Source organism: Caretta caretta, chromosome 3 (assembly GCF_965140235.1).
Source record: "Caretta caretta isolate rCarCar2 chromosome 3, rCarCar1.hap1, whole genome shotgun sequence".
Classification (NCBI taxonomy): Eukaryota; Metazoa; Chordata; order Testudines; family Cheloniidae; genus Caretta; species Caretta caretta.
This window is the reverse complement of record NC_134208.1, coordinates 39,934,550-40,006,638: the sequence shown is the minus strand read 5'-3', so window position 1 is coordinate 40,006,638 and position 72,089 is coordinate 39,934,550.

Here is a 72,089-nt window from a genome sequence, read left to right as displayed (position 1 = left end):
CATTGTTCTGCAGCAGTGGGGAGGGTTTGTGTCAAGATAACTGAGAATTTTGCACTCAAAACCAGTGTCTCCTGTAGTCTGTGGAGGTGAGGCATATTCACATGAAAACTATGTACCTTCACAATAGTTCCCACCTCCCTGCTGTCTCCAGCAGGCTGACAGCATGGCTCCTCCAGGAGCTGCACTTCCACTGACTGCTGCCCATGAACCCTCTCAGGGAATTAACCATTACAGGGGAATCAGCTGATAAATACGCGCTGAGAAAGTCAACGCTAACTCAGTGGGTTTGCTAGGATGATGGTGCTATGGATCGTGGCCCCATCCACTGGGCCCTGCCCTGGCCCAACATCCTCCCCTATTTCAAATCCAGATCCCTGCAGAGCACACACCTAGGGGCTCTCTGGGCTCAGTGAAAAAGGGAGAATGATGCAGGAGAGCACACACTGTGTACTTCCAGTGCTTCTTCTAATCTGAATCTATTGGGGGCAGGGGAGAAGTGTTCTTATCTCCACCTCCTGTAACACCCTTGATTTTTATAAGTATTATTGGAAAACCAAGAGTGGCTAGTTAGTCCCTAGGTAGAATTGTCAATAATGCAGAAAAGGCAGAAGTGTTCAATAAATATTTCTGTTCTGTATTTGGGAAGAAAAACAGATGATGGAAGCATATGATATAATGATGAAACACTTATCGCTCCAACAGTAACTCAGGAGGACGTTAACCTTAGAAGTTGCTGTTAAACATTTTGAAATCAGCATGTCCAGATAACTAGCATTCAAGACTGTTGAAAGAGCTGGCCAAAGAGCTCCCTGGACTGTTAATATTGAGTTTTAATAACTCTTGGAACAGGGGACGTTTCAGAGAACTGGAAAAAAACTGTTGTGCCAATATTCAAAAAAGGTAAACCGGATGACCTGGTTAATTATAGGCTTGTCATTCTGATATTGATCCTGGGTAAAATATTGAAATGGCTAATAGGGGATTCGATCAATAAAGGATTAAAAGAGGGTAATGTAATTAATGCCAGTCAAGATGGGTTTATGGAAAACAGATCCTGTCAAACTTGATATTTTTTTTTGATGAGATGAAAAGTTTGGTTGATAAAGGTAATAGTGTTGACATAATATGTTTAGACTTCTGTAAGGCATTTGACTTGGTATGACAACATTTTGATTAAGAAATTACAATGATATAAAATTAAGATGGCACACATTAAATGGATTAAAAGCTGGCTAAAGTATAGGCCTCAGAATGTAATTGTAAATGGGGAATAATCAATGAAATGGGTGTGTTTCTAGAGATTGGTTCTATACTATGTAATGTTTTTATCAGTGATCTAGAAGGAAACATACAATCATCACTGACAAAGTTTGCAGACAACACAAAAAGTGGGGGTGTGGTAAATAATGAAGAGGACAGGTCCTGATACTTTGTAAATTGCAAAAAGAACGAGGAGTACTTTTGGCACCTTAGAGACTAACAAATTTATTTGAGCATAAGCTTTCATGAGCTAAAACCCAGTTCATCGGATGCATGGAGTGGAAAATACAGTAGGAAAATATATATTGTGACAAAGTTCCTTCTCTGCCTTGGTGGGTCCTGCGCTTATTGGCGGATTTGCTCGCCTCAGAGGTTCACGGCAGCCCTCAGTTTGGCCACTTTTGTGGCTCAAATCTGCTGTTCACTCAGTTAGCCTCATCACTGGCCAATATGGGGAAAAGGAAGAAGAACAATCCCCGCAGTCTCTGCTGATCCACCTAGTGGATCGGGGAACAGGCCAGAGACTTTCCCCTCTGGTGGAACCCACAGTTCAGGTCAACTCCTCTGGTATCAGGTAGGGAGTTGGGAGGATGGAGGATGGGGGGAACCCGGGCCTGCCCTCTATTCTGGTTTACAGCCCAGGGCCCTGTGGATTGAAGCTGTCTACAGTGACTCCTATAACAGTTGCGTGACAGCTACAACTCCTTGGGCCACTTCCCCATGGCCTCCTCCCAACACCTTCTTTATTCTCACCACAGGACCTTCCTTCTGATGTCTGATAATGATTGTACTTCTCAGGCCTGGTCTACACTAGGCGGGGGGATCGATCTAAGATACGCAACTTCAGCTACGAGAACAGTGTAGCTGAAGTCGACGTATGTTAGATCGACTTAGAATCACTTACTTCGTGTCCTCGCAGCGTGGGATCGATGGCCGCCACTCCCCCGTCAACTCCGCTTCCGCCTCTTGCCATGGTGGAGTTCCGGAGTCGATGGTAGGGTAATCGGGGATCGATTTATCACGTCTACACTAGATGTGATAAATTGATCCCTGATAGATCGATCACTACCCGCCGATCCAGTGGGTAGTGTAGACATGGCCTCAGTCTTCCAGTAGTACGCCTTCTCACTCTCAGCTTCTTGTGCCTCTTGCTCCCAGCTCCTTGCACACACACCACAAACTGAAGTGAGCTCCTTTTTAAACCCAGGTGCCCTGATTAGCCTGATTATCTTAATTGATTCTAGCAGCTTCTTGATTGGATGAAGGTGTTCTAATCAGCCTGTCTGCCTTAATTGTTTCCAGAAAGTTCCTGATTGTTCTGGAACCTTCCCTGTTGGGAAACGGAACGTCTTTTGCTTGCTCCTCAGCTATCTGCTTTCTATTCTTTCCTAAAGCCTCCTGGCCCGGATTTTTCTTACTTTTTGCACCTGCCTTAGTCCCCCCCCCGACCAGGCCAGATGCTTTTTTTGTTTTCTTTTCATTTTTTGTGTTTTTTTTCCCGTCTACGTGCTTTGGCCCTTAGCTTGCCAGCACCCGCCCCCCCCCCCACGCCTGCTTTCAGGCGCAGCTACTTGCCTCAGCTGAGCCCCCGGAGGAGGGCGGGGAAGATTGCCGATTTGCTGTCCGGAGGGGGGAGTGGAAACCCCCAGACCCAGCCGTTTTGCCAGCAGCTCGGACTTTACAACATTCTTAACATGCCGGAAGCCTTGGAACACAGCCAACACAGCCGGAGAAGAAGATTTCAGCAGACAGAAGAAATAATCCAGGAGAGCTATAAATCATCGTGAAGGGGGCCGTAAAACTGAGTAATTTTCTGAATTATACTCTCGTGGGGGGGGAGTTTGACTGTGATTACTTGCGTTTGTGGCGGCACAGGGGGTGTGGCGAGGAGACCCCCACCCCCGATCCATCGGTGCCCCTACCCCCCCATCGTTATTACAACTGTCACGGCCCCCCCGCCGTCTGTCCCTGCTGGCAACCTGCCATCTCTCTTCGGATCCAGCTGTTCGCTTTGAACTTTGCCTTCCGGACCGGACATAACAGCCGACCAACCGAGACTCTTTGGACAAACGTGTGTGGGTCTGCACCCCCCCCCCCGGATTGCTTATCCCACAACTTGCCCCTATTACCGGACCCCGATTTTGTTTTTTCCCCCCCTCCCCCAGTCTAATCCCCTCGGCATTCCCCCCCTCCCCGCCCGCAGCCTAGCGGAAGGAGGGGCTACTCCGCTTCTCCCCTCCCCCCTCCTCCTTCCGGTGTCTCCCTGTCTCTCCCTGCTCACAATGGCGGGGAACGAGAGGGGCGAGACTGCTTCAATAAAATTAGTTGTCCCTCCCCCACCACCACCCCTGCCCGACCCCCAAGATCCCCCCCCTACCACTATTGTCAAGATACTTGCCACCCCCCCTGCTGGGGCACCGGTAGCAGGAGGCACCAGGGTGATTGCTGCTGCTGCTGCACCCACCGCCCACCCAGATTCTAGGAAAACCCCCCCCGGTTCGCCGGAAGGGCCAGGGTGGGTGGAAAGGAAAGGGCCCCGCTTAAACCACTGAGCCCTCCATGGCATGGGCTGCCCCCACCGCTGTAGCCTCGTCATCAACCATGGCGCCCCTCCCTGCATTTCCCTCCACCAGCTCTGCGATTGTCCCTCCCCCGGCCCCCAGGACGTATACCCGGGCGGCAGCGGGCTCCCCCCTGCCTGCCGCCTCGTCATCTCGCCCCCCCCGCCTCCACCACCATCACCAGCGGCCGAGGCCCTTTCCCCGCCTTGACCAGGAAGCACGGCGTCACGTGGAGACATACGTGCAGGCGTTGGCGAAGGTGGTAGGACCCACGGCTATTGTAGCAGCCTCCAAGATGTATGGGAAGGTCGTTTTCTTCTTAGCCTCGGAGGATGCCGCCCAGGAGGCGGTAGAGAGGGGCCTGACGGTGGGGAGGGTGTTTGTCCCCCTAGAACCGTTAGAAGACCTGGGCATTCGCCTCGTCCTTACCTCCGTTCCTCCCTTCTTACCCAATGCTGCCCTGTTACCCGCTCTTTCCACCCTGGGGAAACTTGTCTCTGTCATCAGCCCTCTCCCGTTGGGCTGCAAGGACCCCACCCTCCGTCACATTTTTTCGTTCCGCCGGCAAGTGCAGCTTCTACCACCGGCAGGGGCGCGTGACGAAGAGGCGCTCGAGGGGTCCTTTCTAGTCCCCTACCAGGGAGCCCGCTATCGGGTCTTTTATTCTACCGGAGAGGCCCGGTGCTACCTCTGCCGTTCAGCGGGGCATGTCCGCAGAGACTGCCCTTTGGCCCGGGGGGGAGGGGCACCCGAAACCCCCGAGACCCGGCAGGACATCAGCCCTGTCGCTGCCGACGCCCCTGGCTGCCCAGCACCTGAAACCAACCCTCCTCCTACTTGACCCATCGCTGCTCCCGTCCGGGCCCAAGAGATACCTTCCCTACAACGCCTGGGCGAGCAAGGGAGTTCCACCCTTGCTAGTACCAATCCAACAGAGCCTATGGAGGAGGGTGGGGCAAGGATATTATCGGGTATAGGAGAGGGCCCTCCCCAAGGAGAAACCCCCACCCCTCATGTTGCCTCACCGCTACCTCCCCGAACCCCTAAACCATCGCCTCCGCCCCCCGACACGACCCCTGCTAACCAGCCCCCAGATGACGCTATGGAGGGCTGGACCCTAGTCCAGGGGAAGCGAGGCAAGCGGAAGGCTCGAGCTCCGCTGCATCCACCCGACGCAGAAGCCCCCCGGAAGACCAGGAAAGGAGGCACTGCTATCGAGCCTCCCGCCACGGCCGTGAGCGAGATCCATCCGCTGGTGTCGGGAGGGGAAGACGGACTGGCATTGGAGGGCAGAATCCCCCCTCCACGGGAGACCCTCCCCTCCGAGACTTCTGAGGACGCCCCTTCTGCCTGGACGCTACCCGAACCCCCCGCGGATCCTGAGGTGGCCATTGAGGCGGGCCCTAGAGGAGAGACCCCCGGGGTGGCAGGAGTTGGCCTCTCCCCCGTGTACGCGGAGATTGAGGCCCTAGATTTGACCCCGGTCACCCAGGGAGGGGATGATCTGCTGCCGGCTGGCCTCGAGCTGGGCAGCCTTACCCCAGCCTCCCTTTCCCCATGCTCCCTCCCCCTAATTGCCTTCCCGGGTGAGCACCCTGCAGAAGGTGGTCCACCACCTGATGCCATGGCCGCTAAGACCACCATGGAGCCAGCACCTAGCATTATTGGGAGCCCCCTCCCTTACCCCTTAACCCTTGACTCTGCTCAGGAGGCACTTTCCTTTAGCTGCTTGCCTCCTGCACCCCAGAGCCTTACCCCTGCCCCTGCCCCCACCCCTGCCCCTGCCCAAGTCCCCTCCTCCTGCAATGTTAATGCCGCCCCTGGGGTTATTTCCTTTCCGCCTTTCGCAGATTCCCCCCAGGGAGCAGTCTTTGCACTTTCTAGCCGTGACCCATTAGGAGTGGCAATTTTTCCCCTGCCATCCCCCTCCACCCCAAGGCGTGAAATGAATTTAATAACCCCAGCCTGTCAGACGCCCCGTCGGTGGTCCGCACCCTGTCTACCCACCTTAGCGGACCACGAGGCTGTATTAAGAGGCCCATCAGGGAACACCTCGGGAATTGTAACCCCACCCCCCCATTAGCTGCGGCATGCGCTACGGAAGTTCCTAGAGCACACCCGTGGCGCCCGCGATAGGGCACAGCTGGCTCTTCAGCTATGGGGGGACTTTGATCAAATCCTTCAGGTCACAAGGGCCCTTATAAAGGAGGGCAGGGGGCAAGGAAGGCGCGGTGCTGCGGCCTACGAGCGAGCCCGCAGCTTCCGACGCGATCTACTCACCCACGGGATGGGTCACGGGTTGCTGTGCAACCCGCCGGGGGCCCTGAACACCCCCGCCAATACGAGGCCCCCACCCCCTCAGCCCTCCGCATGACGCCTCTTATTATTGCGACCTTGAATACCAGGGGCTGTAGGATGGCTCTCCGCAGGTCCCAGGTGCTCTCTTACCTTTGGGAAGGGAGGTACTCTGTAGTTTTCCTGCAGGAGACCCATATGGACCCGGCTGCCGAGGACAGGTGGCGGCTGGAGTGGGGGGACGGGGTATACTTTAGCCACTTCGCGACCTGGCAAGCTGGAGTGGCGACCCTGTTCTCCCCCAACCTACGGCCTGAGGTACTAGGGGTCAACGAGGCCGTGCCGGGCCACCTGCTGCAACTTCGAGTCTGTATGGAAGGGCTCGTGGTTAATCTTGTTAACATCTATGCCCCGCAAATGAGCTCCAGGCGGCCACAATTTTATCAGCAGGTGTCCGACTTTCTCGGCACCCTGGATTCGCACGAGTGCCTGGTCCTGGGAGGGGACTTTAACACCACCCTCGAGGAACGGGACCGCTCAGGGGCCGAACAGAGTCCGGCCGCTGCGAATATTCTCCAAGGGATAGTTGACCATCACTCCCTAGTGGACGTCTGGCGTGACCATCACCCAGATGACACCTCCACGTTCACCTTTGTCCGGGTGGAGGCCCATCGGTCACACCACTCTCGGTTGGACCGTATTTACTTATCCCGTTTCCATCTTTCACAGGCCCACTCCTCTGCCATTCGGCCGGCCCCATTCTCCGATCATCATTTAGTCACCGTAACGGTCTCCCTCCGTGCAGAGAGACCGGGGCCGGCCTATTGGCACTTTAATAACAGCCTGTTGGAGGATGAGAGCTTTGTGATGTCCTTCCGGGAGTTTTGGCTGGCCTGGCGAGAGCAGTGGCGTGCCTTTCCCTCGGTGCGGCGATGGTGGGATCTCGGGAAGGTGCGCGCCAAGCTCTTCTGCCGTGACTACACTCGGGGCACCAGCCGACGGCGAAATGCGGCGCTAGAGCAGTTGGAACGGGAGGTCTTAGAGATGGAGAGGCGCCTGGCCGCCGATCCCGAGGACCCGTCCCTCTGCGGAGCATGCCGGGAGAAGCGGGAGGAGCTCCGGGCCCTTGAGGACCACCGGGCCCGAGGTGCCTTCGTTCGGTCCCGCATCCGCCTCCTTCGGGAGATGGACCGTGGCTCCCGCTTCTTCTATGCCCTGGAGAAAACGAGGGGGGCCAAGAAACACGTCACCTGCCTTCTTGCGGAAGACGGCACCCCCCTCATGGATCCGGAGGAGATGTGTGGGAGGGCCCGTGACTTCTACACAAGCCTTTTCTCCCCGGACCCGACCGATCCTGACGCTTGCGAGGTGCTCTGGGAGGAACTCCCCACGGCCAGCGTGGGCGACCGAGACCGACTAGAGCTGCCTCTCACCCTGGCCGAGTTCTCGGAAGCCCTCCGTCGCATGCCCACCAATAAATCTCCGGGCATGGATGGGCTGACCGTGGAGTTTTACCGCGCGTTCTGGGACATTCTCGGCCCAGACCTAGTCACCATCTGGGCTGAGTCCTTGCAGAGCGGGGTCCTCCCTCTGTCGTGCAGGCGAGCGGTGCTCGCTTTGCTGCCGAAGAAGGGGGACCTCCGCGACCTACGAAACTGGCGTCCCGTCTCACTCCTTAGCACGGATTACAAAATCGTAGCGAAAGCAATCTCGCTGAGGCTAGGGTCCGTGATGGTGGACGTGATCCACCCAGACCAGACCTATACTGTCCCGGGTCGCAGCAGTTTTGACAACCTCTTTCTAGTCTGAGACCTTTTGGAACTCGGGCGGAGAGATGGTCTGTCGTTCGCCCTCCTGTCTCTTGATCAGGAGAAGGCGTTCGACAGAGTAGACCATGGGTACCTCCTGAGCACTCTGCAGGCATTTGGATTCGGACCTCAGTTTGTGAGTTTTCTCCGGGTGCTGTATGCCTCCGCGGAGTGTTTGGTTAGGCTCAACTGGACCCTGACTGAACCGGTCAGCTTCGGGCGAGGAGTGCGGCAGGGGTGCCCCCTCTCGGGCCAGTTGTACGCTCTGGCAATCGAGCCTTTCCTCTGTCTCCTCCGCAGGAGGATGACAGGGTTGGTGCTGCAGGAGCCAGAGCTGCGGCTGGTCCTGTCGGCGTACGCCGATGACGTACTCCTTGTGGTCCAGGACCCGGGCGACTTGGCGCGAGTGGAGGCATGCCAGGCCATCTATTCGGCAGCCTCCTCCGCCCGAGTCAACTGGGTCAAGAGCTCTGGCTTGGCGGCGGGGGACTGGCGGCAGGTAGGCTCCCTCCCACCCGCACTTCAGACCATACGGTGGAGTGCGGGTCCACTGCTCTATCTCGGCGTTTACCTTTCCGCCACGCATCCTTCCCCGCCGGAGAACTGGCAAAATTTAGAGGGCGGGGTGATAGAGCGGATCCGGAGCTGGACGAGGCTACTCCGATGTCTCTCCCTTCGAGGGAGAGCACTGGTGCTTAACCAACTAGTCCTGTCCACGCTCTGGTACTGGCTCAACACCCTGGCCCCGGCCCCGGGTTTCCTGACCCACCTCCGGAGATTGATTCTAGAGTTCTTCTGGTCAGAAATGCACTGGGCCCCTGTTGGAGTTCTTCATCTACCCCTGAAGGAAGGAGGGCAGGGCCTGAAGTGTCTGTACACTCAGGTCCGCGTTTTCCGCCTCCAGGCCCTGCAGAGGCTCTTTTATAGCGTAAGTAGTTCGGTGTGGAGCATACTGGCGCACGCCTTTCTGCGCCGTTTCCAAGGGCTTCGATACGACCGGCAGCTCTTTTATCTTTCTCCGAGGAGTTTTCCGCGAGACCTCTCCGGGCTGCCGGTCTTCTACCAGGACCTCCTCCGGACCTGGAAACTGTTTCTAACAACCAGGTCCGTGGCGGCCACCGTGGGAGCAGATCTCCTCACGGAGCCCCTGCTACACAACCCCCAGCTCCGTGTGCAGGTGGCGGAGTCCCGCTCGGTGCGCCAGAGGTTGGTCCTGGCGGAAGTCACGAGGGTCGGAGACCTCCTGGACTATGACAGGAGAGACTGGCTGGATCCCCTGACGCTCGCTCGGCGCATGGGGCTCTCCAGCCTCCATACCCCCCGGCGCGTACTTCAGGAGGTGAAGGCCACCTTGACCCCCGCTGCTCGGGCTTATGTTAGCCGAGCCTTGTGCGAGGGCGCACCCTGCCCATCCCTTACCCCAGGCCCGCTGGACCTTTCCATTGGGCCCCTACCCCGTAGATCCCAACAAACCCCTCACCCTTTCACTGCAAGCCGGCTGCACGAACTGCAGCCGGTTAGCTTTCAAATTGCACCACGGAAATACTTATATACACTTACGCTTCACACCCTTCACGCCCACCCTGGTGTCCCGCCCCGATACAAAGTGGCGGGACCTCCTGCCACCTTTGGAGGGTGAGCAACCTCGGTGGGCCAGCCTGTATTCCACCTTGGTCCCAAGGCCCGTCGGGGACATCAGTTGGCGGCTCCTTCACGGAGCTGTGAACATGGGCGTCTTTCTGACACGGTTTACCCCCATCCCGGACACTTGTCCTTTCTGTAATGTGAGGGAAACCCTGGCGCATGTATATTTAGAGTGTGCCAGATTGCAGCCCCTTTTCCGGCTCCTCACAAATATTCTATTACGCTTCTGGCTTCATTTCTCCCCTCACCTTTTTATCTATACACTTCCCATCCGTGGCCCCACAAAGTCGCGGGATCTTCTGGTCAACCTCCTCCTAGCCTTGGCTAAAACAGCCATTTATAAAACCAGAGAGAGGAGGTTGGCCCATGAAACGTCCTGCGATTGTGGGGCCTTTTTCCGATCCTCAGTACATTCACGTATCCGGGCAGAGTTTCTCTGGGCGGCGTCCACCGACTCCCTTGACGCCTTCGAGGAGCGGTGGGCGCTGTCTGGGGTTCTCTGCTGGTGACCCCGTCCGGTTCCCTCCGTCTGACCCTTTGATTGAGGGGAAGAGCGAGAGACGCCAGCCCCAGCCGTTGCCGCTGTGGATACCATCATTCCTGTCATCTAGGAGGGGTCCTATAATACATGGGTGTCTACCCCCCCACCCCTAAACCGCCCACCCCGCAGCCGTGCCCATCTTACCGGGCACTCTCAGGAGGGGGAGGATCGGTGACACTGGGCGCGGCACTAGGTAACTCGAGGGGGTGGAAGACCACGAGTGTCGAGGAAGCCCCCCCGCTCTAGGCCACCAGGTAACTCAGGAGGGTGGAAGACCACGAGTGTCGAGGAAGCCCCCCCGCTCTGGGCCCAGGCTAGCCTGAACACTTCTCCCTCCTGAAAGCTGCTGTGTTATACCTTCTGATTGCGTTGTTTTGTTGCATAGTTGTTTTGTTTCCTTTGGTAATTCTGTAAGCGTTACCAATAAACTTTCTTTCTGTTTCAAAAAAAAAAAAAAAAAACCTTCCCTGTTACTTTACCCAGGGAAAAGGGACCTACTTAACCTGGGGCTAATATATCTGCCTTCTATCACTGTCTTGTAGCCATCTGGCCCGACCCTGTCACAATATATACACACAGAACATGAAAAAATGGATGTGTCCATACCCACTATAACGAGAGTGTTCGGTTAAGGTGAGCAATTATCGGCAGGAGACAAAAAAAAACCTTTTGTAGCGATAATCAGGATGGCCCATTTCCAACAGTTGACAATTTGGAAATGGGCCATCCTGATTATCACTACAAAAGGTTTTTGTTTTTCCTCCTGCTGATAATAGCTCACCTTAACTGATCACTCTCGTTATAGTGGGTATAGCAACACCCATTTTTTCATGTTCTCTGTGTCTATATATATCTGTTTACTGTATTTTCCACTGCATGCATCCAATGAAGTGGGTTTTAGTCCATGAAAGCTTATGCTCAAATAAATTTGTTTGTCTCTAAGGTGCCACAAGTACTCCTAGTTCTTTTTGCTGATACAGACTAACACAGCTACCACTCTGAAATTTGTAAACTACTATGCAAGCACACTGTGCATTTCAATGTAGCCAAATATAAATATGTACATCTAGGAACAAAGAATGCAGGCCATACTTACAGGATGGGGGGACTCTAGTTTAGGAAGCAATGACTCTGAAAAAGATAAGGGGGGTCATATTCGATAATCAGCTGAACCTCAGATTGAACTTCTAATGTGTTGCTGTTGCCAAAAGGACTAATACAATCCTCTGATGTATAAACAGGCAAATCTAAGTAGGAGTAAGAAGGTTATTTTTATATCTATATTTGGCACTGGTGCAATGGCTACTGGAATACTGTGTGTTCGCAATTCAAGAAGGATGTTGGAATCAGATTGGAAAAGGTCCAGAGAAGAGCCATAAGTATGAGTAAAGGCTTGAAAAAACATTCCTTATAGCAAAAGACTCAAAGAGATCAATCTGATTAGTTTACCAAAGACAAAGTTAAGGTGTGATTTGATCACAATTTCTAAGTACCTACAGAGGGGGAACAAAAATTTGATAATGAGCTCTTCAGTCTGATAGTCAAAGGCATAATGCAATCTAATGGTTGAAGCCAGACAAATTCCAACTGTAAATACAGTGTAAATTTTAACAGTGAGGATAATTAATCATTAGAACAATTTATTGAGTGTTGTGGTGAATTCTCTATGATTGGCATTTTAAAAATCAAGTCTGGATATTTTTCTAAAAGATACGCTATAGTTCAGTGGCTCTGAACCTTTCCGGACTACTGTACCCCTTTCAGGAGGCTGATTAATCTTGCGTACCCCCAAGTTTCACGGCACTTAAAAACTACTTGATTACAAAACCAGATAAAAATACAAAACTGTCACAACACAATATTACTAAATATTGCTTACTTTCTCATTTTTACCACATAATTATAAAATAAATCAACTGGAATATCAATATTGTACTTACATTTCAGTGCATAGTATATAGAGCAGTATAAACAAGTCATTGTCTGTATGACATTTTAGTTTTTACTGACTTCACTAGTGTTTTTTATGTAGCCTGTTGTAAAACTAGGCAACTATCTAGATCAGTTGATGTACCCCCTGGAAGACCTCTGTGTACTCTGAGGGGTATGTGTACCCCTGGTTGAGAACCACTGCTGTAGTTCGGGCAAGAAGTAATTTTGGGCAAGCTGTGATGTGCGCAGGAGGTCAGACCAGATGGTCATAATAGTCCGTTCTGGTTTTCCAATCTATGGCTATATATTACAGTTCCGTAGAGGGGAAGTCAAGAATTGTTAAATAGGACTTAAACAGTATGAGTGTAAATGTTTTTATTTTCATGTTATCTAGAGTTATTAAATTAAAACCAATTTGAGATTTTGTACATTTCCCTGCAGACAATTGTTTAATTTATAGCAATACTGGCTTTTGAACTGATTTTTTAAAAGTTGTATTTGGTACATCCATAACTTCAGCAGGTGGCATAAATTAAAACAGCCTTCACAGAAAGGTTGTTAAGAAAATATATCCAACATCAGCAAGATGAAATGAGTCACAATAACTGGAGGCCTGAGTGATGGCAGAATTGCATCTCTAATCCATCCCAGACGTGGCAGCAATTCAGGAGTTGTAAAACTCTGAAGTCAGAGGATGAAAAAGCATTAGGGAAATGCAACATTCATTCATCAATTCACTACTGGAGAGTCTGGAGACTCCTGCTCCTTTCATGAAGTCATCTTTTAGTGGCATCAGCACAAATGTTTTGGAAGACGATTTAGAGAAACGTTTGCGCTGATGTTGCTAAAAGGTGACTTCAATGACAAAACTCCCATTAACTTTAATGAGGCCAGGATTTCACCTTTAGTGCACACAGAACTGTAAAATCTCATTAGAATTAATGGGAGGTATCCATAGCCTCTGTCAAGGCCAAAAGAGAACAGATCTAGATTAAATAGAGGCACTAAAAACAGGAATACATAGGGGTACTTAGTTTTACAATAAATGGAAAATATTATTTAAGTACATTGCTTGGTTTTGACACTAGATGGCAACAGCATACGCTGGAAATAATCATTTACTAAACCAGAAAAAATAAACATGCTGTAAAGAAGTGAACTGAGTAGAAAATCATCCAGTTTTGCAAAATCGTTTCTGCATGAAATTAGAACAAATTAAAATAAGGCTTAAGTACCATATGTTTCAGCAATCAGCTTAGAGATCCTAAAGAGATTCTGAGACCTGCCAGTCATATATTTGAGCTGTTTATACTTCCTTTAGGTCAAAATATGCCCTTATTTACTCCCATTAAACAATCTTTATTGGGGTTTTGTTGGTTCAAGTAAAGGCAGAATTTAGCCCTTAAATGTTGGAATATTATGGAACCAGATATAGGGTCTGATGCTCAGTTGCCTGTGTACCTAAAATTCCTGTAGAAGTCAGTGGATGAACCAGTGTCTGGCTCTTAAAAGCATGTTAATGCATAGAATGATGGCAAATAACGTTTTACAGCTTAGTAATCAAATGATAATAATCTACAACAGGGGATAGCAGATATCTATTGTACGTTTCATTTACAAAACTACTTATCAAGATATTCAGGACTAAAAATATCTGTGAAGAGTTTGGTAACAGGCCGGATTGTGCCATTCAGGAAGAGTCTTTGGTGAGGGAGGATAGATAGAGGCTGTACACTCATTGCTAAGACTAAGATTTTGTCACGGATATTTTTAGTAAAGAAAAATTCATGCAAGCCCGTGACCTGCCCCTGACTTTTACTAAAAATATCCATGACAAAATGAGGAGCTCAGCTGCAAGGTCCCCACACCGCCCCACTGTGGCTAGGCAGCTGCGGGGGCTGCTCGGAGCTCTGGGGGCTCCCACTGCCTGCAGAAGCTCAAAGCTACAGCGTGCCCTCGCCGTCTGCAGTGGCCTGGATCTACAAGGGACCCCTGCTGCCTGCGGTAGCTGGGAGCTGTGGGAGGTGGCAGGGGATCCTGCAGTTCCCGGCTGCCGTGGGCTGAAGTCACGAAGGTCACTGGAAGTCATGGATTCTGTGACTTCCGCAATCTCTGTGAAAAAAATCGTAGCCTTACTCATTGCCTCATCCCTTTGGGGGTACAGCTCACACCCTCCTTCACAGCTAGTCACCCCCCCACTTGCCGTTCATAGGGATAAGGAGGAGTGAAGCTATGGGCACTGCCAGCTCCTTTCCCTTCCCTGACTCATTCGGGGCACTGTGCAATCCCAGGGAGAGGGACTGGAAATCTCTGGGCCCCTACCCAGTTGCTGGAGCATAGTGGGGAGAAGAAGGATCCTTGCATACTTCTCCTCCCTCCTGTTCATCTGTGTAAGGCAAAATCTGGCCCTTAAGAGTATAAGCGTACCCTCATTTGCATGTGCATGACTCCCACTTCAATGGGAGACTCAAGTGCAGGGCTGGACTGGGGCCCTGTGCATTATGGAAATTGAGGGACTCCCACCTCCACTCCAATTTGGCCCTGTCATCCTTCCCCTATCATGATGGAGGGGTGGCTGGGCCAAGCCTGAGTGTCACTGCAACCTTGCTCTAGCTCTGCTCCGGCTGCTGCCACTCCCTGCCCCATACAGATCCCTGAATGCCCGTCTCACCCCACATATACCCCAACAACCCTCCAACAGTCCCCACTTATCCTGACAGCTGCCCCACACATCCCAGAAGCCCTGACATACGTCCTACTCACAGCAGTCCCTAACACCTCAGCTCCCACTAGCCCCCAACTTCTGCCACTGACCACCAACATCCCAGTCCCCAATTCCCCCAAGAAGCCTCCATTCCCACCACAACCCCCACAACTCACCCACCTCCCCGCAACATCCCCCACTCGCCCCTCCCACAACACTTCCCACTCATCCCATAGTCCACCAACAACTCTCCCCTAGGCCCTCACACCTCTGAGACCTTCCTGGCTGCTCACTGGTGTCTCCATCCCCTAGCTCAGTACTTTTCTCCTGATCTGGTTCTGATCCTGATCCCCGCAATCTCAGCCACCAAGTGGCTCTGTTCACTCCCATCGCCTGTCCCACACTCACATGGCATAGGCCAAACCTGAATGAGTGGCATTACCAGATTGTAACACCACAGACTCAAATTTGGCCTGGTTGCCCCTCGTCATGATGAAGTGGTGGCCAGGCCAAACGTGAGTGGTGCTGTGATCCTGCACATCACAATGCCACTCACTCAAATTTGGCTTGGTCACCCCTCCATCACTGGGGGCAGCCAAGCCAAGTTTGAGTGAGTGGCATTGTGACCTGGCTTGTGGGGTTGCAGCACTGTTCAGGTTTGGCCCTGTGCCAAGTGCACTGAGTTCTGCTCGAGTGTTGACACTAGGTAGTTTCGTGATATTATTTTGGTATAAGCTTGTTTTCTTAACTCACTGGGAAATTTGGGTCTGTGAGGAATGCAAGGCTGGGCTCCCTTGAGGATAACCAATGTGTGGGAGTAACCTTCCAAGTCCACACACAGAGAAAATATTTCCTATAAATCTCATTTATTTTGTAAGTTATTGTGATGGGAAATGGCCAAGTTTGCTGAAAAATCAACTCATGAGTGAACACATCAACATAAAGTAGACATTCTTATTTGGGGCTCATCTGTGCTTGTGCTTTTATGAGAGACTGTATTTTCAAGATAGGGAGATCAAATTTTTCATATTTAAATGGACCATTTAATTCTTTTGATGCAAAAATCATACAGTAGAATGCATTGTGAATATAATTCTGCATAGCCACAATACTTATTTAGTAATTCTATAAAAGGAAAAACGTCTAGTCTATAAAAGCTTAGACACAAACATATATATATATATATAGAGAGAGAGAGAGAGAGAGAGAGTTTTTCGTATCTAAGGATTCCAAAGTGTATGTACTAATAATAATACTTAGCATTTATATAGTACTTTTCATCTTCAAAATGCTTGTCTAATTCTCACCTCCCTGTTGTGAAGCAGGTAAAGTATTGTCATCTTAATTGCATCTAAGAAACCGAGGCAATGAGGTTAAGTGTCTTGCCCAACTTGACAGAGGGTAAGTGTCAGAGCCAGAATTACAACTCAGGAGCACCTGGCTACAGTTACTGTGCTCAGACCATGAGATCATATCTCTTTCATATAGAAAAGACTGCAAGCACCACGGACATGCAAACATATCTGGGGTGAAACACAACAACAGTATTAGGACAGGAAGCGAAGGACACTGTATCCAATTAAAACAACAAAGGAAGTATTAGGTAGGCAGATGATAATTACTAAAACTGAACTAGGACATGTCAGGATGAGCAAGAGTGTCTGACCCTGGTTTTAAGTAATTAATCTTCACAACATGGCTTTGCTATGGGCAAATAAATATTTCTATCCTTATTGTTACAGACGAGGGTTCTGAGGCAGAGAGGTTAGGTGAACTGCTCAAGGCAACAGACCATTTGTAACAAAGCCCAGATTAGAAGGCAGGAATTGCTGACTCTTAGTACTGTGCTTTAATTCCTCTGTCTGGGGTAACAAGCCTATGAACCATCTTAAAAGCTAACAATAGTGCTTTATGAGGCTCACCATTGCAAATGCTAGTGGTACCAGTGAGGGGACTTATTGAAGAATATACAGTAACAACAATTCTTAGCACTTGCATTGCATTTTCCCATATTCAAAGCTCTTTAAAATCCAAATCTAACTGAACATGTGTGTTCACAACCCCAGTTTCCTCAGAGCTGTCCATGGGTCTGCTTTTATCCAAAAAATCTTACTATTGTTGCTTTGCAAAAAGTAGCTTCCCAAGGCTATATAACTGTCTCTGAAGGCATGTCAGCATGCTGAAGCCTCCTCTCTTCCCCTGCCCCCTCCCTAAAACTTATTTGCAAGATGCAGTTAGCTTCTCAGTGGCAGCAGTGCACAGAGAATAAAAGCAATCTTAATGCGGGTTGTCATTTTTCAGTCCATGTCTCTATTTGGTTCTGCTTGACTGATAATAGCAGCTTTTCTCAGTGCTCCTCCAGATGTGAACAATTTGATTCTCTCTGGATGGTGAATAATGGGGATGGGGATGGGAGGAATCCTGCCCACTTGCCCCCCTCTGCTGGCTGACCCATTGGAGCAGAAGGCTCAGGATAAGGCTGAAATGGTACCTTTCCCTGCTTGGAGAGGGAAGGAGAATTTGGGGAGTCTGGACAGGGTGGAATGGATCTCCAGGCATCTATGGAGGGGAAGGTGCACCAGGGGCTACTTCAGCCTTTAGGACCTGATTCAGTAAAGCACTTCTGCACATGCTTAACTTCAAGCATGTCAAAGTCCCACTGATGTCAATGGGACTTAAGCACATGCTTAAGTGCTTTGTTGAATCGGGACCTTAGGCTACAGTAACAATGTGGGAGGACTCCATCTCCCTGCAAACTTCCCCAGTGCACAACATACTCACCTGGGCTGTGGCTGGGCTTTGATGATTTAGACTCTAATGTTTATGGTGAAAGGAAAGGAGAACATATTGGCAATATCTCAGCAAATGTCTCGGATTGAAGTTCAGCCAGTTTTGCTTCTTGAGATTTTAAAAGTACTGAGGGAGCTTTGGCTTGCGATCTGCAGGTTGGACCCACACCCTACGTGGCTGGCACAGGACTGCACTGGCTCCTTATCTGCTTACAAGGGTTGACTGACCCATAAAGCCCTGCATGGTTTGAATTCTGATTACCTTTTCCCCAATGTCCCACCACTGGAGTTGAGGCCAGATGGGTTGCCTTGATTAACTTCCCTGGATTTGAACATCTGAGGGTGGATGTCAAAGAGCATGATTCTTTTCTGACTTACGCCTGTGTAAATCAGGAGCCACTGTGTGAGAGGGGAGTCAGGTCCAAAATGTTCCTAGGGTAGATCCCTTGACTCTCAAATTCACTTTCCTAGCTGGACTGACAGAGTCCTAGTTCACTGATCTTCAGGGGATACACTGACTTAGTCCCCAAATAGATAGTTTTTATGTCCCTCTGTTCTACATCACTCCTGTCCCAGCCCTAGCATCGGAGGTATATCAGGGTCATGGAGCAGCTTATCAGGGATGTGGCTGGAACATACTGTGCTCTGGTAATCCCCAGCTGGTAGATGGCCCCTTAGAGGCCATAGTCAGATGACATAGATTGGCTTGATATCAGGACAGGGGTCAGAGCTGGCATAGAACTGACTCCAGGATCAGGGAGCCATAATCTACTCCCTTGCACCTTCCCCCCACCCCCAACTTGTGTCTATGGACCACTTTGCTCACATGTAAATGACTACATAGCTGCAAAGCACTGGAGAATCAGTCCTACTGTAGCGATCATAGTCTATTTAGAATATTTGCATGCATAATATAAAGCAAACTACCTGCAGAGTTAAACAGCTTAACACATTGTACATGACCACATTCACATTTAAGCTTCAAGCAAAACAAGAAGCTCTATATTGGATACAATAACTTGAGTGTTAGACATTTTGGAGGCCTCTATGTCTGACAAGTACGGCACTGCCATCTTTCGTCTGGAAACAAGAAAGGGTTTTCTGTATTGTTAGTAAGTTATAACTTGACTTTCAGACATGAGCTCATGCAAACATTTAACTAGAAAATCTGCACAGGGCTGTTTCCATACAAACAAACACTAGAACTTATTAGCTTTAACTCTTTAGATAATCATTCCAATTTTTAAAGTCACAATGCGCACCCTTAATATTTCATCAGAATTATATTGTGCACCCTATGACCGCTTGACCATTATTGAACAGAGATCTGCACACACATATCTAGCAACCTATATAATTAGTCCAGTTGAAGCTAACACCAGTCGATGACTGACATATGTATTTATAATGAACATGTGTTCTTGACATTTGAAAAGATATCCTGAGGCTCCTTACATATTAAATTTTTGTTTGTATAGATGCTAGGATAAATTATATTTCCAATGCAAACATGTGCCCACAGTAATTGGTGTTAGGCAATATCCCCTAGTGATTAGGGCAGGTAACTAGATGTGCAAGGATATGGATTCTAGTCCTAAGTCTGCTACTGACTCACTGTTTGACCTTAGTCAAGTTGCTTAAATGCTCTTAGTTGTATAATTCTCAGATTTGTTAAGCATCATAAGATGCTCAAGTGAATGTATTGGTATAGTACACTGTAAATGCCAAGTATTTGACATCTTTTAGCCAGTATCTATAAAGATTACATTTCTAATTTAGAATAAAACAGAATAAAACAATAGAACAAAACGTTATGACTAATACAAGGTATCATTGTATCTTCTTCAGTGGCTTTGTAACTACTGCATATCACCTGAAACTGTGATCTTATTAAATTTAAACAGCCAAGTGGTTTGGATCTAGTCAGTATTTGGAGGAGAAGCCACGGGTGCTATAAAAAGAGATGCTGGTGATTCAGTGACCCTGTTTCTGCTTGTCAGGGTTCCTCCCCCACTCTGAACTCTAGGGTACAGATGTGGGGACCTGCATGAAAAACCTCCTAAGCTTATCTTTACCAGCTTAGGTCAAAACTTCCCCAAGGTACAAAATATTACACCCGTTATCCTTGGACTGGCCGCTACCACCACCAAACTAATACTGGTTACTGGGGAAGAGCTGTTTGGACGCGTCTTTCCCCCCAAAATACTTCCCAAAACCCTGCACCCCACTTCCTGGACAAGGTTTGGTAAAAAGCCTCACCAATTTGCCTAGATGACTACAGACCCAGACCCTTGGATCTTAAGAACAATGAACAATCCTCCCAACACTTGCACCCCCCCTTTCCTGGGAAATGTTGGATAAAAAGCCTCACCAATTTGCATAGGTGACCACAGACCCAAACCCTTGGATCTGAGAACAATGAAAAAGCATTCAGTTTCTTACAAGAAGACTTTAATAAAAAATAGAAGTAAATAGAAATAAAGAAATCCCCCCTGTAAAATCAGGATGGTAGATATCTTACAGGGTAATTAGATTCAAAAACATAGAGAACCCCTCTAGGCAAAACCTTAAGTTACAAAAAAGATACACAGACAGAAATAGTTATTCTATTCAGCACAATTCTTTTCTCAGCCATTTAAAGAAATCATAATCTAACACATACCTAGCTAGATTACTTACTAAAAGTTCTAAGACTCCATTCCTGTTCTGTCCCTGGCAAGAGCAGCATACAGACAGACACAGACCCTTTGTTTCTCTCCCTCCTCCCAGCTTTTGAAAGTATCTTGTCTCCTCATTGGTCATTTTGGTCAGGTGCCAGCGAGGTTACCTTTAGCTTCTTAACCCTTTACAGGTGAGAGGAGCTTTCCCCTGGCCAGGAGGGATTTCAAAGGGGTTTACCCTTCCCTTTATATTTATGACACTGCTCTTACTTACACTGCTGTAAAAATCGATGTGACTCCACTGGCTTATTTACACAGGTGTAAGAGGAGAAGCAAGCTCTGAAGGTGGAACTCTTCCCTCTGAATTAGGATAAGTCTACACTGGAGCAGGAGGTGTAATTCCAAGTGCAGGTAGACATACCAGCACTACCTCTGATCTAGCTAGCATGCTAAAAATAGAAGTGTAGCTGTGGCGGTGTGAGTGGCAGGACTGGCTAGCTGCCTTGAATACCATCCCATCTATGATGGAGTCCTGAGGGTGCAAACTGGACTGTGGGACCACTGAGACCTCCAAACCCACCAACCTGGGTTGCCTCTCACACTGTGATGTCAAGATACAAACCTCTGACAGGCTCTGTACTTACCACCGATATCCACAGGCAGGGACACACCCAACTGTGTTACATGAATGATCTCCCAGCCACTCATAAACCATCAATACAGAAGCTCCAGCCAATTCCCCCAGCTCTCCAGCCTGACACCCCAAAACTGTACCATCTTGCACTGGTCAGAAGCCTGGCCAGTGTCAGTTCATTACCTAGTTCACCACTCCGACAAAAGGGTAGTGGCTGTGCATCAGCCCTTGTTAGCCTGAGCTTAGATTTCCCAAGCACTTCAACCAAAACACACCTAACATATAAAACAGATTTATGAACTACAGAAAGATAGATTTTAAGTGACTATAAGAGGTAGGCATGAAGGTCAGAGATAGGTATCTTAAGAAAATAACAAGTAAACATGCTTTCTAAATCCTAAATTTTTAGTCTAAGCAAGAGTTGAATTGAACAGCTATTGAGCATTTTTAAGTGAGTAACCCAGAATATTTATACTGTAACAAAAACTATTTACTCAACACCCCCAATAAAAGACCTGCCTGCTTAATAGGGAAGAAGCTTAGTACATCTAGTTCACTTACATGAATCAGTTGGTGTGGCCCACTATCCTCACACAACAGTTATAACTTATGATCTGCTTTTCCTTTGCTTTGCACCTTTGGTGGCCATTTGCAACTGTGCAATGTGAGTGCAACACCCTCACAAATAAGAATTCTCCACTCGCCAAGATTATTTCTGTCAATTTTGCATTCATTCTGAAAAGTGTAAAGGCCAGATTCTGATGTCATACACCAGTGTGACTCCAGTGAAGTCAATGGAGTTACTCCAGATTGACCTAAATGACTATACAAAGTGCAGAGCAATGTAGAATTGGATGCTGTAAACTCTTGGAAACTGTGTACTCTTATCCATTTCTGGTGTAGCCAAGTTAGTCATTTAGCAGCCATTACCGAGGAGTGTAAAATGATGAGAGGGACACAGGCAAGGGATGTATGCTCAGATATAGAGCTTACATATTAGCAATACCACTGCAGCTGAACAGTTGCTGAAAAAAGGTATGAAATTTCCAAGGGAAGATGCATTGTATAGATGTGAACTACTGTTTGGTAGCAACAGAAGCTGGATATTTCATAAAATTTGTGGACAGACAGAGATATACAGAATGTGTTCCTGATCACATCTTGATCAGTTTAGAAATTATGAACTGTCCCTATTAAAAATAAAAGCTGAACTGAAGAATTCAGTTACAGTTGGAATAATAATTTCAAGTTCCAAATTTTAGTCACTAAGAATATTCAATGTTATTTTTTTTATTTCAAAGGATTTAACTTCTTTCTTCTCCCACTGAGCAAGTGTAGGTTGTATTCACATATTTACATCCTATAGATGATTCGTTTGAAAGAGAAAGAGAAGATGTAAGATCTTCAAATGATCTTCAGGTTGCACGGCCCCAGGTTTTCTAGTATCCAGCTGACTGCAATACAGAGTAGTTTTCCAGGGGCAAGCAGTGGTATCTTTTAAAAACTCATCCCTAATTCAGTGCTCTGTGCAAAAACATTCCCTCCCTCCCACATATTGGAATACAGGGCTCTCACAAAGTGTGCCCATCCTAGGGCCTGAACCAAATTCCATTGAGGTCAATGGGAGTCTTTATATTGATTTCAATGGCCTTTAGATCAGGCACATAGTCTGCAAATCAGTACAGTTGGGTAGGGCTAACCACAGATAGCCAGAGATCGCCAAAGTAGGCATTCTAAAAGAGAGGTGTTTGCTTTCCAGAACTGGGAACAGCTTCCTTAGCTATGGAATTCAAGAATTTCAGGCCTTTGTGGACTAGCAGCAGGGGTGAAAGTAATATTAAATTCTGAGCGGTATGGGGGCCCGGCTCTGGGCAGCGACATTAAGGAGGGTCCTTTTCGGTGGCAGTGCTTTAACATTGGCTGGGGAAGGGCCGGTACCGGCTTCTTACCAGTATGCCGTACTGGCCCATACTGGTCCACTTTTACCCCGACTAGCAGCTCAACAGGCTGCTTTCTGCAGACTTGGCTACTTTGTTTTAGGACCACAGAGGTGGTACGAAATTTGGGCCTGAGACTGCAGTGGGAAATTATTATTTTAACTTTTCAGTTAAAATCCAGGTACTTTTCATTGCATCTGTCAGTAAAATTATGTTCTAAGAAGCACATTTATGTGAAACATGACTCACTTCTTTTAATTAGAAAAGTTGGCAAAACTAATAGAGAACTTGTCTTCTGGTAACATTAATTTTACAAATTACATTCAATTACTGCCAAACTTTGTGTCATCTCAGTTGATTATGAAGGTCCATTAGAAACATGTCTTTTGGTTTACCAGGACTTTAAGGGCTTACTTTCCCAGCAATACAAGGGTGATATATGAAGGTAACTCCCTTTAGTACTAATTGAAATTAAGGGCCCAATCCTGTGAGGCGCTGGGCCATTAGATTTTATTGGGAACTGAAGGTGTTTAGCACATCACAGAATTAGTCTCATATGCATAAATTTCCTATGTATCCAGAGGAGAATACCCTTTAGAATATATTTATCAATGTTTTTAAATGACAGAGCCATTTTTGAAGTATTTTTGTAAATCATACCTGGCTGTGTTCCTTAGTGCAGGTTTTTTAATGACCTCTGTAGATTGTATTAAGAAAAATGTTAGTAGACAATATTATTTTAAAGTCATCTTTACTGTAGACCTTTCCGGGCTTCAGTCTGTGGTTTTTCTTTTAGCATTCAGATGATAGAGTGTTCAGAAAAAGTACTGAAGATAAGAAGTGCTCACTAAAGAAAACCCACTGGAGCGCTGAGTATTTTTTCCAGCCTGCTCTTGTATGGTTCCATCACAGTCTAGGAATAGGGATTATTCTGGGGATCATCACTCCTATCCAAGTAAGAATGCGGTGGCATTGGCTATATGGGAAGTTTCCAAGAACTCTGCAGAAGACTGGTAATGGTCAGCCTCCGACAGAGGTGGCCCCGCTGAAGTCACACATCGTGCCTACCCAATCACTGTTCGCATTTTTTTCTTTTTTGACTTATATAGCCCTGTTTTATTTCCCTACTCTCGATTTTGTATTTTGAAGGTTTTTTTCATCTTTATTGTACCACTTGTGCATTTGCTAATAATAATAATAACGGGAGAACTGGGCCATTGCTATTGCAACATGTGCATGCACATGGAAATGAATACATACATATGTAATACACCTAATTAAGATGAACTAGAGATGTCCAGATAATAATTAAAATACATTTATTTGGTTCTGGTAGCATTCATGTGCTTTCCAAACATTCAGGAAGGGGTGGTCCCTGCTGTTAAGAGCTCACAGTCTAAGGACAAACAGGCAAGTAGAGAAAGGGTATGGAGAAAAGGAACAATAATAGGCAATGTAAATACTTGACAAATCAGTCACTGTAAGCAACACAGCAGAAGTTGATTTAAATATGAACTAGGTAGGGGCCTTGCAGATGAGCTCAGGGAAGTCATACCATGCATAGGGACTGTGTGGGTGAAAGGTAGAGAGGTGGTTATATGAGAAGCTGGAAAATAGAGGGATGAAGCTAGGAACGCTAGTGGAGCAGAGGGGAGACAAAATTCTATAAGGGCGGCTAAGCAGAGAGGGGCAATATTATATAAAGCTTTTAAAGCTGATAGTGGAAGCCTAAATATCATGCAATACCTGATGGAGAGCCAGTGGGGGGATTCAAAGAGGAAAATCACATGGCTGAATCGATAGACAAAGAAGATAACTATAGTGGCTCCATTTTGTTTGGAATGGTGGGGGGCAATATAGGGAGTGTTTGGGCTGGGGAGATGGAAAGAAAAGGATGGATCTTGGAGATGTTGAGGAAGACAAAGCACTGGGAATTGGATATGGCCCGGATTTGTGAGACGAGGAAATAGGAGGCGTGAACTCCCCCTCTCTCCCGAGATTATGAGTCAGAATGATAGGGATGAAGGTGGTGGCATTAAAAGACAGAAATACCTAGTGAAATTATGAAAGTAAATTAAGATAGATGCAGTATCGAGAAGCCATCAAGCCCAATAGTATGTAACACAGAACATTTTTGTGTTAAGTGAAAATGAAGAGAAAAAAAAGCAATAGACCTTACAGAAAAGTGAAAGGATGCACAAACAGTTTAATTGTCTTATACAAAATATTGTGAGGATCAGACTGTGAGGAACTATAACTACAAGGAGAATTACATGAGTTGTGGTGCTATGTTTGTCAATTAGTCATGATTTTTACTTTATCGATTGCTTCTGTCCTTTTGGAAACATAGGAAAAACGGTAATAATAATAAGTCAGCAGAAAGGACCAATAACTAGGTGGTAAATGAAAGTTTTATAGTTTTCCTATTTGCTGAGTAAAGTCTGGGAATAAAGAACATTTAGTTCACTTCTTGGGCATTGCTAAAAAAAATTCATAGGGGAACTATTGGTAAAACACTTGCCTAGGTATATTTGGTCCTGCCTCAGTACAGTGGGATGGACTAGATTACCTCATGTCTATGACGCTAAAACACCAGGAGAGGCCTTAAGGATTTTCCTTCCTCAGTGACTCTGAATTTGACTCCCTGGCAATAGTTTCATATGTAAGTTGGAAGTATTGCTTTACTTTCATAGCTAGAATTCTTGGAATGTTTGGCCACATATAAACACAGTATCAGAGGCCTAAGGCATTTTCATTTCTTAGTATGCCTAGGGGAGGAACACTGTTTACATTATTATTTTTATACTACCTGCAAAAAGGAATGAAGAATGGCAGCAGCAGTAGCAAAGATGGTCTCATGCAAAGCCCCCACAATGCATTGCTCTCAGAAAGAGGCAGCAGTTTCAAGGGTTGTATTAGACTTGGGGTAGGAAACACTGTTTCCATCATTACACAGTTTTTACAAATAGCACAGATCTGTTGCCCTTAAATACATAATAACTGAACTGAAAATTCTACACAAGGACCAAGCCGTCAAAGCAGCAGAAGGCAGACACTGGTACAAGTCTGGTGATTCTGATAATTGTATTGTGCCATCTCATGAATAGGGTGACATTGACACTGATGATGGAAAAGCCATGGGACTGGATTCAGAGCTGTGGCTAGTATTGGCTAGGCGCAGCAGAGGAAGGGGATTGCAAAGGAGACAGCTGTAGCTCTCTGACAGGGGACAATTCTGTGCCTGCTTTGCATGTACTTAAGAGCAATATCAGGTCTGCTTTTAAATTGTGCCAGACTGTAACAGCTCCCAAAGGTGTGTCTGTTGGCCAGGGATCACTGGAGCACAGTAGTATTTTGGCCACCCTCCCTCCTGCCCCCAACACATCCTGTAAACCAGGGGTTACTGTAATGCTGTAATGCAAATTGTGGAAACTGGCTACACCACCTCTACCCTATCTGGGTCTAGACCTGATTTTGTGAGATGCACAACACCCTCAACTTTTGTGGAAATCAATGGAAGGTGAATGTCCTGAGCAGCTTAAAAGAGCAATCTTCTAATTCTTAACATTAGCACCACAACGTTATTGAAAATGCAGACCTAATATGGAAGGGCAGGAAGAATCTCATATTACTAGGGGTTGACACTAGCATTGTGTGGCACATTCATGTCATATGTATAGGGGATATGGAGAGAGGACCACACTCCCAACCAATGTGATACCCTGTACTCAGCATTTCTCTCATGGTATTGACTGTGAAAATTTGATGCAGCAGTCGTTCACAATTTCCAGGGAAGCCTATTTAATGCTGTTGAAGTTATCCCAAAATAACCCTGTTGTCATGGGTAGACTCTGGTGTTGAGAAGTCTGGGACAGCTGGCCCAATTCATCCTTTGTGTAACTCCACTGAGGTAATTCTAGCATTTTCAATTTCTCTTGGAAAGTGTGAAGTGTGACCACAATGCACAAGCTGTACTGAAAAAAAGGGTCAGGATGCCAAACAATTATTGCGGTTACGGTGGATAGGTCTATGCTGCATACCCCCACTATAGCATGTGGAGGACAGCACTAAGAAATTTAAACATATTGTCAAACTTTAATGCTAGGGTTCGGTTGGTTATTAAATGAAAAGAAAATTTATTTAATTGAACCATAGTTTAATTGAACCATAGTTAAAGGAACCATAGTTCCTTTCCTCCCTCAGAAAGGCATATAAATCACCTTGTGTTGCATTGTGGAAAATGCTCTTCAGATTCACCAAATGTTCCTCTTCTCTGAATGTATCTTGATAATTGCAGCCTGCTGCCCGCATGTCTTTAGACAAGGAATATATTTAATATGTTAATTTTTCAGTTCTTAAAGGCTGAAGGGATTTTGTAGACCATTTTTCTTTTCACTCATGTCTAAATTAATGTTAAGGGCTGCTGCTGCTGCTGCTACCTGAAACTTTTTGTATAATAACTCAGGCATCATTCAGATTACAGTTACAACTGACTCAGAATTAGCATCTAACAAGTCATAACTTATTCCAAATGTGACCTTTACTTCAAAGGCATTTCAATGGCAAATTGTACACCAGGGGTCAGATCCACAGCTGATTGAAATCTATATAACTCAATGAAGGTAATGGAGGAGTGCCAAGTTACACTGACTGAGAATCTGTCCCATGATTCCTTTTTCTGTTTTTTCCACCGTGAAAGTCTGGAGCTTTTGTATTTCTCAAATGTATAAGGCAATAGATGTATACCTGGTGGGGAGAACATGCTAACACCTTCTCCTTTGATTTGTTCATGAACAATATTATCGGGAACTCATATTTAAGCAAAATCTCTATATCGTTTGTTTTTGTTTTGAGAACAGGGAACTTCTGGCTGGCTGGAAGTCTATTCCAAAGCTATTTGGACAACAGTGGGACAAATTCCTCCTTACTGTAACTACCGAGAGTGGAGTTACCACCAGGATCACTTTGGCCAATGCTCCTTTGTGGATTGGTTGGCACCAGTGCTCTAATGAAGGGGCTGAACTTGCAGAGTTCAACTCCTATTGATTTCAGTTGATATTTGGGGCATTAGCACCTTGAATTAGGTGCCCATGACTTTTTAAGATGGGACCCTAACTTGTTCTCTGAAAAATGGCTCCACAAACCGGAAAGTTTCTGCCAAGAAGTTTTTTGGCATCCAGTGAGGAGTGTAGCTGTTTCTCTAAAAATCCACTTGCATTCAAGCAGTATATTATTTTCTTCTTGATGCATGGAAGATTTAACACAGAGAACTCCCATTTTTACTATGGGAAGTGCCACATAGAAATCCATTTTACATGCAGAGGAAAATAGACTTGCAAGTATGAGTATCAGAGCTGGCAAACTGAGGCAGTACAATTCACCCCAGGGTGGAAGGCTCACTTGAGCTCTTATGCACAAGTTAACACGTGGTGCCCTTGATTTAGGGCTTACCTGGGGCACAAATGGTGAGTAGGGCCTTGTGTGAGACTGCTGCACTGGGGGAATTTCCATCACTGAGAATCAAAAACAAAACAGAACTCTTGTATTCAGGTCTGTATCTGCAACATTCTCCACAACTGCAGGACTGTCTGATTAAAAACAAAGTCCTACTCTTGAGCACATGCTGGATTTCATCTCTGAAATTCATGAAATTTCTATTGACATCAGGGCCCTAAAGTAATGATATCCCACATAAGACCTCTGAAGTGAACATGTGACTGATCAGTTAGGCTCTAAGGTTATTTCTACACTAAACTTAGACATCTCTAGCTAGCCTGTGCCAGTTGACTTTGGCTAAGGAGCTCACAGGCTAAGGGGCTGTTTAATTGTGGTGTACATTTGGGCTCAGGCTGGACCCCAGGCTTTGGGACCCTCCCACCTCACAGGGTCCTAGAGCCTGGTTTCCAACCCGAGCCCGAATGTCTACATCACAATTAAACAGCCCCTTAGCCCAAGCCCCTTAGCCTGAGTCAGCTGGCAGGAGCCAGCTGTGGGTTTCTAATTGAAGTATAGACATACTCTAAATGTCCATTTACATGGACAAACACCTGATGGGAGTTGTCAACACTTGACACCATTCAGGATTTGGCCAATATTAATAGCAACATCTGAGTCATTGTTTTGTCAAGAGTTTTAGGACATTTTGAGCATTTAAACTGCTTAGTCCAAAATAGTCTGGATTTCCTGGCCTCTGGGGCACACTGCCAACCCCATCTGTCTGAATAGCTACCTGGGGACGGAGTATCTTTTGCAGGTTGAATAGTTAGCAAGTGTGAAAAATCGGGATGGGGGGTGGGGAGTAATAGGTGCCTATATAAGACAAAGCCCTGAATATCAGGGCTGTCCCTATAAAATCTGGTCACCCTAGTCTTTTGGGAATTTGAGGGGGAAATTTTTTGTTTTGGTTTGTAATGTGTTTTGCGGCTTGATTGTTGCATCTACAGGATGTGTGGGGAATGGGTTGCTGTTTTGGTTCTATAATGGATTTTGTCATGTATTTTTTTATGGCACGGGATAAGCTCTCTTTTTGGTATGTCTATTTAAATCCCAATTAATAAATAAAGGACACATAAATCCATGTGAAACCTAAATCCATTTGGTGATAGCTTGCTCTTTCAGAGAACAACGATTCCATTGTGTGAAACAGTCAGCCACAAATATGAGAAGACATGCACATGACACTGGACTTTGCTGCCATCACTGGGCCAGATCCTGAGACATGTTAAGTGCCTGTAAACTCCCAACACAGGGCAGCAGCTAGGGCCAAGTTTCTGGCCCTTCACTGGGAGTTTGTATTGATCTGAACTTCTCAGTAGTTAGGCCCCAAACCTACAAACACATGTAGTTATCTTTAAGTATATGAATAGCCTATGGTGAAAGATTGTCGTGTTTGCAGGACTGGGGCCTTATTGATAAGCTTTATGCTAATCCTCTGAAGCAGTGAGGGCAGAAATATTGTTCTGCCCATGTATAAATTTATTATATCCCAGTACAGATTTGCAAACTGAGCCCGGAATGGTTTAGTGACTTGTCTAAGATCACACAGCTGGCAATCAATGCTTGAAGCTCTGACATGTCTTTTCTTCTACCCAGTTCCTTACCATAAGCTATAAAAGATCTGTGCAACAAAAGCTTAGTATGTGAAAAGGCTCTTGTCTTCATCCTAAGGTATTATGGCATGCTTTAGAACCTAGGATGAAAACAGAAACCAGCCCAAACTGCAAGCAGAATGATAGAATTTTCTCAGGGCAGAAATAGGATTCAAGAGAACTGCATTTATTTTATTTACTATTTTAACATGCTCATAGCTAACATGAATAAAAAGAGAAGAGATCTCACATGGTAATAAAAAATAAGGTGAACAGTGAGCGCAGCTGGGGAGAAGACTTAAAGCATAGCTCACAGCTCATCTGGCAAAGATTTTCTGATGGAGTTTGGATTTTCTGGGAAATATGAGAGATTTTCTCTGCTCTCTAGCCCTCCTTTAACTCACAGCCCTGTCCTACTCAAGACAGAGCCCATCTGGTCAATTTGGGACTGAATAAATGTCTAAACTAATGATCAGCAATTGGTTTATGTGGCTCTTCTCTCTAGCACAGGGTTGCTTGAAAAAATCTCGCAGAAACAGTAAATGCTAACGTGTTCTTGGGCCTTTGTCCAAACTTCTTTGAATCCAAGGTCATAACAGTAGTTAAGTATCACATTCTCATGAGCATCCCAGTGGGGCAGCCATTGTAGATAGCCTAGTTATCTGAACCTCATGATTAATGAGAGTTGTGAAGGCTGACCGGAAGATTGTTGGAGGTTGGCTGTAGCTTAATTAACTGTGACATCACCTGGAAAGATTCATAAGCAATGGAATGGTATTTTAAAACCTGTCTCTGGGTTTTGGTCTGACCCATAAATAATTTGCAGGCCAGTAACAAACAGACTATGCATAGACAAGGTTACCACCTTTTGGTAGTTTGTCCTGCAGGATAAATTCACTTCCCTGTGATGTTGCGATGAAGTGTCATAACATCACTATGCAATGTGACAATGTTCAAAAAGCAATCCTTGGCAGGATGGCATCACAGCATGATTGTGCTGTGACACAATGTCAGAAACTGATGATATCATGCTGAAATCCTATTTATGGGTCTGGGGAGTGATCCACTGTGTCGGGGACAGCCCCACAGTGTTCAGAGTAATGGCAATCATGTCTGCTTAGTATGTCTGAATAATACTGAATAAAAAAATACAATATATAAATGGACAGACAAAATATACTAATTCTTGGAATTATGTTCAGGAATTGTCTCACACCTGAATGGTACAGGACAATAAACTTGTTGATCAACAACAATAAAATGCATCTAATGCAGAAATAGCCTTGACCCACAGGAAACTAACCACAGAACTGCACATGCCAAAACTAACCACCTTTTTGTTCCATAAAGTGTCACTTTACTCTCAAGTTATGGAACGGGGTAAGAAATGGAGGGGCTCCTTAGTTTTCAGTACAACCTTGCTGATTTGGAATGCTTCAGTTAAGACCTTGTAACTCTTCCACTGTGGAATAATAAATAATTCCAGTTTTTGCAGTCTCCCAATCTGTTTTACTCTACCTAAACATCTAATTGTTCTTCTTAGACCCTTTTCTAATTCCACAAGCATCCTTATGGTGGGAGGTAACCAGTTTTGCAAATCAGGAATGATGCATTTACATTGTCTAATTGTACAAGGATCAAGTTAGACTATTTAATCAGACAGCATTGCACAGAAATGATTCAATCTTGAAAACTAATGCTAAACATGACAAGAATTTAATGACAAATGTTGAAATAAAAGTGATCAAGAAACAGTCTTTGTACATACTGTTGTCTGATATTTTTTTCTACATGGTATACTTAAAAGAAAAGGGACAGTGACATTCCCAGAGAGTAGTTATCAGTGGTTTACAGTCATGCTGGAAGGGCATAATGAGTGGGGTCCCACAGGGATCAGTTCTGGGTCCGGTTCTGTTCAATATCTTCATCAATGATTTAGGTAATGGCATAGAGAGTACACTTATAAAGTTTGCTTATAAGTGGGAGGGGTTGCAAATGCTTTGGAGGATAGGATTATAATTCAAAATGATCTGGACAAACTGGAGAAATGGTCTGAAGTAAATAGGATGAAATTCAATAACGACAAATTCAAAGTATTCCACTTAGGAAGGAACAATCAGTTGTACACAAACAAAATGGAAATGACTGCCTAGGAAGGAGTACTGCGGAAAGGGATTTGGGGGTCATAGTAGACCACAAGCTAAATATGAGTCAACAGTATAACACTGTTTCCAAAAAATGGACCTCATTCTGGGATGTATTGGCAGGAGTGTTGTAAGCAAGACACGAGAAGTAATTCTTCTGCTCTATTCTGCACTGATTAGGCCTAAACTGGAGTATTGTGTCCAGTTCTGGGCACCATATTTCAGGAAAGATGTGGACAAATTGGAGGAAGTCCAGAGAAGAGCAACAAAAATGATTAAAGGTCTAGAAAACATGGCCTATGAGGGAAGATTGAAAAAACTGGGTTTGTTTAGTCTGGAAAAGAGAAGACTGAGAGGGGACATGATAACAGTTTTCAAGTACATAAAAGGTTGTTACAAGGAGGAAGGAGAAAATTATTGTTCTTAACTGCTGAGGATAGGACAAGAAGCAATGGGATTAAATTGCAGCACGGGAGGTTTAGGTTGGACATTAGGAAAAAATTCCTGTTAGGGTGGTTAAACACTGGAATAAATTGCCGAGGGAGGTTGTGGAATCTCCATCATTAGAGATGTTTAAGAGCAGGTCAGACAAACACCTGTCAGGATGGTCTGAATAATACTTAGTCCTGCCAAGAGTGCAGGGGACTGGACCAGATGACCTCTCGAGGTCCCTTCCAGTCCTATGATTCTATGATAAATGAGCATTCCTCGACCTTGATTCTTTTCATGTGAAATATTTGCAATTTAAACTACAACACTGATGTGGTCCTACGCAAAGCTACCTAGAAAATGCTGTGTGCTATATTAAATGTTAGCAGGTGAGAGAAAGTGACATTTCTCAAAATGCTGACACACACAAAAGAAGTAATAGTATAGGACTTTAAAAATATACAAGATTTATTTCTTAGCTGCTTATTATTTAGGCCATGCCTAAAGCTGGTGTTAATCAGCATAGCTCCTTTGACCTTGATTGAGCTACATCGATTTATACTAACTCAGGATAATAATACCTTGCTGTTTTCATCAGTAGCTCTTAAAGTGCTTTACAAAGGAGGTCAGTATCATTAACCCCACTTTACCGATAGGGAAACAGATGCACAGGGAGGTGAAATGGCTTTCCCAAGATCACCCAGCAAGCCAGTGGCTGAGAGAGGAATAGCAGCCAGGTCTCAGTTCATCCATCAGGTCAGACAATGCCTGCCCCAAATAACATAATCTTGTGTTTACACCACATCAAAATATCATATATTAATCTATAGCATACCTCTTCTAAGAGCACAGTACTAAAATTAGAACAACTCTCACTTTAATTTTTTTCAAAGAAATATTTGATAACTGAACATAAAATAGCATGTGTCCCAAATACTATATTTAGTAATACAGCTTCATTTTGAGATACTGGACCAAATTAAGCTCTCAGTTACACTGGTGTAGATCGGAAATAATTCCCGTGTAGTTAATGGAGTTGCTCCAAATGTAACACTGCTGTAATTAAAGGCTTGTCTTCATTACGGGGGTAAGTTGACCTATGTTATGCTACTTCAGCTATGTGAATAACCTAGGTGGAGTCAACGTAGCTTAGGTCGACTTACCCTGGTGTCTTCACTGCGCTGCATCAACGAGAGACGCTCTCCAGTCGACTTCCCTTACTCTTCTTGGAGAGCTGGAGTACCGACCGGAGAGCGCTCTGCCGTCAATTTAGCAGGCCTTCACTAGACCAGCTAACTCAATCCCTGCTGCACTGATTGCAGCAGTGTCGATCTCCCCATAGTGAAGACCAGCCCTAAGAGCCTGATCTAGCTCCTGCTGAAGTCCTTGGAAGTTCTTCCACTGGCTTCAGTGGGCATTGGATCAAAGTCTAAGAGCAGAATTTGTTCCACAGGCTTTGTACAATACAGTTGTTCTTCAAGAAGGCCAGGTACCATGTCTTTTTCTAACAGGTGCCCATTCAGGGGCCAAGCTGTGGCATTCCTCCAGGCAGCTGATCTGGTAGGGATCATGTACAATCTCTCCTTGAGTGGGCTAGTGCACAGGGGAACTGCAGACATGTTGGTGGAGCAGTCCACTTGCTCCCTGAACTCAGAGTCTGCACCTGTGTCTTTGTGCAGGGGCTCTTTGCACCCTCCTGGCCCTGTCTTGTCCACTCTCTTTGCACCCATTTAATGGGGACCCTCTTAGTCTGGTCCTAAAGATGGCTGTTTATACATCGGCACATTCAACATATATTATTAAGGCAGGTATCACACATGGTCTTTCAATTTCTTTTTCTTAGCACGCGAGCAAATATTCAGGCTTGGGAAGTCATGCTTGGGAAGTGTGGTGGTGTTAGCTTTGTTAATGCAAAATTCTGGCTAGAGGGAGCTGTATGAGCAGCAGGAGAGTTTGCTCTCTGCCTTGGTGTCTGATTAGGGTCAATTCTTAAGGCATAGTTACTCCTGGGGAACCAGGCAGTGGTGTGGGGCTGAAATTCCTGAAGGAATTTTCACCACCTCTGACCACTTTTGTTCATGGAGGGTGTAACTGTAAAAAATATCCTATGTTTTATACCCAGGTTCTGTCACTGATTCCTCCTCCACTGGGAAGCTGATTTGTAAGACCCCCAGCATTTGCTAGCACTTGGTAGAGGTGCAACAGTATGAATAGATGGCCCAATTTTGAACTATGAGGGCCTAAAATGAGATACCTAAACCCACTTCAAGGAACCTTAATCCATATTTAGGTACCTAGAATAAGTATTTAGGTGCCTAAATACAGATTTAGGCACTGAACTTCAGGTCAAGTTGAAATATTGGTCACTGTTAAGTGATAAGTGTTTAAGTATCTTATTTGGTTCATTTTCACATGGTTTAGCAGGTTCAGACTTCTCAGCAAACGGATAAATCATTTGCCCTTAAAATACAGAGACTGTCAAGCCAGGAGAATAATTCCATTTTTAACAGGTTTATCCATATTTCCAGGATTAATTAAAGTTGTCATCTCCCTCTGTGGTAATTGAAATGATGCTATTAAACCAAGCATTATATCAAAACATTTGTTAAAACCTTCAGTTGGTATAAGGACAAGAGGCTGCGGTTGTGAGTGGGGTGGGGAATTTACAGTGCCACAGTGTGAGCTTGGGGAGGGATTCTGCTTCTCTCAGCATCCCAATCCCCCTGGTACTCTGAGGCACTGCTCTTCACAATGTACCAGGCACATTCCATTTCCCAGTACACAGAGGGAAGGGCTGTGGCTGCCCTGGGAGCTTGTGCAGGGAGCATTCCCTGTACTGTGATTGTGACTGGCCCTTGCTCAAGTACATGAGTAGGGGAGGCTTCTTGTACACTATATTTACTGGTGTTCACAATGACAAAATACTTAAAATGATAAATGTGTTTGGATCTCACTGACACCTCCCTGAGTTATTGCTGTAGCCCTGAAAAACACTGGCAGCCTAATGGTCTCTAATTTGGAAAATGGCTTCTAATTTCAGAAAAAAGTCCTCCTTCCTCAGCAGAATTGTAGTTTGGGTGGCTGGTGGAAGGAAGAGGGACCAAAAATAGCTAATGGCCTTGAAGATATAGTGTAGTGTTTCAAAAAAATTCCAACTGCTGGACAGTGCCTTGAAGATACTGGACTGCATAGTGGGAGTGGTGCACCTGCATTCCTTTCACGTTCCACACACGACACCTTGATTCAAGCACCAAGTTCTATCATGCCCTAAGCATGGGGTATAAGTTAAAGGAGTTGGAGGGGAGAAGCAGAGAGAGGACATCTGGTGAGAAATACTGAGCACAGATTATCTCATGGCATTTCAGTACTTGTGTGGCGTGCCCCAATTTGAATTTCATTCTAAGAATGGGCAAAGTATCAGGACAGAAACACAGTTATTATTTTATGATCCAAACTGGCCATCTTACCCTATTCTCCAGTAATTTGCCAGAGAAACTCTTGACCTTGTGCAAATCACATAAGAATTTCCTCATTTCTAAAATGATGGCAATAATACTTTACCTCACAAGAGTGTTGAGAGGCAGTCTGTAAGACACTTTGAAATCCTTGGGTAGACACAGCTGTGGTAGTGTGAAATATTTATATCCAACAGTAAAAAAGTGATAAAGGTGGACTTGACGTTTGAACTGAGATCTGGACAGAATGAAGTGATGGTGGCTAAAAAAGGAGAATAGCCTTCCATGAATGTGGGTTACAAATCATAGAGAGGAAAAAGCCCTCAGTACCTCCACAAGTACACTCTAAAACTTTCTATTTGTTCTTGGAACAAAGCCACCAGCGCTATTCTGAAGTAGCTATTCGTGGAAGAACTTTCTGGTTTCTGACATGCAAATGATCACACAAACATTTTTCCCTTGCTTCTGAATTCCCATAAATCTAGTGCTGCAAGTACCATTTAACAAGTACCATTTAAACTGCAGCAGATTTTACACTGGCCAGATATGCAATGTACATTCCTAAACTCAGGTGTTTAGGGAATTTTTCTACAAAACCACAGCACTTTCAGCAACTGCCACTGACATTCTGGTTGGCAACATTTGCAGGCAACATTCTTTAACTGTCAGAAGGGTTATTGAATAGAACAGAGGAGAAAGAGATCTTGCCCAAGGAGCACATAGGTTCTAGAAGAACACTTTTTGAGCTCTGTCTTCCAGATTTACTTGGGCATTTTTATTTTTAATTAGGAAAATAAAGATACTTTTGATGTGATCCTTTTTCAAATGGCAGAAAGAGTCCTGAGTAAGATGGTGGGGAGAGTGATAAAGGCATCACCTGAGAGAAAATCTCAGGGTTTTCAATTTCCCAGGGTAAGCAGCTGTGGTTAGATATTTAAAATAGCATGCTCACTTTATGCCATGTAATAGGCCAATCTGACATTTGTCATCAATAAATGAAGCCTCTCTTTAGTTTAGTGAAGCATGGATGCTTTTTGGGCAGAGGCCATCATTTGGTTCTGTGCTTGTATGATACCTAGCACACAGGTCCTTGACTGGGACTTCTAGGTGCTACCATAATAATTATAGTAGAAGCTCAGTGATACAAACACCAGAGTTATGGACTGACTGGTCAACCGGACATCATGTGAAACCGGAAGTAAGCAATCAGGCAGCAGCAGAGACAAAACAAAAAAAGCAAATACTGTACGGTGGCTGTATTGCATCCTAATGATAGGGCTGCCTGTTCCCACCCCCACACGCAGGGCAGTCATTTACAGCTAGGCTGTGAAGATGCTGATGCTGCCAGCCCCAGGCAGCTGGAGCCAGTAGAGCAGGAGCGGCACTGGGGACTGCACTGCTTTCACCACTCTCTGCCCTCAGCCAGGAGAGGGATGTGCTGTTTTCTCTTTCTCTCTCTCTCTCACACACACACACACACACGCATGCGTGCCAGGAGGGGGACAAGCTTGCAAACTCAGTCCGACCCAGGGAAAGAGGTTGCCTGCAAGGAAACTGCCAGCACTGAGGAGGGAGCTCAGCTACTGGTGGAGTCCGGCTTGAAGTGTCAGCTGCTGGAGCCCAAACTATGCTTTGTTCAGAGTTATGGACATTTCAGAGTTACGGACAACCTCCATTCCCAAGATGTCCGTAACTCTTAGGGTTCACTGTATATTAATCCAAACAAAATTATGTATTATTTAAATGAGCTTGGCACCTTATAGGTAACTAAAAGCTCATATCCCTGTCCCCAGGTGCTTACAATCTAAGCTGAAATGACCCTTTTATTGGTTTAAGTCTATATAGAAATGGTTGGACTTATATCAGCTGTGGGGAGGGAAAATGTCTCTGCTACCCTAAAAACCTGTTTAAATTTCAGCCTAGGGCTAATTTTAATGGTTGAGATACGAAACACTGACGCTGAGTAATATTGCAGATGTTAACGTACACTTATCTGGGAGCTGCTGCCAGGAGCTGCTGTAATATTACTCATTTTCTAAGTTACTCATTTGAAAAATCTTGTGATGGTATTTGCATGGATAGGGAAATGAGAGTCATTACCGTCACAGGAGGGCTAATCAGGAAAGTCTGTCTTTGTGCTCCCATCACTGAGCAGAATGGAAAGTGGGGATTTAGTAAATGACAGCAAACCACATCTCTTCTGGGAGCTCCCATTTTAACAGTAATAGCAATTTCCAATGCTTTGTTTAATATCAAACAGCACCCCTATTTACAATTACTATGCGTGCCTATTTGTTGTGTTGCAGTTAGACTACACTGGGGTAATCAATAGGCGGACCACAGGCCAAATTCAGACTGCCAGATGCTTTTGAACAGACCGCTAAATCTTTTTATTTACTTTTTATTATAATTATTGTTATTGTGGTGTGAAAAATGTTTCTCTGGCGTCTGGACATTGGCTATACTTTGACCAAGAAATTTGGACCTTGACAAAAAATAATTGACTACCCTGGACTACACACTTCTACAGAGATTCATCAAGAAGCAGGGCTTGCAGCAGAGCCAGTCTCTGGGCAACCTAACGAGCGCAACTGGCCTATAGTAGGCTGCCTGATTGACTACATGGCCTGATTGGTTGGAAGAGTCAGGAGACTGGCTCTTAAGCCCAGCAGCAGCACTAGGTCAGTGGCTGCTCAAAGTATTTGCCCACTGCTGTGATCACTCCTGTGCTTGCTTATTCCTAGTCCTGCTCCTGCCTTGGCTCACTCCTACTAACCTGGTCCTGACCTTGGGCACTAATCACCTGAGCCTGGGCTCTGAATCCTGACGACCTACTCTTGTACTAATCACAAAGGTTGACTTCTGCTCTAATCACTGGGCTTAACCGCCCACTTCCCAGTCACTGACACAATGCCCTGGAAGGGTCTTATGTTTCCATACACAAAGATAAAAGATTGTAATTCCGATGTCTAAGGCAGTATTTTATCTCCTTTATTTTGCATGAAGGAAGAACAAGACATAAAGTCTCAATGAGAGAGTATAGTGAGTGAGTCTCCTCTTTTACATGCTGATATAATGGCTGCTGAACTCAGCACAAAGGAAAAATGCATAGCAATTTCAAGGTGCTACAATGAGAATACAAAAATCAGTAATGTAGCTACAGAGTTATAGCAGCAGAGGTTGTGGGAAGGGTCACAGGCCAGGAAACTGAGAGTTGGGACTGTTCTCTGTTTGCCCACATTGAATGTTATCAGGTCATGATCACTCGTCCCCACAGACTTCCAGTCCATTAATTTATTCCATTAACTCATCTGTATCTGTTATAACCAAAAAAAAGTTACCTCATGTTGGGCGCAGTGTTGCCAGCTCTCATGATTTTTGTCATGAGTCTCATGATAATTATTGTTTTCCTAAAAGCCCCAGCTCCTGGAGTCAAGTGGCTATGTGATGATTGCAGCCTTCATTCTTAAAGAAAAATGAAATTTCTAGCCCCTGTGGCTGTGGAGAAAGCTTCAAAATGTGATCCCCAGTGCATCCTAAAGGCAAATAAAAGAACACCAAATCTATTATTTTTACATAATCTCATGATTTTAAAGCCAATCTCATCATTTTTGGTGAGCCTGACTCATGGTTTTTGGGGTTGACAATACTCTGGGTATAAGAAAATTATCACCTGTAATTTTAAAAAAACTTTTATGGTATTTTATTACTGGCTGCATAACTCCTCCAATATGTCTCCCAAACTTTGCTCTTGAAAATTGTACCCTAGTTAACACTGGCTTGAAGCACAATATATTATATCACCAGGAATTCCTTGAATGACTAATTCATTTGTTTAATTATATTATTTATATGAATTAAAATATTGATCCTCAGAAAATTAATGAAAAAGTAAGAAAAATAGAAAATATATCATTCATAGATTCTAAGGCCAGGAGTGATCACTGTGCTTCAGTGCAGGACAGTGGGGTGGGAGGAGGTATTGTTTCATGGTCTCTGTGTGTATATAATGTCTTCTGCAGTTTCCACGGTATGCATCCGATGAAGTGAGCTGTAGCTCACGAAAGCTCATGCTCAAATAAATTGGTTAGTCTCTAAGGTGCCACAAGTACTCCTTTTCTTTTAACCCTGTTTCCAAAGCACAATACATTTTAAAAGTACAGTATAGTACAACAATAAATGCTGACCTCTACATTATCTTTAGATCAGTTGTTGCTCCTAAAACCAAGTGTATTTTTCACCAGACCACAATTTACCGAATTACCCACAACACTTCCTGAAGCACACATGGATAGCTGTTCTGTCAACATCTGACATACATGGGCTGACCTGACCCAAACCTGCTTAGCTTGACAAGATCAAAGCATAAAGTGGCCTGCCTGCAGGCCCTGTAACAAAGGCTGTAGGTGGAGGGAGTGGGAGGGTTTGTTGTTTCACACTTTGGCTTTGCATTGTGGTGGAAATTCAAGGTCTATTTACAAACCAGTCCACTTTATGGACTGGGTAAAGTGATAAATGATCCCATTGTATCTCGCATGGATATTTGGGGGGTTTTTTTCAATTATTTTTCAAGATTAAGTAAGTGGAAAGGTTTATTCATATCAGACAGCAACAGAGAAAACATAAATACATAAAAAGAATGCATGCTCACCTCAGCAGTCAAAGCTTACCCGACCACGTACAATTTCCCCATTTGTTGGTCCCACACATCACACAAGCGTGAACAGATCCTTTGATACCTTGTAAACCTACCAGAAGAAGGTTGTTGTGCCCAGAGAGTGTAGTGGTAGCTCTGTGAGTGCCAGGATATTGCAGGGACAAGGTGTGTGAGGTGATACCTTTTATTGGACCAACTTCTGTTGGTGAGAGAGACAAGCTTTCGAGCCACACACACACCTGAAGAAGAGCTCGGTGTGGCTCAAAAGCTTGTCTCTCTCACCAACAGAAGTTGGCCAATAAAAAGATATTAGCTTCCCCACCTTGTCTCTCTTATTGTGCCCATGCAGTTATGTTCCCTTCCAGATGCATTATTATATCCCAAAGGTATATTAGTCAGATATACATTAAACAGCAAAAGTGTAGTCATTTTTTAAACACAGTGTTCTAGCTTGCCACTTACTTTTTCTGTAGTTCAGCAGATAGAGCTAGACACATAGAACGATCATGAATAAAACTTGGATTACGACAACAAAACAAACAAACAACAGAGGGGTGGGGGTAATATGGCAAACATACTTCTAAGTAGCATATGTAAAATACTTGCAGTAGCAAGTTTGGTTTTGTTTTTAATAAAATGGGTCAAATTCTTAAATGAGTTACAGCTTCGTTGTGCCACTCAGGTAGTACGAAAGACCTGTAATCTGGCTACACGTTCTCAAAACAGAAGTCTCCTGGCATAGGGAAACCCTCTGCTGGGCATAACTGTGGCAGATCCGGACCTCTGGGCTCTGCTTTCCCAGGTATAGCTGGCTGGCAAGTAGGTGAGATACACTATGCCAATCCTCCAGCAGAATGCTGGGAATCACTAAGGAAGGGATAGATAATAGGACAGAAAATACCATATTGCATCTCTACAAATCCATGGTATACCCACATCTTGAATACTCCATGCAGATGTGGTCACCCCATCTCAAAAAAGATATATTTGAATTAGAAAAGGTTCAGAAAAGGGCAACAAAAATAATTAGGGGTATGGAACGGCTTCCGTATGAGGAGCAATTAATAAAACTGGGACTTTTCAGCTTGGAAAAGAGACGACTGAGGGGGGATATGACAGAGGTTTATAAAATCATGACTGGTGTGGAGAAAGTAAATAAGGAAGTGTTATTTACTCCTCATAACACAAGAACTACGGGTCACTAAATGAAATTAATAGGCAGCAGGTTTAAAACAAACAAAAGGAAGTATTTCTTCACACAACGCTCAATCAACCTGTGGAACTCTTCGCCAGAGGATGTTGTGAAAGTCAAGACTATAACAGGGTTCAAAAAAGAACGTAATAAGTTAACGGAGGATAGGTCCATCAATGGCTATTATCCAGGATAGGCAGGGATGGTGTCCCTCGCCTCTGTTTTCCAGAAGCTGGGAATGGGTGACAGGGGATGGATCACTTGATGATTACCTGTTCCGTTCATTCCCTCTGTGGCACCTGGGATTGGCCACTGTCGGAAGACAGGATCCTGGGCTAGATGGACCTTTGGTCTGACCCATTATGGCCATTCTTATTATTTTATTTTCTAAACCAGTGTTTCTCAATAATTGGCACTGGTCCCTGAGCTCACTCTCACACAGTTCAGGAAGGCAGCAAGCTGGTCCCTGATATCCAAAGGTTGAGAAACACTGCTCTAAAAGACCCTGTGTCAGTGGCACAGTTTACAGTGCCTAGCAGCAGCTGTAAGTGGGCTCGAGGCTGAGGTCAGTGGGGACAGTTTGTAACACTACACTCCCAGAAGCAAGGAGCTCTAACCAGCTCACCCATTCCTCTCTGCCAGCTGGCTGGCACTCTGGGCAGGATAGAATCTACCTACATTCATTAGAGTCCCTTATTCAGGATTTCGCTTATGCGTTGGAACTTGCCTTTTAGCTCAGGTTCATCACCATAGAAAGCAGAGGAAAAGCCCATAATACTGTAGTCTAACTTTATAGCACTATCTAGGGTGAACAGATATCCCAGTTGTATAGGGACAGTCCTGATATCTGGGGCTTTGTCTTATATAGGTGCCTATTTTCCCCTTCTCCCCCATCCCAATTTGTCACGCTTGCCTTCTGGTCACCCTAGCACTATCCCAGTGACAAACAGGATATCATAACAGCAAACATTTGGAAAAGAGGGCACCTCAGACATTACAGATCCCTCAAGCTTTAAGCAGCTTTACGGCTCTTTGCTAAGTTGCTCTTTGCTAAGCAAGTAAAATGGAAAACAGAGCTCAGTGAAATGAAGACCCTTAAAATTATTCATCTCACCTCCTACTGCTTGCACCAGAGAGCATGCAATCTGCTTCTTTTCCACCAGCTGTTCTTTACCAGGAAACATTTTGTGGTTTAGCTGTTAAATATTGCTGCCTTACAAAAGTAATATGAGATCAAATCCCTCCATTTGAGCCAGAAACACCTTTTCCTGTCTCACTGTGGAAACTTTTTCAATGGTTAGACCCACTCAGGCCAAGAACAATAATAAAATATCCTGCATTTCTATATATTCCATCCAAACATTTCAAGACAAGTTACAAAAACCAACTAATTAGAGCCAAATCCTGCTTGCCTTTCTCAGATAAATATCCTCAGTAAAGGAAATGGAGCTTGCTAATGGGAATAAAATGAGCAGGATTTGATCGTTAGGCCTCATAGCACCAATGTGAGGTGTACAGATGAGGATGGTGAGGAATAAAGGTTTCAAAGTTAGGTGTTTAGGTTTTGGTGCCTAAATCAGTGTCCTTCAGGTGACTGCAGATAAATGGGGATGCTTAGATAAGGGTGCTATACATCACCGCCATTAGGGAAATGTGGTCTAGATCAGTGTTTCTCAGTGACTGGTCCATGGACAGGCAACAGTTCCTGAGATCTACCTGACACAGTTTAGGAAGGCAGCAAGCCGGTCCCCGGTATCAAAAAGGTTGAGAAAAACTGGTCTAGATGAAATTAATACAAGGTGGGTGCACAGCAGGTTGAAAGACTATACTCAAAGAGTAGTTATCAAAGGTTCATTGTCTAGCGAGGTGGGTATATCCAGGGATGACCTGCCAAAATCTTAACAACTGGTTCCCTCTGCACTGCATGAGGGAGTCGTGGACCACCCCTGGCCCCCGGGACCCCACCCCAGCCACCCCACTCCCCTGTCCCCTGACTGCCCCCAGAACTGGGCAGGAGGGTCTCGTGGGCCACCGTAGTGCGTGCCCATCCCACCCCTAAGAGCCAGAGGGACCTTCCGGGGGGGTGAGGTGGGGAGTCCCGGCGGTTCTTACCTGGGGCAGCTCCCAGGAAGCATCTGGCAGGTCCCTCTGGCTCCTAGGGGCGGGGGAGCGTAGCTGGGGGGGAGCAGGGGGAGTGGCCGTTCCCCACACTGATCACATCAAAAGTGGTGCCTTAGGTGCTGACTCCGTGGGTGCTCTGGGGCTGGAGCACCCACAGGGAAACTTTGGTGGGAGCAGAGCACCCACCGGCAGCTCCCCACCCAACACCCAGCCCCAGCTCACCTCACCTCCGCTCCGCCTCCTCCCCTGAATGCGCCGCCCTGCTCTGCTTCTCCATCCCCTCCCCCGGCTTCCCCTGAATCAGCTGTTCATGCGGGAAGCCTGGGAGGGCTGAGAAGTGGGCGGCGGCTTTGTGCTCAGGCCCAGGGTGGCGGAGGTGAGCTGGGGTGGGGAGCGGTTCCCCTGCACACCCCCCCCCCCCCGGGTTACCTGCTGTGGCATGGGAGGCCCTCCTTGTGCCCCCCGCAGCTCCCTTCTGCTCCGCCTCCACCTGCCGCTTGCTTCTCAGCTTGCCCCGGCTTCCCGTGCGAACAGCTGATTTGCAGGAAGCCGGGGGAGAGGGGGGGGAAGGAGGTGGAGAAGCAGAGCAGGGCGGCACGCTTAGGGGAGGAGGCGGAGCGGGGGTGAGGTGAGCTGGGCCCCGGGGGGGGGCAGGGAGGGGAGCTACCGGGCTGGAGCAGCCATGGAGTCGGCGCCTAAGGCGCCACTTTTGGCCAGTTGTTAAATTTAGAAGCCCTTTTAGAACCAGTTGTCCCAACAACCGATTCTAAAAGGGCTTCTAAATTTAACAACCGGTTCCAGCGAACCGGTTCCAGATCACCACTAGGTGTATCTAGTGGGGCCCCAGAAGAGTCAGTTCTGGCTCTACTACTATTCAATATTTTCATTAATGACACAGTTACTGGAGTGAAGAGTATGCTTATAAAATATGGAGATGTCACCAAACTGTGTGCAGTTGCAAGCACTTTGGAGGACTGGATTAGAATTCAAAACAACCTTGACAAATTAGAGAATTCCTCTGAAATCAACAATGTGAAATTAAATAAAGATAAATTCAAAGTACTGTACTTAGAAAAGAAAAATCAAATGCACAATTACAAAATGGGGAATAGCTGGCTACGTGGTAGCTGGCTGCTGGAAAGGATCTGGGGGTTATAGTCGATCACAAATTGAATATGAATCAACAACAAGATGCAGTCATGAAAAGGCTAACATCATTCTGAAGTGTATTAACAAGAATGTCATATTTAAGACATGGACGGTTATTGTCCCACTCTACTCAGCACTAGTTAAGCCTACTTTAGTCTTTAGAAAAGAAGACTGAGGAAGGACCTGTTAACAGTCTTCAAATATGTTAAGGGTTATTATAAAGAAGAAGGTGATCAGTTGTTCTCACGGTCCACTGAAGGTAGGACAAGAAGTAATGCGCTTAATCTATAGCAAGAGAGATTTAGGTTAAATGTTAGGGAAAATTTTCTAACTACACGGGTAGTAAGTTCTGGAATAGGCTTCCAAGAGAGGTTATGGAATCCTGATGATTTGGAGATTTTTAAGAACAGATTGAACAAATACCTGTCGTGGATGATCTAGGTTTACCTGGTCCTGCCTCAGCACAGAGGTCTGGACTTGATGCCCTCTTGAGGTCCTTTCCAGCCCTATATTTCTATGATTAGGGGACTATAATCCAAGTAAAGATATGTAGTGAAAACTAGAACACCACAGGTTACTCACTTTCTCTCCAAGTTTTATACCATACCATTTTTTTCTTGTTATGTCAGGCCCAGACAAGCTGCAAAGTAACAAAGTCCTGAGAAGGCAGCAGAAGGGAATAGGACCTAACCTAAAGCCCATTACATAAACGGAAAGACTCCCATTGACTTTAGTGGGTTTTGGATCAGGGCCTAGACCCCAATCCTGCACTCCTTGTTGTTGCTGTTGTTGTTGTTTTCAGAGGAAACTTTTACTGAGGTCAAAGATAGTTTTGCTTGTGAAAGGACTCCAGGATCAGGTTCTAGGCAAGTACTTGGAAAAGGTCTGGGTGAATACGTCTGTTTCCAGCTGCACTATGAAAAGTCAAATTCAGGAGGGGAGGTGCCCGGTCCAGGAAGGCACAATGAAATTCAAAGGGGTTTGTGATTTTTGCTTGAAGCTAAAAAGAAGGTAACATATCAAGTGTCAGATAAATTTCCCTTCACTGATCAGAATTTTATTAACTGCCTGTTTTCATTTTTAAGTGACAGAATATTTATGCTTCCCTTGGCAAGATCAAGCAGGTTTGTACATGGATATATGGAGATACATTTTGTCCTGGCACAATGACTGATAAAAACCCACACAGAATGACGTAGAAGTAAAAAAATGTACAATTAGATTTTTTTCTTGTTGGTCCCTCTTCCACAGCCTTGAAGTAGAGTTAAAAAGCTTGAAATATTTTTTGTGTAACGTTAAAGTTTTTCAAATGTTTTCATGCATTTTGGGTCAGATGCTGCCCTGTTAAAGGAAAATGGTGTTTCACAGAAACATTCTGACATTTCTCTGTGTACTAGAGGCTAAATTCTGTCCTTAGATAAGCCCCTGACAACTCTTATTGATTTCTTTGGATGGAATGTGGCACCATAAATGGAGGAGAAATTCCAATAGATTATGTCCTCGTACAAACTGGACCTCACTAGGTGGGCTGTGAAAGGTTTTCACTTTCAGTGAGCACTTAAGTTATTGTCCAACCAGTAGGTCACTTTTATAGCCTCTGAGTTTAATGATGCTGGAAAGAGTCAGATCCGCAGGCAATGTAGATCAGCATAGTTTCTTTTGCCTCAGTGGAACTATGTTTATTTATATCAGCTGATCATTTGGTCCATTGTTATAAGCTGATAAACTGGAAGCACCCTCAAATGTTAATTTAAACCCAGATTTGGCAAAGCACTTAAGCACGTGTTAACACAGAGTACATAGAATCATAGGACTGGATTCTGGAAGGGACCTCGAGAGGTCTTCTAGTCTAGTCCTCTGTATTCATGGCAGGTCTAAAGTATTATCTAGACTATTTCTGACAGGTGTTTGTCTAACCTCCTCTTAAAAATCTCCAATGATGGAGATTCCAAAACCTCTCTAGGCAATTTATTCCAGTGCTTAACCACCCTGACAGTTAGGAAGTTTTTCCTAATGTCCAAACTAAACCTCCCTTGCTGCAATTTAAACCAATTGCTTCTTGTCCTATCGTCAGAGGTTAAGGAGAACAATTTTCTCCCACCTCCTTGTAACAACCTTTTATGTACTTGAAAACTGTTATCATGTCTCCTCTCAGTCTTTTCTTCTCCAGACTAAACAAACCCATTTTTTTTCACTCTTCCCTCATGGGTCAAGTTTTCTAGACCTTTAATCATTTGTGTTGCTCTTCTCTGGATTTTCTCCAGTTTGAAATGTGGCACCCAGAACTGGACACAATACTCCAGTTAGGGTTGCCAACTTTCTAATTGCATAAAACTCACTGAACATCCTTGCCCTGCCCCTGCTCCTCCCCATCCCTGAGGCCCTGCCCCTCCCCGTCCCTAAGGCCCTGCCCCTCCCCCGCCCCTTCTCTGAGGCCCAGCCCCCACTCACTCCAGCCCCCCTCCCTCTGTCGCTCACTCTTCCCCACCCTCACTCACCTTCACTGGGCTGCGGCAGGGGGTTGGGGTATGGGAGGGGTAGAGCTCCAGCTGGGGGTGCAGGCTCTGGGGTGGGGCCAGAAATGAGAGGTTCAGGGTGCAGGAGTGGGCTCTGGGTTGGGTCAGGGGATTGGGGTGCGGGAGGGGGTGAGGGCTGTGGCTGAGGTTGCAGACTCTGGGATGGGGCTGTGGATGAGGGGTTTGGGGTGCAGGAGTGGGTCTGGGCTGGAGTCAAGAGGTTTGGAGTGTGGGTGTGGGATCAGGGATGGGGTAGGGGGATGGGGTGTGGTAGGGGTGCAGGCTCTGGGAGGGAGTTGGGGTGTGGGAGGGGGCTCAGGGCTGGGGAAGGGGGTTGGGGTGTGGGAGAGGGTTTGGGGTGCAGGCTTCAGGAGGTGGTTTGGGTACAGGAGGGGGCTCAGGGCTGGGGCAGAGGGTTGGGTGTAGGAGGGGGTTCAGGCTTCAGGAGGGGGCTGAGGGACCTCGAGCAGGAGGTTGGGGTGCAAACTCTGGGAGGGAGTTAGGGTGTGGGAGGGGGTTCCGACCTGTGGCAGGAGTTTCAGGGTGCGGGCTCTGGCCAGGCGGCGCTTACCTTAGGTGGCTCCCGGTCAGTGATGCAGTAGGGCTAAGGCAGGCTCCCTGCCTACCCTGGCTCCATGCTGCTCCCAGAAGTGGCCAACATGTCCGGTCCCTAGGTGGAGGTGTGGCCAGGTGGCTCTGTGCAGCACGCGCTGCCCACACCTTCAGGCGCTGCCCCCACAGCTCCCATTGGCCTTGGTTTCCAGCCAATGGGAGCTGCATAGCTGGCGCTTGAAGTGGGGTCAGCGCGAGGAGCTTCTGCATGAATCAGGCAGATAATTAATAACAATTAATATAATATCAGATAATTAATATGTAATTTACAATAAATTATTCAATCAGCTCTAGAGGTCACAGTTTTGTTATATAATGCTGGATTGGATGAGACAGGCTGAAGTTTTTGGAGAAATCAGAGTGAAGTGATTATATGCCAGCTGTGATTTGAATGAAGTGGTCAGGCAATTTATTAGCATTGTCAAGGAAAGGGACATGTATGCTTGATTGTATTATGGAAAGCTCCAGCAATGGGGAAAAGTAATGACCAGGAGAGAGCAAAATGAGGGACAAAGTTTAGCCATGAAACAACAAAGGTTTGGAATGATTTATCTGCAGGTGGTCACAATACACAGATCTGATGCCAATTCTTCAAGTTTTGAGTTTAGTGGAGCTTATTGCTCATGCTGAAGTCTTCCACATTCCATTACATTTCTGTATGGTGTGTTTTGTGCAGCCTGCAAATCAGAGTGGAGCTGAACTGCACTCTGTGAACCAGAAAACTCACTTACTCTCACAGAATGTTTCTCTGGACGGTGCTTTAAAAACAGTCCACTGAACTGTGCTTCTGCTTGAGCATATTAAATCCAGTGTGAGGATTTCATACAAATGAGCAGACAGTACAATGGAATGACTGAAGGCACTCTGCACCTTCCAGGAGATACTCAGCACCTAAGAGAATTGGTATCTTCAGGAGGTTGCTTCTTGCACATTAGATATGAAAAGGTGAAATCATTAACCCTTCTGGGCATAATCTGAGGTATTTGTTAGTTGTTCTTCTGATACAATCTATTAAAGCAAAGAGTGCACCTTTTCAAGACCTTTCAAAGAACAGACTCAAGCCAGAAGGTAAATTTTCCCATTTTGGTCAAGTGGGTAAGTTTATCATGTGAGATTAAATCCCCCCCTATTCTTTCTGAACAAGTGTGGTCTGATCACCTCTCATGCACAGCGGTTTTATACCAGCACCACTGACTTCAATAGAGATACTCCTGATTTGCATTGCATTCAGAGAAGAATCATTATATTTATCACAATATAATTTATCACTATATACAACGTATATAGCCATGGAGTACAAAGAAAAAGAAAAATCAGGGATTTGTGCTCGATGAGATATGTGACGGGTTCGGTCACAGAGATCCCCTTGGGACCTGATGTGCTGAAATGACCTCTGAGCCTGGGACCTCTGAGCCTGGGACTCCAGAACCCTGCCTTGTTGAGCCAGACATGCTAGCCTGCTGCAACACAGACCCAGGGTCTGGACCACACCCTCAAAGCTGCAGACTTTAACTAAAAACAGCTCAGCAAGTTACCTATCTCCAGCACCCAGACTCCCAGTGGCATCCAAACCCCAAATAAATCTGTTTTACTCTGCATAAAGCTTATACAGGGTAAATTCCTAAATTGTTTGCCCTCTATATCACTGATAGAGGGATATGCACAGCTGTTTGCTCCCCCAGGTATTAATCACTTACTCTGGGTTTATTAATAAACAAAAGTGATTTTATAAAGTATAAAAAGTAGGATTTAAGTGATTTCAAATAATAACAGTGAGAACAAAGTAAGTCACAAAGAAAAATAAAACAAAACACGCAGGTCTAAGCCTAATACTTTAAGAAACTGATTACAGGTAATATCTCACCCTCAAAGATGTTCCAATAAGCTTCTTTCACAGACTAAACTCCTTCCTAGTCTGGGCCCAATGCTTCCCCCTGGTACAGTCTTTGTTAGATCCAGCAGACATCTAAGGTGGTAAGCAGGGGTTTTCTCATGACTGGCAGCCCCTTTTGTCCTGCTTCACCCCCTTTTTATAGCTTTGGCACGAGGCGGGAATCTTTAATCTGTGCTTGTCCACACCCCCGCCTTATCAATGGAAAAGTACAAGGTTAAGATGGATTCCAGCATCATCTGACATCATCACCTGTCACTGTAAAACCCCTAGTCTCCATTCTCCCTGGGTTGGCCCACACTACACAGGAAGGTTTGCAGGTAAATAAACTATTTACAACCAATTGTCTGGGTCAATGGGAGCCATCAAGATTCTAAACCACCATTAATGGCCCACACTTTGCATAATTACAATAGGATCAGAGTTATACTTCATATTTCGAGCTTCAGATACAAGAATGATACATGCATACAAATAGGAGGAATATATTCAGTAGGTTATAACCTTTGTTATGATACCTTACAATAGATCTTTTGCATAGAGCATATTCCATTTACATCATATCACACACATAAGCATATTTCCATAAAACATATGGAGTGCAATGTCACAAGATACACTAGAGGAAAGTCAGTGATAGTTTTCAAGTATGTAAAAGGTTGTTACAAGGAGGAGGAAGAAAAATTGTTTTTCTTCACCTCTGAGGATAGGACAAAAAGCAATGGGCTTAAACTACAGCAAGGGAGGTTTAGGTTGGACATTAAGAAAAACTTCCTGTCAGGGTGGTTAAGCACTGGAATAAATTGCCTAGGTAGGTGGTGGAATCTCCATCATTGGAGATTTTTAAGAGGAGGTTAGATAAATATCTGTCGGAAATGGTCTAGATAATACTTAGTCCTGCCATGAGTGCAGGGGACTGGACTAGATGACCTCTCAAGGTCCCTTCCAGTTCTACGATTCTGTGGTGCACACACAAGTCATCAAGACTCACACAGTCCTGCTCAGCTCTCCACCTCCTGGATACTGTGAGGTACTATATTTTCAAGTACTTCTGCATGTGCTGGTGGTACTTCTGTACCAGCTGGAACAGGAAGCAAAAGTGCTAAAATACAATAAACAGGCCATTCTCACAGTATGTTGGTCACTGGATGCTGCTTTGACCCGGACCTCTACCCTTTTCATTTGTGCTCATCACTAGTTACACAAATATTTATGAAGGGAATCAGTCCCACAGTTACTGGATACTAATCTGACCCTTAAATGAGCAGGTACTCCCATAGCTGGGACTTACCTAAAGTTTGCTGAACAACTAAACACGATGCCCTGTTATTTTCATCAAGCTCTGAAAGTATCATCAGCTAGTTTTGCTAGGCTGTGTGTTTTCACCACAGGGTGTGCAGGGAATGCTGAACAGGGGTGGATCTAACCTTGGAAAGTTGGAGACTGTCGATATGTGGATCACATTTCTGCCATCTGCTCCCAGAAAGGCTGTGGCTGCACTCTGCCAGTCTGCTCATTCTGAACCAGCTGCCCCACCTGGGTGTGTTTGGTCTCCATGTTCATGATGGATCCCCTTTGGCCCTTAAACTAAAACGGCCTTCCTCTCTGCAGAGGAGAAGGGCCAGAAAACAACAAGGGGATCAACTAATTCCCGGGGACAACAAATGAAAAAAACAGGCAGGGAGTATGTGTCATAGGTTTAAAGCCAGGGTCACAAAGAGGGACACATAGCAGAAAACCCCAGACAGCACCTACTGCTCCTTGAAAGAGTCCAGGGAGCTAATGGACGTCACCCAGAGAACCCACCTAGGAGAGCTAACAGTTCAATACAAGCTTTTACTGGAGGAAGAGCCACTGATCACAGCTAAGGAGATTGGAGGGACTTTCTGCCTACAAATGGGGAATAGTTGCTTGGGGGATTTCTCCCTTGCCCTTAAGATCAGAAATAGTTCGGGGGGGGGGACGGGACGACTGTTCCACATGGCAACATTGTTGCTGCTGTTCTCCCAATTCTCTATCTTTTGTTCTCTTCTATTTTTGTTGCGAACTACATGCTTTATTTTTCTAATTGCCCCTCTGCAGTTTTCCCAGCCTCAACTGCTTCCTTGACAGTGCTGGGGGAATTGTGTATGTGGGAGAGAAGCAGGATGGTATTCAGCGATGCAAATTGAAAGCAGGGACAGAATGGCAGCTTGGCCAAGGAAGGCTGAAGATGACTTTACAAAAAACAAACACAAAAAGGCCATAAAGAGAGCTGGTTCAAAATTAGAAGTTCTGTCCCGCAGGAAATGCCAATGTTCTGACGTTTGTTTTCATACCAACTTGGTATGAAATGTCGAAATATCAAAATTTTTCATGGAACAGAAGTTCTGAGAAATTTGATTTGGAAATGTTAAAGCATTTAATTTCACCTCAATTAGACATTAAATTTTGTCTACTTCAGAGCTGTGGTGACTTTTGGGAGTTGCAGTTCAAGTACCTCATGCCCCTATTCTCTCTTATGGGCCAGGATCCTGGCTGGATTACTTTTCCCATGATGCAGAGGTGATGTGTAGCGGGGGAATGTGGGGTCAAGTGGCTCCCCAGATTGGCATGCTGGAGGGGAAGGAGAGGGGCTCTGTCCTCCCGCTGTGCCTGCCCCCCAGCACACTCGACCCCTGTCCCAGGCAGCCAGTCCTGGGAAGGGAGCAGAGGCAGCAGGATCAGCCACGTCTCACACTGGCTGCTCTGGTGACTGCTCTGTGCAGTGCAGCAGCTGCCTGAAAGAGCCGGGCTGGGGAGATGGTGGTAGGCTGCCCCCGACCTGGGCCCGGCTGCTGGGACAGGGGCTGAATGAGCTAGAACTCCTTCTCTCTCCTGGCACATTTCTGGCTTGCTCAGCCCGTCTCCAGCAGCCAAGCCCATGTGATGAGCAGGCTGCTGCCGCCACCTCCCGAGCTGGGCTCTCTTTCAGGCAGCCACCATGTTACACAGAGCAGCAACCTGGAGCGGCCATCTTGAGTCACATGAGAAGTGGCTCCATCCCGCTCCCCGCCCAGATCCAGCTGCCAGGGAGAGCAGCCAAACATGCTGGGGGGAGGCACAGTGGGAGAAGGACAGAGCCCCCTACCCCAGTAATATGGGGCAGGGAGAGCGTGGTGGTTCTGGGCTGGGTGCAGGGAAGGGTGTGTGTTGCTGGGCAGAAGAGACATGTGGGGTGGTCATGTGTCCTCCCCTGCACATTTTGCTCCATCAGTATGGGGAGGCATTGCTCATTTATGCATGATGTGTCAAAATAATGCAATTCCTATGATGCACCATGGTAGTTCAGTCAGAGAGGAGAACATATAGCATCATAAGAACATAAGAATGGCCATACTGGGTCAGACCAAAGGTCCATCTAGCCCACGATCCTGTCTTCCGACAGTGGCCAGTGCCAGGTGCTCCAGCGGGAATGAACAGAACAGGTAATCATTAGGTGATCCATCCCCTGTCACTCATTCCCAGCTTCTGGCAAACAGAGGCTAGGGACACCATCCCTGCCCATCCTGGCTAATAGCCATTGATGGACTTATCCTCCATCCTGGGAGATATAGTTTGGCTGGGGATCCCAGCCCATAATGGAGAATGGGGGTCTGGGGCTCCCAAACAACAACTCCAATGAGGCAGCACATCAGCTCAGGTAGACACAAACTAATGTTGAACTGACTGCAACAAAATGTTTCGATTTGGGACAACCAGATCTGAAATTAAACATTTTGTTTCAATTTTTCTGACAGAAATTAATTTGTGTGTGTGCAGAAATTGCATTTTCCATAAAAATAAAAAAAAACCACTTCAGTGGAAAATTCCTAACCAGCTCTAGTCATAAGTGAACATAATAATGGGTGCTCCAGCAAAAAAGTGCATGCACCCACTTACTTGCTAACAAGCTCTTGCACTAGGGTTGTCTCTATGAAGACTTACTGTACACCAAGCTGTGATGTCAATGTACTGTCTGTGTGGACCCTCCTGCCACACACTAAATGTTCCCTAGTGCACTTTGATCTACTACCATTTCAAAAGGGGGTAGATCAAAACTCACTAGGGAATATTTAGTTTGTGACATTTTCACATGGGCACATAATGCATGGAAGGCTAGCATGGGGTAGCTTGCCTTATAGTAAGTGTTCATCTAGATAAGCCCTTAAGCACCCATTTACAAAGACAAATGCCTATTTGTATGTCCAAATGTGGATGTTTGTAGGCATATCTAGTGTCAACATTTTTGAATTTGAGACCCTAGAGAGCTAATAACCAGTGTCTGTCCTTGCTTAGTTCAAAGCCAGTATTGCTGGCTGCAGATTCATCTGAGTGTCCTCAGTGCATTCATTCTATTTTGAAATAAAGGTCAGAAACATTTGAAAAATGCTGTGTCTATATGTTTTGTATTGATAATTTTCAAAGAATGTATGTTGTATTACTCCAACAATCAGCCTGCCAAAGGCAGTGGTGTCCAAAATGTCATACCAAAATGAGGAGTACAAATCTAATGATCCTTTGACAAACAGTTATTTATAAATGCTGTTCAAAACCCTTTCATATATTTTTAGGTTGTTTGGAAGTTAATGTAACCAATGCAGGTTGATAATTCAGTTAAGAGAAAATATAAGAAAATGCAAAGAACGTGAGCTGTCAAAAAATGTTGTAGAATTCATGTTGTCTAGTAATTGTCATCAGATTTCAGTCCTCTAAGCAGCTTTTCCTCATCTTTACTCTATAGGGATTTTCTAATTTCTCCAAGCACATGATGTAGTTATATCCAGCCATGATATCAGCTTGGATTTCAAGCTTACCTTTCATTTCACAAAGCAGAATTCATTAAATATATTTGGATGTTGAATTACAATATGGAATGCCTTAGACGCTGCAAACAATGGGATTTGGAGGCCAGAAGAGTATGGCAACTACAATTCCCTGTGCAGTTCACTAAATTTTATCCACTAGGAAATCCTGAAAATGTGAACTTGCCTTGAAAAAAGAAACGCATATCATAGCACAGAAACAGGATTTTCAAAACCAGCTGATTGAAAAGAACCACACTGCAACTGAACTATTGAAAACACTGTAGCCTTAAGCTAAAGAAGACACTAGAAATGGTTATCTTGCAAATCAAACTATTTTAGTAACTATGTAATTGGTTTCTTGTAAAGTGAGAGGAGGAGAGGCCTTTCGATTTAACCAGACACTGAGGTCCTTACTTAGTTTTCAATCTGTCCTTCTTACTCTGACAGTTCAGAAATATGGATCTGGATTGGAGTTTTGATCTGAATTCTTCAGAAAGTAGGTGTGTTTGGAAGCAAAGAACCAGATCCCTGCATCTGCCTGAGCTGCACTCTGTGCAAGACTTGTGATGTGTGGTGGGGGAAGGTGGCTTTATGCCAGCCTAGAGGCTGTCCTAAATTATGCTGGCTAGAGCAATCCCCTACAAGATTCACCCATACGAAAGTTTGAGTGTGTATACAAATTTGCAGTACGCACAGTTTATGGTACACTTAGTTAAACAGTCAAAAAGTAGGCAAGTAAATTCAGAGGCTGAAGCTGAAAATGTTGGTCCTAGATAGCTCTCTCACTTTCACCTCACTTCAGAATTTGTTAACTTTGCTTTAATGTCAAGGTTTTCTCTCTTCCTTGGTAGCAAACTTCTCCATTCTGTTCCCTCTTAGCTGTCCTTAATACATCCCAATATTTTATGCTTCTGATATTTTATCTGTCTTTCGTTCTTTTACTCCTGCCTTCTTTGTGTCTTTTGCAGTTATCTTCAACACTTCTCAATACACTTCTCAAACTGTATCCATGATCGCTCTCTTTCCTGCTCCTGCTCTCTCACCCACACACCATTGTTTTCCTCTTTCCATATTGGCTTGCATATATCTTTTTCTTTCTTTTGTTTCCCAAAGCAGGATGAAGTACTGCCTGTAAAATCATTCATAATTCTGATACTTTCACAATATTTCCTCTGGTTTTCTATTTTTTTAAATCCAAAAATATAAGGAACACCTTACTCATAAAATCGTTTTAAGTTCCAGTGAAATAGAAAAATACTTGCCCCAACTCCTCATAGTTTCTGCCCTGTTTTCAATAGGCACCTGTATCCATAAGCACACATCTGTCCAGGGCCAGGTTGCATGCCAAAGAAAACATCTAGATCAGGGCTGAGCGAATGGTTTGACAGATGTTATTAAGTCTGTCTCAACATTGTGGTTTAATGTTTGGCACTTAGCTTAACACGTAACAATGTAATTTAATTTGATCATGATGCTACCCCAGAAGAGCTTGTGCTGTAGTAACCCAATTCAAGAGTTTGGATATCAAGAGAGGCCTGGATACATAGGTAGTATATGTTCATATCTAATAATCTTTGGTGCCTTAAAAATATACCCACCTTTCATCAATGAATTATTTTTCTCCATCTGCATTGTTCATAATTGACAAGACCATTGTTCATGGTCTCACAGAAGATTTGTGGCAGAGTACTCTGATCTCCTGACTTCCAGGCCGGTGTTTTAGTTACATGATCATGCTTCCTCTCCCAGGGATTAAAATACAATTTTTTGTACATAAGTCTACATTTGTAAGTTCAACTTTCATAATAAAGGGAGAGCACGACAGTACTTGTATGAGGTGAATTGAAAAATACAATTTCTTTTGTTTTTTACAGTGCAAATATTTGTAATAAAAATAAATATAAAGTGAGCACGATACACTTTGTATTCTGTGTTGTAACTGAAATAAATATATTTGAAAATGTAGAAAACATTCCAAAAATATTTAAATAAATGGTATTCCAAAATTCTTTAACAACGCGATTAATCGCAATTAATTTTTATAATCACTTGACAGCCCTAGTTTTCATTACTTGTTTTTCCTCCTTTTTCTTAGTAGTTTGTGTTATATTCTATTTTTGAATTATTATTGTGTGTTACTGTTAAATTATATGTGTTACTGTAATATAACGTCTGGTTCTAGAGCTGTGCATAGTGATGCAGAACTCTTCTGCTGACTGAAATGAATGGCAGGTGCTAACAACTTGCACGAAGATGAAGAGGTATCTCTGTTGACTCACCATAGCAGACAGACCTGGAATATCCTCTGAACTCCAATCCAGAAGTATAAATGGGTTTAGGACAGAGGAAACCTAGGGCAGGAAAAAAGTGATCCAATAGAGAAAAAGCCCTCAGGAGCAGCCTGCCCAGGAGCAGACTTACAATGAGATTTATGGTTTGTTGTTAAAATTAACAATAATCAAACCCCAGGCAGCAGATTAGTTTGGACCAACTCTGTGTGGGTGTATTGTGCTGAGAGTGAGGTGGGAATGTTGCCTTCTTACAATTATTGAAATATATTTAACATTTTTCAGTTAAGATAATGGCCTACATTCAGAGGTGAAATAAAGTGGTGGTATTAGTGGCATGTTGATGAATTAGAGTAAGACAGTATAAATGAGTAACTTTTACACACTGAGGCTGTAGCGTAATAAGCAATGATTAGGAAGGTGTCAAATGGAGTAAAATATATCAGGCCTCCATCTTATATCCTCCCAGACTTCTCATTTGCTTCTCTTGTCCTTCCACCATTTCAGCATGTTTAATTATACCAGCTTACTTAGGCTGGTATGATTATACATATGCTCATTTTTGCTGATTTACTGATTTTTAATTTATACTATATGCTGCCATTTACATCACCTCTGAATTTGGCCCAGTAATTATAAAGTGTACAGTGTCTAATATCTATATCTATATTGTATATATAGAGAAAGAGAGAGAATATTGTATTCTTAAAAGCAAAAATACATGTCTTTCCAACCATCTGGCCTGTTGAGAAATTTGGGCCGTTATTCCATCCAATTTTCCTTGGTCATTTCTTCTAACTGCTGTTTTTTTATTTGAGGAAGAGAAAATAGCTTTGTTCAGCGGCATACTGTCCTGATACTGCAAAAGGAATGCCGCAAAATTAACTGTTTAGGTAGAGTGCACTCCGTTCTGTTTAAAGTAATTCATAGCTGTCTTATCTTGGAAGCAGTAATTATTGATCATCTTTTTTCCTTGTACGGCTGGAAGTGTCAGTAAGCAGCTGCAGATGTGGAGAACTTTGCCAGGTATTCTTAGCCTCAGTTCAGTTTCAGCTCTGCAAAGCTCACAAGACTTTATTTTACTGAAGACTCACTCTGCTGACCTTCAGAACCATGAAGGTTATAAGCTTCACCAGTCTGGTATGAGAGTTTCACTGAACTGGAAATATGGACATTTTCAGCCTTGTTCATTATAATGCACAATTTTAAAGTTTAGTTGCTAGCATAAATATTGAAGAAATCAGTATAAAATTTTCAAGGCTATAAGAAATAATTTTCTGTGACTATTCAGAGATGTCATGCTATTTTACCTTGTACTGTGCAGTCTGTGCTGCCTCCTTGTTAGCTAAAGACACATTCTTTTAATGATGAGGAAAGCCTTGAGTTTTCATGAAGAATGAATCTAATCCTCCGTTGACTATACAATCTTTTCTCATGGGATCATTCAGCAGACAGATCAGAAACACCTGGTTTGGAAAGGAAACTGAAAATAGACAGCGGGGCTTGTAATAATCTAAAATAAACAATACCTTCAAACTTGTCTGTACATTTAAAAAACCTTTATCCCTTTATACATAATATATCATCTTCAGCTGGAAGATCATTAGGTTTAAAATATAATTCTTTTCCCCTGCATCATATGCTTATAACTTGTGTAGTGCTGGCAATCAGACTTATAAACCTGCTTATATTGTTCATAAACTTGTTGCTCTTTTGTGACTAGAAATTAAGGGAGCAGTTTTCTTTTCCTTTCAATGAAATTTAGCATTTATGAAAGGTGCTGAAGCGGGAAGTCCTCTGATTACCCTCTGAACAGAAATGGCAGAGGCAACAATAATACATGCGCACCCTCAAATCGCTCCATCGCTCCATCAACCTTGAACCACCTCTGGAAACTGTACTTCATTTCTGCAAGGCCCATTCAAACCCTGAGCCCCCTCAGGTAAAGATACCAACAAGGATGCCAACTTTTAGGATATAAATACTTATCCATAAGATATTGGACAGGTGCTTTCAGTTCACAAAGAGAATCAAACACCTATCAGATGGTAATGACTGTTTGTCACTAGCACCAGCAGGAGAGTGAATTTGTGTGGGGAGGTGGAGGGTGAGAAAACCTGGATTTGTGCTGGAAATGGCCCACCTGTTGATCACTTTAGATAAGCTATTACCAGCAGGACAGTGGGGTGGGAGGAGGTATTGTTTCATATTCTCTGTGTGTATATAAAGTCTGCTGCAGTTTCCACGGTATACATCTGATGAAGTGAGCTGTAGCTCATGAAAGCTCATGCTCAAATAAATTGGTTAGTCTCTAAGGTGCCACAAGTACTCCTTTTCTTTTTGCGAATACAGACTAACACGGCTGTTCCTCTGAAACCATGTTTGTCACTGGTGAGTTGGGCTGGATTTGAATCAAGGACCTTAAAATGGAAAAGTCTGTTTCCCTTTGTTACTATTTATTATTTACTTATGGTAGCACCCACTATGTACTCAGCACTTTCCACATACTCAAAGGGGATGGTCCCTATTCTGAGGAGCTCATAAGAGAGAGAGGAGGATGCTTCAGGTACATTGTGGGGTGGTTGGGGCTATTATCATCTCATCCCTTTGGCTCCCTCTTGGGAATTTCTCACACTTCCTCTGAAAAATTGGTAGTACCATCACTGCTTCTCTCTGTTAACATCTCTCTCCCCCTGAAACTCTTATTTCACTTTGTAAACTCTTTTAGGATAAAGAATTTTTTTTTAAAAGGACCCTATTATTATTTATTTGACCCTCATGAAGCAGTTTATCTTTGCAGAGTGTGGAAGGTGAGAGTAGCATTTTTGCTGTGCTGCTGATACTGTGGGCCATTTAACTTTATGTAAATAGTATATGTACCATTCCTGGAGAATGAAGTAACCCTTTCAACTGACTGTTCATAGAATCATAGAAATGTAGGGAGGGAAGGGACCTAAGAAGTCATCAAGTCTAGGCCGCCGTGCTGAGGCAGGACCAAAACTATCGGTATTTGTTCAGTCTGTTTTTAAAAATTTTCAATAATCGGAAATTTTCACAGTCCACAACTGCTCTTGGAAGCCTATTCCAGAACTTAACTACCCTTATAGTTAGAAAGTTTTTCCTAATATCTAATCTAAATCTCCCTTTCTGCAGATTAAGCTCATTAGCTCTTGTCCTATGCTCAACAGACAGAGTGAGCAATTGATCACTGTCCTCTTTATAACAATCCTTAACATTTTGAAGATTATCATCACTCTTCTTTTCTCAACACTAACCATACCCAGTTTTTTGACCTTTCCTCAGTCAGTTTTCTTAACTCTTTGATCATTTTAGTTGCTTTCCTCTGGACTCACTCCAATTTGCCTACATGTTTCTTAAAGTGTGGCTCCCAGAATTGGTCACAGTACTCCATCTGAGGCCTCACCAGTGCAGAGTAGAGTGGGACAATTACCTCCTGTTTTCTTACATATGATCCTCCAGTTAATGCACCTCAGAACGATACTTTTTTTGCAACTTCATCACATTGTTGACTCATATTCAATTTGCAATCCACTATAACCCCGAGATTGTTTTCAATAGCCCTACCACCTAGCCAGTTATTCCCCATTTTGTATTTGTTCCTTTGATTTTTCCTTCTTAAATGTAGTACTTTGCATTTATCTTTATTGAATTTCATCTTGTTGATTTCAAGACCAATTCTCCAATTTGCCAAGGTCATTTTGAATTCTATTCTTGTCCTCCAAGGACTTACAGCCCCTCCCAACTTGGTGTCAACCACAAATTTAACTCTCCACTCCAAGACATTAATGAAAATATTGAATAGTACCAGACCCAGGACAGATTCCTATTGGACCTGTCTAGATACACCCTTCCAGTTTGACAGTGAACCACTGATAACTACTCATTGAGTATGGTCTTTCAACCAGTTGTGCACCCACCTGATAGTAATTTCACCTAGACCACATTTTCCTAGTTAGCTTATGAGAATGTCATGTGAGACTGTGTCAGAAACCTTCCCAAACTCAAGATATATCATGTCTACTGCTTCCCCTTTATCCACTTGGCCAGTAACCCTGTCAAAACAGGAAATGAGGTTGGGTTGGCATGATTTATTCAATGATGATTTCCTGCAGAGCTTTCTCTGTGTGCTGAAGACAGTTGTCCTAGTTTTAATCTTTCCATTTTTAATTTATTTTTTATTTATTTTTTGTTTTTTCACCTTAGAGTTGATGCACAATTGCTTGAAACATATTAAATGTACTGTGTCCCTCCTTTCCAGAGGGACATATGTAGTTAAGTAAATGTGCAGATTACTTAGGTGCAGAGAATGCAAAAAAAGCCCCACTAACTGTAGGGCTGAGATCAAGCACAGCGTTCTATAACTCAAAACCTGGACTGACCTGGTTATTACGTTATTTCAATGAGCTGTTTTGCAAACCACTGCAAAGGAAGTAAATTATCCTAAGAACATTTTTTCTCTCCTTGTGCCATATCATATAAAAAAAGTGTGGCAGTATTGGTAATATTTTATCTGTATTATAGAATATAAATATGCTGTCATTTTGGCATACCAATTTTAATGGTGATTATTTAGGTATGCCATCTAGGAAGTAGCACAGATATAAATATGTTTCAACATTCAGCATAACTGTATTAGTTTCTGATTTGCTTGAAGGAAAATGATGGCTTTGATAGCGGGTCTGCTCTGTAGTTAACTTGAGGAACCTGAAGGATGTACCTTAAATAAATCTCACTTTTTCATATAATTAGGACTGACCTCATTGCAGGTTTGCATTATTCATAGGGTGAAGCTGAATTATTCATTGGATGAAGCTAAATTATTTATGAGCTCAAGCTGAAATACCTTTGACCTATGACTATGCTCCAAATACTAAAGGGTATATAATCAGATAGCTTACATGAGTTGGTATTTAAACAAGTGACTCTTTGATGTTCAAGACTTAAATTCTACCCTCAGACAAGTGCTTGTAGTTGGGAAGAGTATTATTAACCCATCAATAACCAGCACCAAGTGCAGAGAGGACAGCTGGAGGAAGAAGAAGGCAGTGAGAAGTCAATGGAAAATTAGTTCTGATTTACACGGAGATCTGATTCTGGCCCTTAACTATGATTCATAGACTTTCCCAAATGGAGTCTCTTCCATTGCCCCTCACCTGCAGATAGAGGATGTGGTAGCAGATCCTAATGTTTAGCTTGTACCTGGCACTTACATGTACTACATGAGTACCTGACACTTATTTTGCAGTTCCCAGAATATCTGTATTAAGCAGATGTTTCCTTTTTCTTTTTTTAGGGTCAGAAGGGTGAAGGAGTCTTACATGTGGATTGTGCCTGATTCTGTTCTCAGTTACATTTATATAAATCAGTTCACACTTATATATGAAACTAATGGAATTACACCAGTGTGAGTAAAATCAGAATTAGTTATGTATGTCTACCCTACAATTAGACACCCATGGCTGGCCCATACCAGCTGACTCGGGATAAGGGGCTGTTTAATTGCAATGTAGACATGCTCGGCCCAAGCTGTGGGACCCTCCCACCTCTCAGGATCCTAGAGCCCGGGCTCCAGCTTGAGCCCAAACACTTAAACCGCAATTAAACAGCCCCTTCGCCCTAGTCCTGCAAACCCAAGTCAGTGGCACAGGCCAACCACAGGTTTCTAATTGCAGTGCAGACAGAACTTGTAAGAGCAGTTTGCTATCCTTGCACACTGATTCCCTACTTAGCCTCATACCCGGCTGTAAGAGAGAAGAATAGGTGTAGTATACCACATTACATTTACAAGAAAAGCAGCTTTCACTAGGCAAAGTTTGCCAGTATGTTACAGTATCTCCAGGAGCACTAAAGGCAAATTCTGACTATTTACTACATTGTGGATAGCTCAGAAGAGATTAATAATTTTCACTAAAGTGAACAAGAACAAACTTCTCTGTCTCCCAGGCAAAAAAGCTAATCCACTTTCTACTGATCAGGATATGTAAGCAGTTTGCTTGGATGATTTTATATGCATAATACTATGCTAAACTTTAGGGTAACGCATTGTTAATCTCTAAAACAACGAGGAGTCCGGTGGCACCTTAAAGACTAACAGATTTATTTGGGCATAAGCTTTCGTGGATAACCCCCCCCCAACTTCCTCAGATGCCAGTATTAAAAGTATTAATCTCTAGACTATCTTTTCTAGCATATTTGATAAGATACTTTCCACCCTGATTTACCTATTTATTTGTCAGTTTGCAAGATAGCAATTTCCCTCAGAGCCTCCTGAAATCCATTAACCACCACAGCCAGACTATCAGAACAAGACCTTTGCAATGACATGGGACAAAGGGCAACAGCCTATCCATATACTCAGCCGCACTTATGCATAGTGCAGGCAGCGCTACGTTCGTCGATGTTACAGTTGGATATTACTGTGGTTATTACTATTGTCCTTAAGAGCCTTCCAGAAATGGTGAAGCAGATGCAAGTCCTATGGAAGATTATGGGTCAAAATTCTCCACAGGTCAAAATGATGGCGTAGGTTACAAGTCAGGTGTCATCTTGTCAGTCAAGTGGGTGTAGGGAAAGGAGCATGATTTACCATTCAGTGGGTATGCAAAGTATATTTTATTTACCTGCATGATATGTATTACAATTTACGTGGGGCAAAAGGGTGTAGAGCAAGTTAAATATTTAACAGGAAAGCGTAATGTAATGTAAGCCATGCCTGCTTGATGGGGCACATTGTCTCCCTCTAGTGGTGGCCAAGCCAGCTAGAGGGGGACAAAGTGCTGCACCGAGCAGGCTTGGCTTACAGTAATATTATGCAACCCTCCTTGTCCTTATTGTACATCCTTTTAATAGTTAAATTCCTGCTACATTACCCCACTCCCCTGATATATAGATTGCTCTGATTTTGCATGTCCTCTGACTGACTAATTGGTGCGAATTATACTGTTGGACTACTTACACATGTTTTCTGATAAATGAACTCTAATATCATCCCAGAATCTGGCTCATTGTATTTAATGAGATTTATTTGGAACGCATCTGAGAACTTGGGAGGAGTAGAAAAATGCTCATCTGGGCTCTTGCTCTGTGTTTATGTGGACTTTCTTCTAGTGATCTTTGTCCGCATTAGGAGGGTGTCACCCCTAACAATGGGCTTGATTTTGATCATGTTTACACCACTGTAAATCTGGAGTAATTCCACCAAAGTCACTCGAGTTACACTACATAAATCTGGTGTTAGTGAGATCAGAATCAGGCCCACAGCATCGACAATCTAGTTATTCTGCAAAGGAAACATAAGACGTCTGCAAAGTGCATAAGGTGTGCATGGTGGATATAGCCAGCATCCCTTAGTGCAAAACCATCTTAGACAACTTTAGTGAGACTGCAGTTAATTGTGTGTGGTGATGATGCTGACGATGTGTGGAATTATTAATTGCTGCCTTCTGGAATTAGAGAATACATGCACACAATACTGCTTACTCACTCACGTGCTATGTGTTATGTGGTGCTGTATGTACTCACAGTCACAATATGTGTCTTATTCGGAGATAAGAGATTTAGTCAGAAAAGTTCATGGATGCTAGAAGTCTCAAAGCCAAAAATCCTCTCCAAAGCCAGAAATTTTCCACATTTTTGGTGTTGCTTAGTTTTATTTTGCGTTGTTTTCTTCTTCTTCACTTAAAGCCAAATCTTTCTCCCATGGATATCAGTGTGAAAATTCCCATTGGCTTTAAGCTTTCAGCGATAGTGTGCACCAAACCAAGCAAACATAATATTCCAGGGCTTGATTCAACACGGCAGTACTCAGTGGAGTTACACAGTATAAAGCTGGTATAATGCAGAGGTGAATCAGCTCCCATAGGTTTATTCATTTCAACTTCATGAAATCCTCCAGTCAGAGCCTCACATAGTAACTCTGAAAAGTGCCTTAAGGCAGGTCTATTGTGGGCTTCTACTGTAACTGTATCAGACACATGAAACTAAACCAGAATGTCAGGACTTGTGCACATCCATAAACTGAGGCAAAATGTAGAGTTTCTTTCCTTAAGGAGGAGGCCTGTTAATGTGCTGCCTTTATTAGGTTAAGCAAAGGTATTGCAGTACATGATTGTAGTACACAGAAGGGGCTTTTATTCTACATGAGGTCAGACTAGATCTAATGGTCCCTTCTGGCCTTAAAAATCTCAGAATCTATTAACTTAATGACTTGACGCCGACTTTAATGCCACACTCAAATTTTGGTCTTCTGTCCAAACCTTCTTAGCAGACCACTGTCTGTGTTCTACTGCATCTCTGTTCCTACCTAACAGCTTTTCTGGAGACCGCCAAATCCCACAGGGTCCTTTCTGAAAGGCTGCAAAGCTCCCAAGACTATAACTGTATCTCAGGAAGTCCTAGTGGACTCAGACCTGGCCACAACAATTCATGCATTCCTGAGCTCCACTCTTGATTATTGCATTTCATTATAGGCTCAACCATTGTTTTGCCACAAACCCAGAGTAAGGGGAAGTGCACTGTTGTGGTGCCCCAAAAGCAGCCTGGGAGGGTGACTGTGACTCCCTGAATCACAAATTTCCCTCCTGGCCTCCTGACTGCTCCGGGGAGGGAGGTAACTGTGCCAGGTCTATACCTGGCATAGCATCCCTTCTCCAACATGCTGGTACAACTGCATTCCCTGGCATGCTGGTACAAGGATTGCAGAATTTGGCCCAGATAGCAAAATAACATCCTTGCCTAGATGGCAGAAACAAAGCATTAAAACAAGACTAAGACAAGACTTTATGTACATGTATCACACTGTGAGCTTTTATTATCTGACTGGTTTCAGAGTAGCAGCCGTGTTAGTCTGTATTCGCAAAAAGAAAAGGAGTGAAGTGAGCTGTAGCTCATGAAAGCCTATGGTCAAATAAATTTGTTAGTCTCTAAGGTGCCACAAGTACTTCTTTTCTTATTATCTGACTGTGTCTAATGGTTGAGCTGCCCAAACTAGCAGCCAGGATGGAATAAGTTATGAGCAGTTGAAGAATTCTCTGTTCCTTGTATGACAACCCAGACTTTTCTATCTATAAATGATGGTCCCAGGAGATAGCACTTGAAGATGGGGAACACAAAGATGATGAGAAAAAACAGTGTGAAGTTCATGGCCTTTTGTTGGAATGATTTTTGTAATCACGACAAAATAATATCTGTAGTTTTTCAGATCAGTGACTGACTCCAGACCAGATGGATACATTGTGCATTAAATATACCTGGCCCACTATATAATGCTTAGTATATGGCATGAGTCCTCAGATATGTCAGTTTCTACTTGTGTGCAGCTCTACAGTGTATAATGTCCATAAGAGGTACTTCTTGTACCCAAATTATATAGAAACATTCTATTTCCAATACAGATCTTCTTGAATATAGATGTGAGATTTGCAAATACCTTCTTTTTTAAAAAACACAAAGGCACTGTGCATCCACATAGAAGATTTCTACTTATCGCCCAGAAAATGGCAGTTTTCTCAAGGTGGTTGAAATCAAGATAGGTTTGTTTTTTTTCAAAATCACAGTTTTTACACACTGTTGTGTATATAACCTCTTGGAAGTTTGAAAGTAAATGTTTCCTTACTGAAATTTGTTATCTTCCATCATGCACCTGTGATACTGTTTAGTTTTGTAGGTTGCTCTTGAGTACATCAATTGTGCAGGCTGCAACCATATTTTGGCAAAAGAGAGATAACTGAGTGAGTGGCAGAACAATCATCTTGAGAGATTTGTGATGTTTAATTTTTTCTTAAATAAAAATAGCTCTGTAGCATCTGCCACAGGCCTACCACAATAGACAAGTTTGTTTGTTATTGCTGTTTGTTAAGTTAAGGGTCCAGTCCTGCTCCCAGAGGCAAAACACTTTTGACTTCAACAGGAGTGGGAGTTGGCCCTAAATTAGTACCTTGGGTTAAATAAAAGAGTAGTAATAGGATGAAAGGAGAGAGAGAGAGAGAATATGAGGAATATAGTAGAGTAGCAGAGAAAGATGGAGACAGGTAGAGAATGGGTAGAAAAGAGGAAAGTTGACAAAATAAAGAGAAGTATAGAACTGATATAATTAGACCTTGGTAATTGAACGTTATGAACCATGATACCTTATAGAAGCTCGCAAAAGAAAAATAATTGATATAGCTGATCATTTTTGAGAGGTGGAATTTTGCTATGGTAAGTGCTAAGGTCTCCTGTCCTCTTCACAGTGTCCTTTTAGAAAATTCGTTAACTACATCCTGCTTCAGACATCTTCAAGAACTCAGTCAAGCAATACATTTGTTTAATCACATATTGAAAACCACCACTTACAGTAAATCATGCCAGGCACCTGCCTTCATTGAGTAATCATGTACGCTTATCAATGTTACCCACATCTTCCCTCCCCTACTTGCTTCTGATGCTCTCCTTATGTCATGTCTAATGTAGCCTGATTTTGCAATTAGTTCCACTCAGATGGACCCCCGTGCCCTCATGGAACCCCAATAAATTCACTGGGAGATAGGATCATGTTATCTTTTAGTTTCTGGGAACCGAGCATTTAAGAATAATTAAAATAATAATCATAAAGAATATGCATTATATACATTATTTAATTTTTACACATTTATTTCTCACCTTATTATGAATCTCAGTTATTAGTTTGAAAAGAAATTCCACTGGCTTTTAAAGGGCTCTGTTGTGTCCTTACTTATGGCTTCACATTTAATTTTGATTTCCATTAAATCTGAGATTAAAGCTGCATACAGCCAAAAGTAGAATTTAGCTCCTAGCCAATATTTCTCATTTTTTCTGTTTGCACATGAACTTAACAGTTTTTCTATGTTTGATTGAGTACATTGTGCAACAAGAGTCTAAATGAAATCTAGGGGCTGAAGCATACACATAGCATTAAAATCCAGTGCATAGACGTTACAATGACAGATGCTCTATCGATAGATACTAAGATTTTGAGCTCAAAAAATCGATCTAGCAGAATATGCTTTTGGTTACAGATCAACATATCGAGTTTGAATTTTATGAAGATTTTTCACTCATGTAACTTATGAAGATCAGATAAACTTGAAATTGTACAAACATTCCAAGATTTGGGGGCTGTAAACCTGTGATTATTTCCATCCTGCATGATAGTAAGAATGCAGAAATGATTCAGATATGTTAAGCAATTATCATGAAGAATGATGCCTTCCTTCTGAGAAATCCTGGATGGGTCTGGGATAAACAGTAAGTGTCAGATGTGGGACAAACAAGTTGGAAAAAATCTCACTTTTGGCTGGTTAAAAAGGGTAAACTAGACTGCTCCTACTATGACAAAATAATTGACTTACTTTTTGATAATGTTAGTAGGAAAAGAGTACTAATTATTTACAACATGAGTAAATGGCATTTTTCCATGACTTGTAAAAATAAGTCTCTGAGGGTCAAATAAACTAACTTCTAGAACCTGATGGAGATCAGAAGCTGCTGCTACAATAAACTAAGCAAAAATGCTTTTGCTCTGGGTGAACGTTTGAAACCCAGAAACTCCTGAATGATATTTCTTCACTGCTTAAGACATGTTTCCCACATGGCTTTGTCAGACTATTTATATTAATTGCAAGTTAACTTATAACCAGCAGCTGAAACAAACAAGAATGAACTAAAGTCCTAATGAGCTCTCTTCTCCTAATGAGCTTGGGGGTGCAGCTGAGGAAAGAGAGATCATGCAAATAAGCTACCTCCCTGTGCCACTTCAGAAGTCGCTATCTTTAGTTTGTTATTCCATCCCCTGCTTGTGCCAAAGAGCTGTTCCTAGGGCTGGAACTATACCTTTGTGCAGGAGAGATGGGTTGGCTTTGGTCCATCTTAAGGGTAAGTTTTCTTTTTTTAAAAAAAATCCTGTCGTTGGAGACCCACTGATCACTAGAGGTGAACAGTGGGAAGGCTTCTGCCCTCAGTCTCTAGAAAGGGCTTGGAATTACTTCACCACATCAGGAATTATGACTGTGCCTTTGCCATTGCTGTTGTGTTAGTGGAAAGACTAGGATAATGTTGAGTTGAAAAACCCATATTCTTCTCCTTGGATCTGAGCATGTCAGGTGACCCATTGTCTACCACAGGGCTCCATGCAAATCTTCCTTAGCTCACTGTGCAATTAATCAGGGAAGAACCACTTTCCTGCCTTAGGGCATCCTGATATATACAGTCACAGAGTGGAAATGAAACATTTATAGGCAGGCATGTAGGATTCAATTAAATGACCATAGGTGTAATGTAGAGCATCCTATAGGCTACTTTAAATTATGGAGGCTGTAATGATTTCATAATAACTGCAGTGCCAGCCAAGGATCAGGAAGAGGGCTGTGTACTCCTCCTGGGAAGGCCACCCTTGTCATGGCATACTCCCTGTCAGGGGGGAATCCTTGGATGCTCCTTCGAAGCTGTTTTCTAGCCAATTTGTGCTGCTGAGGCAGCCTGATCAAGAGCCTAGGATTGGACTCATAGTAATGCCTTCAGTGACATTAGATCTCTGCTACTGCCCAAAAGGAAAGTACCATTTTGGAATCATGTGGAGTTTCCTTGGAACAACAACTCAAGAAACTGCCTTCTTCCTGCAGAGGGTCCTGCTGTGTTTCCAAATGTGCAATGTGGAGAAAGCTAGAGAGAGGAGAAAGAGAGAGATGACATGCTGCCATTGTTTTGGGGCCGTGGAAACCTATTAGGAAGTTTAGTGCAGTATGACAAGATAAATAAAAAGTGACTGATAGTGAAATGTTGAAGTTTGTGGAGGAGGTAAAACTATAAAACAGACCAAATACATAATGCTCATGCTTGGTGTATTCACCTTCAGTGTAAACTTAAATTCTTGTAGCTGGAGGTGAGGTCTGCAGTGAGTGTTGGTTGCCAGATTTCAGGTAAATAAACAGTCTTAAAGGAAAAAGACAGTTGCCATGATTTTCTCTTTGATGCTGGCAGACAAGCAGAGTGGCCAAGGATTTCTGGAAGGAGATTAGGGTAATCACATGCACTCAAGAGATGTCTTCCCAGGGTAAATTAATATTAGGATATATTTGGTTTGAAAACTGTGGAATATGGATTAGTAGATTAACACAATAAAAGAACAGAGCCCACTGTCTGAACCAGTCAATTTCTCTCTCTTGGGAAGGAAAAATTATATTCCATCTACTCAATGGAATAATTCAAATTCTGAAAAGTAGGCAGTTCAGTACTGAGTAGTTACCCATCTGTCTTCTATGTGAAATAATTAAAGTAAGCTTTAATGATCTCAACATCAAAAGTCTGCACCCAGTCAATAAGAAGAAAGAAATGCGCAATTCCAGAGCCAGTTTCTGCTATCCTTACACTGAGCAAGGAATTCCATTGATGTATAGAGCTGGTCAAAAAAGGGATTATTATTTGTAAATGAAAAATGTGTCCTTTTTTGGGAGGGGGGATTCCAGATAATCCAGATTTAGAATTTTTTCTACTAACACTGGGGTCTGATCAAGTATCATGAACATCCGTGGGAGTTTTACCATTGAATTCAATGAAAGAAAGATAAAGGCCTTATATACGCCAACGTGTAAGAGTAAGATTTTGCTATATGGGCTGCCTCCAGGGCCCACTGAGGTCAGTGGTAGCCTTTTTATTGACTTCAATAGGTGCTGAATTAGGTCCAATGGGAATAAGAGTGAAAGAATTTGAGTGGAAGAAGTGGCTCCTATATTTCTGTAATCTGATTGAAAATGTACACTGCTTTTGGCCAAGAACTTTTTTATTTCCACAAACTTATTGTGAACAAGCCAACCTACATTTGTTTCCCAAAATTTTAAAAATGAAGTAGTGACAAATTTTGCATGAATTTTCATGAAAAAAAAAATTACAACCCTGACCAGTTTCACTCAGCCTTAGTATTTTTTGTTTTGTATAATTTCTTTCATCCAATTGTATCTCAAAAGGCTTTGCAAGTTTGATAATGCTGAATTATACAAAGGGTTAACATCGTGCATGTGTAGGCTATTTTTTTGTCAGGGAGATCAGTCTTCTCAACTCTTTGCCTACCAATTGCCAATCTCAACAATATACACGTGTATTGTAAATAATTTGATTTGCCAAAACTGAACTGGAGGAGCACAGCACATGTGGAAATCAGGCCATTTTTATTCAGCTGCCTAAATAGGGAAGATGGTGTTTAAATTTAAACACTGAAGTTTAGAAATGTTGGCATAGGATTTTTTAAAAGATTGATTGTCACTTGGTTAGAGTATGCTCAGAAGACTGTTTCACAAGAGAGGCAGGTCAACAGAGAAGGTGTCATCACATCCACAAGTGACTTGTCAGTTGGTAAAAAAGGAGAATGAAGTGATTCTGGAAAATGGCATGGCTGAAGTAGCATTATAAATGCATGCATTCAGAACTTCAAACGCTCAGTTGCTCATTGCAGTGAGCAATTTTCAGCCAAGAAAATCAAGCACAGCTCCTATGAGCTCAGAGAAAGGCTCCTTATTGGTTCAGTTGATATGGCTACTTCCCACAGAGCAGGGTCTTGTTTTCAATTTTGAGTGAGGTAATCTGTAGGATGCATAGAGGGAAAGACAGATTAATAGAATGGGCTGGTATAATTAAAATCATAATCTGGCCCAGTGAACTGTATCCAGGCACTAGATCTGGGATTCTGCAAATTAGTTATGTCTGCTGTAGTGTCTTTAGACAAAACACTGACTATTAGAATTCTTTTTAATGAAAGTACTCTGTACTGCTTATTGAAAATGCTGCTAATAGGTGTGAATTCCAAGAACAGCAACATCAGCTTCTTCTTCTTTTTTTTTTAAATGAAGCACTGGGACATATTTTTGTGAGAAGGAGAGATGAGTGGGAGACCTGTATTTAAATAATTGCAGTTTGGGGGTGATTAAACCTTAATTAGTTAACTGTTCTAAAATGCCACAGCTCTAGG